A 70,420-nucleotide genomic window follows, 5' to 3' on the forward strand; every position below is an offset into this window, starting at 1 on the left:
ACACGTATAAAACGGTACTCTGGCGCATGACGGTTCCCATGAGGCATTGAGAGTGACGTTGGCTCCAAGAAGGACACCAGTCACTCTGGTTAGTTCCATTGGACCCTACCTGTCATACATGGCCACCATGAAGTTGAGCAGCAGCCCGATGGACTGCTCCACGTTGATCTGGTGGGTGGTGGGCAGCCTCTTGTTCAGCTGGTAGTAGATGGAAGACAGGATGGTCTCCAGCCGCGACACGTTGATCTCCGCGTTGTGGTCCAGCGTGTTGAGCCCGTTGTCACGGAAGGCTTCGATCATGTTCCACACGTCCACCAGATGCACTGTGGGGGAGGGGGGGGGGGGGGGGGACACACACATAAAGCACACAGAGGATTGTGTGGTGATCAATCACCCACAAATCTAGGTTCACTACACACACACACACACACACACACACACAATTGTCTAAGCGTCCTCCAGCAAAGTATGTTCTTCTTAAAAAGATAAGAAATATTCTTTATTATAGTTTGAGAAGCACAGGAAACACACGGTCACTTAAAAAGGTGAGGGTTGGGGTTAACCCTGACCCTAAACCGAGGTATAAAAAGAGACACAAATGTAAAATTGGGAACTATTGTGACGGAACTATGTGTCTCACTTTGGATCAAAGCTTTGACTTAATAGTAAACGCTAAACCACTCAAGTGCTAAGCAAAGAATGCGACTTTATCGGTTACCCTGACGACTGCTGGTTAGGAGGAGGTGTCAGGAGACGAGACACATAGCTGACCATACGCACTTACGGTTGCATCTCTTCTGCACGAAGCGGAGCTTGCAGGCAGTCCGGTACGTGGATAGTCTGATGACATCAAAGTTCTGAGCTCCTGACGGAACAACAAACCAACAGAATGGTGCGTTGAACAGGCAGCAACGTCACACTAATGAAACTAAACAACACATCTTTGATTTGATCATCCGCCAAAACAGGGTTTCATCTTCTCGATTTCACTTAAAGTGATTGAAGACAGAGTTATCGATACACAAAGGTGACATCCAACTCTCATGCCACAAATTAAAACTTAAAGAAGTGCAACAGTTACAGATGGTACTGGTATTGGATCTGAGAGGACCTTCAATGTGACGTACAGCCCATAGAAGCGTAGCTATGGGGGAACCGCTATAATGTTCTACACTAGGGACTTTGCATCTCCTCTGTGATGAAGAGCCAGCGAGAGAGTTGCGTAATCCATAGCCGGCGGTGAATAGACGCAAGGTCTCTCTTTCTCCGTCTCCCTCTCACTCTGTCTCTTTCTTTCAATTCAATTCAAAGGGCTCTATTGGCATGGCAAACGTACATTAACAGTGCCAACACACATACAAAGTTAAATGAGACATTCAAGAATATATGTGAAAGAATATCGTAGAATAACAATTTAGAAATGGCAAGTTTATTCTGCGAAACATATTTAACGAAGACGGAAATATCGGAAAATGTAAACTGTCATGAAATTGTGTTGGAATCTATTATCTATTCTCTCTCTCTCTCTCTCTCTCTCTCTCTCTCTCTCTCTCTCTCTCTCTCTCTCTCTCTCTCTCTCTCTCTCTCTCTCTCTCTCTCTCTCTCTCTCTCTCTCTCTCTCTCTCATTCTGTGCGTGTGTGGAGCTCACTCACTCATCTCCATGAAGAGCTGTCTCTTCTCCACCATGGCCTTGCTCCGTTTGCTGCCCTCCTCGATCATCCTGCCACACATCAAACATAAGTGACACTCAGTCTTACCTTACAGTTCAGCCCAGCGGGATTCAGCGGTAGGTTGTTGTGACCCCTAAGGCGCGCACAGCAGGAGACCTGGCAGCCTGAGGCAAGATGGCCACAATACTTTTTTTTAACCCTATATGTATATATATATGTATATATGTATATATATATGTTTATATGTAAATTATATGTTTATAATCGATGCAGAACATACATCGAGAAACGTTAGTAGGTTATCTCTGTGTTATTGTTCACCAATAAAGTACACGTAGATACATATTATTAATCACAAGACATGGAAATAAAGGCATATTGCTTATTTTGCGGTAAACATACGTTGTGGATCCAGCCTCAGATAACTAAAACATTAGGGAACCGCTGGTTTAGAGAAGGATTTGAGAGAGGCTGTATTACACATGAACATAAGTACATGTGCATGGTGAATGCATGTGCATAGAAAACAATTGCCCTGGTTTTCAATGTCAATGTTTGTTTTTGGGTTTATTTTGGAGAAATTGTTTCTATCATGATGTTGTCATTCTACATAATAGTACAGTAACCAGTATTTGTTAATTTAAGTTTATGCTCAATCATGTATCAAATTCTTCCAAAATACTAATCATTAATTTCCTTTGGAATGACAATGGGATTATCGTTGTGGGAGGCATTGGCTCAGGGGGTAGAGCAGGTTGTTGGGCAACCATAAGGTCACTAGATCATTCCCCAGCTCCTCCTAGCTCCTCCAAGTATTGAGGAGTCCCTGAGCGAGACACATAACCTGAACTGCTCCTGCAGGCTGGCTGTTGCCTTGCATCGTTGACTTTGCCGTCGCTGTGTAAGTGTTTATGAATGTTAGGCAATAATTGTAAAGAGCTTTGAGTGGCCACGGGGTAGAAAAGTGCTTTTGACATTTTTTTCTCCGACAGTACCGGTATTTACCTGCTGCTGAATTCAAACAATGTGAAACACCAAATTTCGACCCTAGAGAGATCAGAGAGAGAGAGAGAGAGAGAGAGAGAGAGAGAGAGAGAGAGAGAGAGAGAGAGAGAGAGAGAGGAGTAATTGTTGAATATAGAGATCATGTGAACAGAGTTAACATGCCATTTAATTTTCATCATTATAACAAGCTTCAAAGGTCACTGAAAACAAAATAAACCATTACCTTCAAGGCTTAGATTTACATTCTAACTCTAACCCTAAACCAACTTTATATACGCCACCAAATAATCAACACCCACTCACCCTTATCTGAAGTTCCGGTTCTGCTCTCTAATAACATGCAATTTAATTGTCCGTAGGTCACTTTGGATAAAAGCGCCTTTCCTGTGAAATTACAAAAATAGTCAATGGTGCTTTTAATGCTCCTTTCCCATCCTAGGGTGTGCTAGTTCGAGAACAGAATGCGAGGGTGAAACTTGGGACCCCAGGATGGCCACCAGATCCCCCTGGGTTCTGAATCACATGGCGTGTTTACAGCAGGACATCTTCGGGTTGGAAGGGGGAGAAATGCGGAGGATGCAAAAATGCGATGACCAGCTGAGCGTGAGCAACACAGAGCCAAGGTTGGACTGGCCCAAGGCTACCCCACCAACTCTGACCCCCTTGCCTATTAGTGGCTGCTGTAAAAGTGATGGTTTCTTCTACACTTTATAGCAAAGAGTGTGACCTGATCTTTTTATTTTGTTATCCGATTTAAAACTTTAAAATGGCCCTCAATGTGCAGGAGGGGCCTTTACAACCAGAGAGCCATTAAAGACACAGCAAGAGAGTTATGTCCCCATTGACCATCTGGAATAGGAGAGGAAATCTATGGAAAGTTGATTGCCCTTGTGTCATAAGGCCATATATAGATTCTTTCAAGCTGATGGTCTGCCAGAACAATAAGGACATACGTGCAGACTGTGCATGGTTCCCCAAAGAACAGAGTTCACATTATTTGTTTCTAACCACTTGAATTGGTGTGTGTAGTTATGCTAAATATGAATGTCAAATCTTGGTCTTAATCTTTTAAGGGCCACCAAGTAGTCTGGGGTCAATGGAGGCCCGCTCTAGTATTTGGGAAAATAGTCAAACGCATTGAAAGAACAGAAAAATTAGACGTCAATATAACACAATGGCTCGTTGTGAATACTCCGTTATGAACTACGAGCCAGCGGTTCACACGAAGGAAGCGCTGGATTCTGAATGAGTAGGAATTTCATTGAAAAGGGATGAATGCCGTGAAAGAAAAGTGCCAATGGCAGTTGGTGCATGACATATTATAACACTCTCCATTGCTCCTGACATGCTGCTGGGCACCATATTATGAGGTATGCGCTCTAAATGAAGGCCAGCAAACCAAGTGATCGAGCAGCAATACATGTCCAAATCATACACACACTATCGGGAAATCAAGAAACAAACCGTTCCTCTCTCATGACAGGCCAAGAGTATTTGCCCTGAACTATAACCGCACCTTTGGAAGTGATGACCACATCCTTCAGACGCGTGTCAACAGAGGGACTCTGCTGCAGCGGCTCCACACGACTCGTGTCCATAGGTGGACGCCGTATTACATTATGTCATGATGGAGCAGTGCAATATTGGATAAAAACCAACATAACGACCAACGCGGCCATGTTGTTGATTTGTCCGGCTATCCACATTATATCCGCAATGGGAAAAGTGTGTCGTGATGCTAAGAAACAGGGAGAGGAACTATATGGAGCGGACGTTAATTTCACGCCGTTCGTTTTCTAATTTCTCAAAGCTGACAGAGAGAGAAAACACAATGCATAGATGGCCTTACCGAAGAAAAGCACGCAGGCTGCGTTACAGCATCACACCGTCAGCAGCATCAGATGGAGAGGATCTGTGGTCCAGGGTGAATCAGGAGATATCCGCACTCTCTCACCTTTGGATATATTACACGTTCAACCGGCGACGTCACTGCTGTACAAACGGTAGGGAACGAGTACGATCCTCCGTCATGGCGTTTCAGCTCTCTGCCCCCCGTTTCATCAGAGTCAACCTGGACCACTGCTGCGGTTGTGGCAGCAGATAAAGACGTAGGAGCGCAGAGCGACGCTCCGCGCGCAGCATCACCACCGAGGACCCGACGGCAGAGGACGGCAGAGCGCGAGCACGCACCGAGACGCCAAGCGCGCGACACATCACTAGGGTGTGTAGTGCGAATGCAGTGCGCATGCACGACCGTTAAAGGCGTAGCTCACGCCACAGTGCCATAGAGAAAGCACTATAAATAGGGGTGATATATGCAAGTCCGAGCCAGGGGTGTATTCTCGCCCACCGAGAACGCACCTATTGAGTGAAACAGTTTGTTTGCCTCAAACTTTACATCAGTAATAGTGTGACGTCACACTTTGCAGTGGGCGGTGTCATGCCAAATTTGTACCGGCTGCCAAATTTGTACCGGGCGCGTCATCCATACGTAATCCATTCCAAACCTGCCTGGCAGCAGATGATCGCGTCGTCCGTTGCCGGGCAGGTTTCAAAAAACATTCGCGCTCATGTTGCCAAAGACAAAATAACATAATACAGTTAACGGATCGATAGATAACACTTGTTTTTACTTCATATTTGTATTGTATTCAATTGTTTAATCAAATTTAGCTAGTAAACTGAGTGTTTAAAGCGCGTTTCAAAAAACATTCGCGCTCATGTTGCCAAAGAGGAAATAACATAATACAGAAAACGGATCGCTAGATAACACTTGTTTTTACTTGATATTTGTATTGTATTTAATTGTTTAATCAAATTTAGCAAGTAAACTGAGTGTTTAAAGCAGGTCAAGGACGAAATAGCACAATACAGATAACGGATCGCTAGATAGAAGGTTCGCGAATATCCGTGAACCTTTCACGCCATTCGACGCGATCATCTGTTGCCAGGCAGGTTTGGAATGGATTACGTATGGATGACGCGCCCGGTACAAATTTGGCAGCCGGTACAAATTTGGCATGACAGCGGCTCTACAGTTCAGAAGTCTTGCCTCCCGGATACCTGCCTTTTGTCATTATATTGTTTATTGTTAATACAAGTTGTCATATATTCTGTGCGTGTGTGTAGTGTTTCATATACGGTATAGCGTTGTCATCGACATGGTACGTTCCTTTGTACCTGACTGCAGTCCCCGCATGATGTTACTCCATGGAGTCAGTTTCCTGCCATAATTCAAACCTGAAAAAATAAGTTTCAAAGGCTTGTAAGTCTGGGTTTGAAAACTCAACACCTTGTAAAAAAGGTTTTGCAACACTGAAAAAAGAGATTATAACCTGAAAAAAAATAAAACTAAAATTCAAACATCTGTAAACATGATTTTGTGTTCTATTTTATCTTCATCATTTTCACCAACACATTTTCAAAGTTCAAACAATTTCACCAGCACATTTGCAGAGTTTCAAATCTGGCACTGTTCTAACGGTGTATTTCATTATTGCCCGGTTTTGAAACCTTGTCAATGGGATTCTGCAAACAGGTGTTCATACATTGAGAAATACGTTTTGAAAGGTTGAATATTTAGTTTTAAAAACTTGTAAAGGTGTACGTTTACGACATTGCAACGTATTTTTTCAGAACTGACTTTTCTGCAATGACTTTTCAGAGATTTGAGCGCAAGCTTTGAGTAACGTGAATATTGGCAGTGTTCTGACGCCACTCGTTTTGAAACTCCTGACAGTCGAATCTGAAAACGTTCCTGGGGGCGGGACCATTTAGCTCTAAACCTATTGGTTGCTCTCGGCTGACGTACATTCCAATCACATGTGCCGTTCACCGGGCTGTTCGTGATTGATAGTGCTCTGCCGATGACACGAATAACAACGGGTTGATTTTGCGGTTGATTTTCATTTTCATTTTCTGGAACCAGAGTCTCATCTCCATAGGACACGACTAGCAAGGACGCGTCCTAGCAAGGCTGCAGCCTTCACTTTGGGAAACAGCCATGGTTCCAGAAAATGGAAATCAAAATCAACCGCGAAAGTCGCTTGTTATTTGTGTCATCGGCAGAGCACTGTCAATCACGCACAGCCCAGTGAACGGCACATGTGATTGGAATGTACGTCAGCCGAGAGCAACCAATAGGTTTAGAGCTAAATGGTCCCGCCCCCAGGAACGTTTTCAGATTAGACTGTCAGGAGTTTCAAAACGAGTGGCGTCAGAACACTGCCAATATTCACGTGACTCAAAGCTTGCGCCTGTGTGGTCAAATCTCTGAAAAGTCAGTGCTGAAAAGTCAGTTCTGAAAAAATACGTTGTAATGTCGTAAACGTACACCTTTACAACTTTTTAAAACTAAATATTCAACCTTTCAAAACGTATTTCTCAATGTATGAACACCTGTTTGCAGAATCTCATTTACAAGGTTTCAAAACCGGGCAACAATGAAATACACTGTTAGAACAGTGCCAGATTTGAAACTCTGCAAATGCGCTGGTGAAATTGTTTGAACTTTGAAAATGTGTTGGTGAAAATGATGAAGAAGATAAAATAGAACACAAAATCATGTTTACAGATGTTTCAATTTTAGTTTTAGTTTTTTTCAGGTTATAATCTATTTTTTCAGTGTTGCAAAACCTTTATTACAAGGTGTTGAGTTTTCAAGCCTTTGAAACTTTTTTTTTCAGGTTTGAATTATGTCAGGAAACTGACTCCATACGTCTGTGTGTGTTCCATTGCTATAATCTTACAGTGCAACGTAATATTGTGTTGCGCTATCTCTGCAGCACCTTGACAGGTTTGTCTGACACACATGCACACACACACACACACTGAGTGACACACATACACGGCCACTGACTCTAGCTCGCTTACAGTGACACACACACAAACACACACACACACACACACACACACACACACACACACACACACACACACACACACACACACACACACACACACACACACTATTAATTGCACTTAAGTATCAAAGGTAATTTTCTGATATTATATGATATTATATTATCTTCTCCAAAATGAAAATTCCACGATTTCCCAGTTGAAATAGGTTAAGCTTTAACGGTTTTGAAACTATATAAAAACAAATCAGCACTTATGGTATAGAACTCATATGCAATATAGTCAACAATAGATGGATTTTATCATATTATGTCAGATAACTATGGAGTCAGTTTCCTGCCATAATTCAAACCTGAAAAAAAAAGTTTCAAAGGCTTGTAAGTCTCTGGGTTTGAAAACTCAACACCTTGTAATAAAGGTTTTGCAACACTGAAAAAAGAGATTATAACCTGAAAAAAAATAAAACTAAAATTCAAACATCTGTAAACATGATTTTGTGTTCTATTTTATCTTCTTCATCATTTTCACCGACACATTTTCAAAGTTCAAACAATTTCACCAGCGCATTTGCAGAGTTTCAAATCTGGCACTGTTCTAACAGTGTATTTCATTGTTGCCCGGTTTTGAAACCTTGTAAATGAGATTCTGCAAACAGGTGTTCATACATTGAGAAATACGTTTTGAAAGGTTGAATATTTAGTTTTAAAAACTTGTAAAGGTGTACGTTTGCGACATTACTACGTATTTTTTCAGAACTGACTTTTCAGCACTGACTTTTCAGAGATTTGACCACACAGGCGCAAGCTTTGAGTCACGTGAATATTGGCAGTGTTCTGACGCCACTCGTTTTGAAACTCCTGACAGTCGAATCTGAAAACGTTCCTGGGGGCGGGACCATTTAGCTCTAAACCTATTGGTTGCTCTCGGCTGACGTACATTCCAATCACATGTGCCGTTCACTGGGCTGTGCGTGATTGACAGTGCTCTGCCGATGACACAAATAACAAGCGACTTTCGCGGTTGATTTTGATTTCCATTTTCTGGAACCATGGCTGTTTCCCAAAGTGAAGGCTGCAGCCTTGCTAGGACGCGTCCTTGCTAGTCGCGTCATATGGAGATGAGACTCTGGTTCCAGAAAATGGAAAGCAAAATCAACCCGTTTTTATTCGTGTCATCGGCAGAGCACTGTCAATCACGAACAGCCCGGTGAATGGCACATGTGATTGGAATGTACGTCAGCCGAGAGCAACCAATAGGTTTAGAGCTAAATGGTCCCGCCCCCAGGAACGTTTTCAGATTCGACTGTCAGGAGTTTCAAAACGAGTGGCGTCAGAACACTGCCAATATTCACGTGACTCAAAGCTTGCGCCTGTGTGGTCAAATCTCTGAAAAGTCAGTGCTGAAAAGTCAGTTCTGAAAAAATACGTTGTAATGTCGTAAACGTACACCTTTACAACTTTTTAAAACTAAATATTCAACCTTTCAAAACGTATTTCTCAATGTATGAACACCTGTTTGCAGAATCTCATTTACAAGGTTTCAAAACCGGGCAACAATGAAATACACTGTTGGAACAGTGCCAGATTTGAAACTCTGCAAATGCGCTGGTGAAATTGTTTGAACTTTGAAAATGTGTTGGTGAAAATGATGAAGAAGATAAAATAGAACACAAAATCATGTTTAGAGATGTTTCAATTTTAGTTTTAGTTTTTTTCAGGTTATAATCTATTTTTTCAGTGTTGCAAAACCTTTATTACAAGGTGTTGAGTTTTCAGACCCAGACTTACAAGCCTTTGAAACTTTTTTTTTCAGGTTTGAATTATGTCAGGAAACTGACTCCATAGAAGTGTAGTGGTTTCAAATACATCGAACAAAATGTGTTTTTGTTAAACCTTGACGTTTGTCTTTAACTTGTGGCTTCTGCAGAAGCATATACACCATTGCATGGTACGCAGACTATAAATGGAATTTTTACTTCCGGAACCACATTTGCGTTCTAAGGCCGTGTTGCAGGGTTTATTTTCCAATGAATTTGTGCAATTTGCTTGTTGGTATTTAAGATTTAAACTGTTATTTATTGTATTTGATGTTGTTAGGTATCACAAAACGGAATGTAATACGAAAAAGTAGGTATTATTTTAACGGTTTGCTATTGATTCTCATTTCCCCCAGAATGCATTGCATGACGTAACGTTCGGGAGACACGCTCCGTGTTCCAATACCCGTACTATCCGTACTTACTAGCCAAATTTTGAGTACGTAGTACCAGAGAATGTCTAATATGAGGAGAATGGGCACTCGCTGGTTAGTTCAGTTTTTCTGGACTGGTTGCAGCAATAATCTCTGTCCACGAGGGGCGCTCGCAGGCGAGTCCAGAATGAATGGGAGCCTATGGGGTTTTACCCTCAGAATCCACTTTTCTCGCGATGTAATTTTTTGTCAAGGAATTTGAAAGTTGCGTTCAAAAGGTGGGGCTAAGATAATAAACTCAGCTGAATATTGCATTTTTTAAGGTCATGTATCTGTTCTAAAAAGGCGTTAAAGAAATGCGATGACGTCACACATTGCCATACTGTCAGAGGTACTGCTTTACGGCAGTTTCTAAATCACTTCGGCGCTTCCGCATCATTCCCTTTTCTCATGGCATCCGCAACGATAACACCAGCTGTTGGAGGTAAGGCTTTTGCTTAATACACGAGTTACAGAGAGTTTTAGTGAGCTAATGTAAAAAAAAAGAAATGCGCGAATGTTTTACATATGTATGTTACTTACAGAGTGTTTTTTTTTTCAATCATCACTAGCAGGGCTGTAGTACGGAAGAGGATTAGGGCCACACATGTAAAAAAAAATTAAGTTCTGACTTTATTCTCAGAATTCTGACTTTAATCTCAGAATTCTGAGAATAAAGTCAGAATTCTGACATTAATCTCAGAATTCTGAGATAAAAAGTCAGAATTCTGACATTAATCTCAGAATTCTGAGATTAAAGTCAGAATTCTGACTTTAATCTCAGAATTCTGAGATAAAAAGTCAGAATTCTGACATTAATCTCAGAATTCTGAGATTAAAGTCAGAATTCTGACTTTAATCTCAGAATTCTGAGAAAAAAGTCAGAATTCTGACATTAATCTCAGAATTCTGAGAAAAAAGTCAGAATTCTGACTTTAAAGTCAGAACTACGGGTATCTGTAAGGACCAACCTCCGTGGGAGAGACACTTTGCTTTATGCAGTAGGAGGAAACCTATGGAAGTCCAAGAAAGCCACAATCCGGCCCTAAAATGGCGCGGTAAAAGTGCACGTCCCATAGCCAACTCACCAATCTCACCAAGTCCAGTATTCAGAATTCAAAGCATTTATTCACAAATACGTTCTATTTTTTTGACAAGCGGAGCCGACAGTCCTGTGCAAGTATGCACATTTGCCATGTGCGCCAAACAGAAGATAGACGCAATGTATAGAACTGATTGTTGTGCATTGTTGTGGATATGTAGGCTGGTTAGTTGTGGTTGTTTGTGGTCTTAGTGAAACAGCTTTGCCTTGGAGTTGGAGAAGTTGGAGTGATTGTGTGAATGTGCGAGAGAGAGCGCACCTGCCGTGGTGATGTTGGGCTTGTTGTTGGCTTATATGTGATCAATGATGTATCTGTCTGATCGTATTAGCTGTAGATGGATGGTTAAATAATGTCACAAGAACGGTCATACTGCAGGCTCTTATTTGCAAATGCACTGATTGTGTGCCTGTCTCCGATATGCTATATAACTGGCATTTATTCAGTTCATGTTCTTCTGAGTGCGCAAGAACTGTGCCAATTATTGTCGTGTTTGCATTGTAATGCACAACTTTGCCCCTCCCTGTTATAAAATAACGTGCATCCCAACAACTTTAGCCAATGCAGGCTCCTATTGCAATACCAGTGTGTTTAACGTGTGTGCGTGTGTGTGTCTGTGTGTGTGTGTGTGTGTGTGTGTGTGTGTGTGTGTGTGTGCGTGTGTGTGTGTGTTGTCATGTAGGCTATAGATATAGATTTATTGTCTTGGCTTGCTTGCATCCATGAAATATTGTAATGTTATGGCCTAGCTGGCTACTGCATATCGAGAACAATCTGGGGATGAGGGCATCCCCGAATATTGACGGGTATTTCGAACACTGCCATCTCAATATATAGCCTAACATATACAAATATATCAGTGTACTAGACACAAATGTATTTTCCACTAGCTAGTGGTGGTCATTACATTGTAGTGAAACTAGTAAAGACAACACAGCTTTATGTTACGGCGAAACATGGAGGCACTGCAGCTCTAGTCTCGACAATGCGTTACTTTAGTCTGGTATTTCTCTTCACTGATTGGTTAGACAGCCTTCAAACTTAGTGGTCAAGCAAAGAAGAGGGAGGGCTCGTTCTGCATACCTAATAGCCGGAGTGAATAACTAATAGCCGGAGTTAATAACTAATAGCCGGAGTGAATGACTAATAGCCGCGGCTATTAGTCATTCAAAACCGTACGGAATTCTTGCCAAACCGCACAGGTTTTGCACTTTTACCGCGCCATTCTAGGGCCGGATTGTGGCCTTCTTGTCTTTCCATAGGTTTCCTCCTACTGCATAAAGCAAAGTGTCTCTCCCACGGAGGTTGGTCCTTACAGATACCCGTAGTTCTGACTTTAAAGTCAGAATTCTGACTTTTTTCTCAGAATTCTGAGATTAATGTCAGAATTCTGACTTTTTTCTCAGAATTCTGAGAATAAAGTCAGAACTTAATTTTTTTTTACATGTGTGGCCCTAATCCTCTTCCGTACTGTAGTGGTCAAATTAGAGGTGGGTAAACTATGAATTTTTTGATCAGACCGACCTCGACACAACGCAACGCAACGCAAAGTGTTGCGACTCTGTAAGGCTAGCCTGGCTATATTCCATTATGTTATCAATTAAAGTCATATTAAATCAATCAATGACAGTCAATGAATGTGTTTGTAGTTTATTCAAGTTATTCAAATTTCAACAGTAAAGAAAAGTATGTGTAGATTAAGAACTATCTATCTATGGCATGTGTGTATGTGTGTGTATTAGTATGCATGCTTTCACAGTAGTACCCAGAGGGCCTCCTTGTCCTCCACGTCAGGTCCTGCCTTGCAGGGGCGTGTTCTGGGGTTCATGGCTCCCCTGTGCTTCACCAGCCAGGACTTCACATACGTGTTGGATTGAAGGTGGTGGATGTGGTGGCTGAGTGGTGGGCCATTCAGTTGAATAAACATCAAGGACGACACTGTGACCAAGTGCAAACTGCATCTCAGGGGGCACACTATGATGTTCATTAAGCTGAACCCCCTCTCACACTCAGCAGTGCTAACTGGAATGAGATGGTCGATATTCAGGAGTGGTGCAAGGTTTTCTGGAATGATGCTTGAGTTAAAATCCCTATAGCCTTCAAGAATTTTTCTGTCATCAAGTCTGAACCTTTGGGCAAGTTGTTTCAACTTGGATTCCCCATACTGCTCCTCTAGGGAACAGGCCAGTTTGCTGGGAAAATAACTTCAAAGAAAATAAATAATAAAATAAAAATATTTATAATATATAAAATACAAATATTTATAAATATTTATATTTTTATTGGTTTAACCGCCAACCGCCCGAATTTAATAAAAATATTTTTTTTTGTCGCGTCATCCGCCCGATCCACGGTTCAGCCGCGGAGTCCACGGCTGCAACCGCCAACCTCGCACCTCCAAATTGAGGCTTTAACATAGCGACCAAGCTATAGCGAAGTTGATACGCCGAAACCGGAGTTTAATATGGATAGTAAAACTCTGACTGACTTAGTGTAGTACACGGATAGCATGACTACGCATTGGCCAATCTGAATGCTCGTAGTCACTTAATAGTTCCTCAAGTAAAATTGATTTATAAATCACAAAAACAACTCATGTGAATTGATCATCTTCAGTCTTACTTTGTACTTCAGGCCTTTTTCGGGCATCTGTTGGAGTGGGAGCAATCGAAGGTCTCTTCAAAAATCGCCTGATTTCCATGGCTAATTAATGACAGGTAGGCAGGCATGATAATCCACAACGCGCAGCAGGGCCATGTGTTTACATACTTCCTGTTTACATATTTTCCTGGATCCTGATTGGTGTCGCTGCCGCAGCCGCAAGGCACTGATTGGAGGGTCACAGACCATAATATCATAGGCCTACAGCGCAGATGAAAATTATTCAGATTACAGCGTTTATTTGTTCAACAATATGAAACCTTGTCTTAGGTGTTTTAAAATGATGCTGAATTTATTTCCGATTATTCCAAAGGCAGAATACAAGGCACAGGGAACTTTGAGGCGCGTAAACGCTATTTAGAGGTGCGTAAACGCTATTTCCTAAATTCCAGAGGTGCGTAAACGGCGTTTACGTGCGTTTACCCTCCACTACAGCCCTGCTCACTAGTGCCGATGATAAAGCTTTTTTAGTAACGACATCGCTATTGATTTATATAGTGCTAGCTGCTATCAGCTGGCTGCTGGCTGTCGGCTGATTATCTATCTTTCTGCTGAAATAGAAACCTGGATTTGAAAGAATCATAATTGTAAGACTGCATAAACTTAGTTTACATCAGTCAACAATCTTCTAGAGAGCACAGTGTTCTGTTGTACTCCTCCTCATGCGTCTTCCTTTCTTGATCTCTACAGTTGGACCTTGATGCTGTGACAAGGGACAAGTCTTCTTCCTCTGTCCTTTTTCCCTGCCTCTGTTCAGTATGTTCAGTGTTGTTAAATCATTTCTAATTTTTTTGTTTATTTACTATTAGTTACTGTTCTTATTGTGTTCTTGTTAGTGTGATGTTTGAATAAACTTGCCTGTTGCAATGTTGGTGTAATGTTTGTATAATTACTGTTTCAATGTGACCTAGACCATATTTCTCATTTAACTAACATGTGTAGCATAATGTGTTGCAGGGCAGAGAATTTAAATTCAATGGCTTAAAGCAAACCCATCTGTAAAGATCAGTGAATGCATAGAAATGCTTTCACAGGACCATACAGGAGCAAGCAAGAACGTTTCTTTATTCAGAAAAAAAAAGAAAGGACAATCCGTTTCCACTGTTGGAGCAGTTTATCATTGCACATTTACAAGGCTTTTTTTTTTTTAAACTATCTTTATTTTCGAAAAACAGACAATGACCGATGAAATGATGTTGAGCGGGACATTGACTGTATTATTTAAGGTGGTCATACCGTACCATGTATATAACACATTGAACATTGAACACAAGAAATGGAAGAAATTCCATTTGTACCCATGTACTTTCACCATACATAACTATATAAAAAATAAAAGTGCCTGCAGGAAAATATAAATACAGTGTCAGTACGCAAAAATTAACTTTGACGGAAAGTCCTCAGATTGCGCTTCAGCTTCAGATGCCATCAAGAGGGGTCCCCGGTCGTAAACAGTCGCAAGTCCGTCCCTGACCAATCAGCATTCATTAGCAGAATGCTAGCGTGTACGGCCAACAACAGCCCAAACTGTAAGAAATCGAAAGGACATAAGTACTCATTGATTTGACTTTTGAACTATAATCTATATTGAACTTGCGGAATCTACAATAAAATTTGCTATATTTCAACGACAAGCAGGTGAAAGAGATATATTTAGCCGTCTAGCCCCATAGACTCCCATTCAATCTGGACTCGCCCGCGATCACCCCCAGTGGATGTCTGATGGAACTACAACCAAGATCGGTACAATGGGACGTATAGGTAGTGCCTGTATGAAGGTATTATTGTAGCAAAAGTCTTTAGCACCTAACTGCACGAATTTGAATGCGTACACTAAAGTCACAGTAAATTTGAAGTCGTATATATTTATTTTGCAAGTGTACTCTAAAGTCACAAATGTGTAACAGTACATTTGTAGTCGTAAATATTTTTTATACCATTGTAAACACAAAATAGGGTCTACGAGTATGCAAATCTGTGTTACAGGTGCATAAATCCTTTTGCTACAATTATTGCAGCGCAGTTGGTGCAAAACACATTCGCACACCCGTGTTTCATAATCGGAGAACATGCCCAAAAGGTGTGCATTCGTAAACCCAAATTTGAGCTAATGCATCAGAAGTTGCACATCTGTGAACGCTATGTTAATTCAGCATTTTAATGAGCGAGCACAAATACATTTTACAACTGCTCGAATCTGCTCCTGCAAGTCTCAGCTGTGGGTTTTTTTGCAGGTTGTTTTGCACCACGTCTAGGTGGTAAATGTGTAGCAAAAGTATTCGTATCCGTAGATGCCAGAGCGTCCGTGGGCGGGACAAAATAGTCCCGCCCATAATTTCCTTATCCAATGAAAATCGCCGGCAGGGATGCATTTCTCAAATTACACTGGGACCCACCGCGTGCCAGCCATGGAGCCAGTGGTGTAGTCTACGTGATACGCAGGTATGCCGTATACCCACTAGGAACGCACCAGGATTTGCGTATACCCACTTAAAAGTGTGTACGGATACGTATCAATCGTCTTGTGACAGATCTTTCACTTCTGTGTTTATTTTTCGCAAATACCGGTTGGGTATAACTGCAATAAAATACTTTAAGCAGGGGAAGTTATCTCCTACATTCACCATTCATAAAATTCCCCCTGCGCGCTCGGCTCGCGTTCTGCCCTGTCTCTGTTATTACGAAGCGCGAAGCGGCCCCTCCTTCTCGCGTGTGTGTGCATGTGTGTGTGTGTGCGTGTGTGTGTGTGTGTGTGTGTGCGTGCGTGCGCGCGTGCGTGCGAGTGTGTCCAGTACTCCCATATTAATGTGTAAACCACATAATAAGTAGTCAACAGAAGACAATGTTTTAATCCCACTTTATATCTCCTTGTTACTTTTAGATGAGAACCCCCTGGCCAGCCTTTCAGACTGGGTGTCAGGCTAGGGAATTTAAAAACAGGCATCCTTGGTTAGAGTGGAGGGAAAAAAAGTTACCTAAATGTCAGCCAACATACAGTTGGTATACACCAGGGCTATTCAACCTCCTTAACAAGTGGGCCGAAAAGGAAAACCACTGGGGGTTCATGGGCCACAGAGTAAAACTACGTGAATGAATCGCTACAAATAAATCGTACTTAAAGTAGTGTTAATTTAATATATATAGTACTACTACATAGAATAAACTTGTCAGACGCATTCCTTCCTTCTTCACTTTTAATCGTATTATTATAAAAGATTTTAGCTCCATGGCATGCCACTTGAAAAGTGAAGGTAGCCAAGGATGTGTTGCCATGGCGCACCGGAAAGCTGAGGGAGGCCACTAAGTCGATCTTAGAATTGCCATATCCATGGAGAACAGCCGAAGGCGTCTGCAGCGTGATGTGGGGCAGGAAGTGCTTGACTGTGGACCAGTTGAGGAGGGATAAAGCCGCTCCAGTATCCAGCAGTAAAGGAACACAGACCCCATCTAGTTCCACTGTGCACGTCTTGAAGGACGCACGTGCAGAGCTGACAGAGTGTATGGGTGTTGGGGCTGATGAGCTAGCCACAGCCTGTCGTGGGCCTGTCCGTGGGCCGAGCACGGACGGCGCAGAGCGACAGACTTTGGCGAAGTGGTTGTCTCTCCCGCAGGACTGGCAGACTTTTCCCCTGGCCGGGCATGTTGGGGCTCTGCTCATGTGGGAAGAGGATCCACAGTTGCCACAACCGTGGCTGGCTACGTGTGTGGGATGTGTAGTTAATCCCTGGGTCCGTGTCTGACGATGCAGGGCTAGGTGAGCGCTCAGAATCTTCGACATGTTGCGTCAATGCAGGCTGAGAGGAAGCGCGGGAAGCTAGTTGTGATGTCAGCTCTGTAGCTTTTTCTATTTGCAAGGCTATTTCCAGTGCTTTTTTAAGAGTCAAATCATCTGGTGACATAATCAACTTTTCCCGAATTTTGGGGTGGGCTGCGTGTTCTGCAAGCTGGTCCCTTATCATCTCCTGCTCCATTTCACCGAATTTACAGAAAACCGCTAAGCTGCGGAGGTCGGCTATATAATGCTGTACTGACTCACCCGCTTTTTGCCTGCGCTGCCGGAAGATTATTCGGCGGAGAATTACCATCTGTGGAACAGCAAAGTGTGCTTCAAGGATTTTTGTAGCTTCTCTGTACTTTTTTGCCTGTCCCAGGGTTCTGAAAATGCGCTGTCCCTCAGTACCGAGGCAATGAACAAGGAGTGCTCTTCGTCGCGGGTCGCTAGCATCCTCCAGTCCGAGAGCTGCGAGGTATGTTTCAAACGACTCCAGCCAACGAATCCACGGTACCGGAGGCTCGCCTGGTAGTGTCAGGAAAGGTGTAGGTGGTGGGAGTGAAAACTCCATCCTCGTCGCCAATGTTATGTTTGTAAAACACTACGCAAAACACGGGAGCCTCATGAGTTCAACTGTTTACTCCAACTTATCCCAACGGACACACGTCACCGGAAACACGTCATCCGTTACATTAAAATACAGGCATGCTATCAAAATACGGGCATGCCGTAAACACTGTCATGGATACATAACACTATCTTAGCTTTTAAAACTTCTCACATCAACACATACAGTTAATTATGTTCTCCATAGAAGATTACTCAGTGGCCTTCCTTCTAGACTTCAAATATGCAAACTGGTGCACAATATCTTCAAAATCAATTCCCTCAACAACTTCATTTTCTATGGACAGTAAAGAAAGGGCAGAAAGTCTTGCCTGTGTCATAGTGGTTCTTAATGCATTTTTAACTCGTTTTAAAACAGAAAACGACCTCTCACCCTCACAATTTGAGACGGGCAGAGTTAAAAACATTTTAAGTGCAACATATATATTTGGGAATGTTGTTTTAAGGCCATTTGTTTAAAGAATCTGCAATATTTCAACAGGGGAAGTCTCACTCGGCACAAAGTGTGTGAACTGCATGAGCTCGTCTGCTAAGGACGCATCTAGGTCTGTAGGATATGTGGATGTCAGCCTAGCAGCTCGGTCGCGCACATCACGCTCAACATAGTCCCTGTCAAATAAGACGCCAAAGAGCTCACACACATCTGTGTAGGCACCGATCCGTTTGGTTAGGCAAGCAGTGAGTTTGCAATTATCAGATAATATGCGTTCACTTTGAATTTTAGACTGCCATTACTAAAGACGACCTCCTCATCGTTGTCACTCTCGTCAGCAAATCTCTTCCTTTTTCGCCTACGTGAAATGTCATATTGATAATCCTGTGTAGCACTGACAGATCGTGCTGATTCTTCCAGCTCTGCAAACTGGTCTCGTAACTTGACAACATAGCAGAGCAGTGACCGTAAAAGCCGCACAGCAGTTGCTAAATCTAGGTCTCTCGTTTGGATTTTGTCACTGGTTGCTTTAAATCTGCCTAGTATTCTGTCCCACACCATGGTCATCAGAACACTTTCAAGTGTATCAAGCTTCGCAACCAGCGCAGAAGCTTCACGTTTGCATCGCTCTTTTTCGACACTGTCAGATGATATTTTGGCCAATGAATCTCGAATTGCCCTGTAATTTCGGCAAAGAGCTTTCGTAGAGTCTGCTCTACAGCTCCACCTCGTACCGCAGAGGGATTTTAAAGTATGGCTAATGCTAAAGTCGTTTTAAAAACTGTATTCCAGCGATGAGTTGAAGCACTGCAAAATGCATAAAGAGACTGTAGAAGGTCAAAAAAAGAGATGACATCTGCACTACAGTCTTCAATGGTATTAACACCAACAAGGTTTAATGAGTGGGCGGCACACGGTGTATAGTGGATTAGTGGGTCAACTTTTTTTAAGTGAGCTTGGAGTCCGTTATACTTGCCTGACATGTTGCTAGCATTATCATAACTTTGACCACGACAGTTCGCCATGTCCAGGCCAAGGTTTCGCACCATGCTAATTACAGTCTCCGCTAAACTAAGGCCTGTGTGGCTGTGGATGGGCTCAAATCCAATGAACCTTTCCACTACTTTCCCACTTGCGTTAAAAAAATGGGAAAACAAAGGTCAGCTGATCCACATGCGAAAGATCTGGGGTGGAATCGAAATATTTCGCCTGCTTTATTTCATCTGCAATGACTTGCTTTGCTTTGTCACCCATTAACGCAATAAATTCATCACACACAGTGGAAGAAATATATGATGGCTTACCTTTCCCCTTGTTGCCATGTTTTGCAAGGTGTTCTTTTAAAAATGGGTCGAAATGTGCAATGACTTCCAATGTCCCAAGATAATTCCCATTATGCACTGAGCCCAACAGTTTGTTGTCGCCTCTGAATGCTAACCCCCTAGCTGCCAAAAACTTGATGACAGTAACCACACGCCTGAGTACCTCGGTCCAGTACCGATATTCTGCCTCACATTGTCGGACAAGTGCAGCATCCACTCGGCAACCGACTTGGGATCTCTGTATTAGAGACAACATATTCCGTCTGTGTTCAAAACTTCTTTCATGGTCCCCGATCCTCTCAGAGTGTTTCCAATCGCTAAATCCACTGATGAAGGCGTGTTTTTGGGTTTGGGGTGACAGGAGTTTGCAGGCATGACATTAGACAGAGCCAGTAGATGGCGAATAAAGTAGCCATTCCCTCGGGACGTCTTCATTGTTCTGGAGACGGCAATTAACTAAGTCATTCGTGAGAGAGCGGGTTCGACACCCAAGCCAACTGCTTCAAGGCAAGAGACTGTAGGTGATATGCAGGTGCTGCGTCATTGGCTCCTTGTCCGTTGACATGGAAAGCGTTTGCTCCAGCTTCCCGTCTGGTTGGAGCTGGAACACTCTGGAAACCTGAGATAAAAATAAAAAAGATACACATTTAAAAAAATGTATGCCGACCAGCCCGTCACAAAATAACAACGTACAGTCCCATTAATCAAAGCATTTTCGCTATACCAAGGGAAAGGTGAGCAGCTAGATGGTTCAGCAATATAATATTAGGGTAGCAATATAATGCAACCCTAATGGCAAGATAAAAAAATCTAACTTTATGTACGGAATTTGTGAAAAATTGCAATAGAAGGTGCTTAATACATTGAACATGAAGAAAAATGAATATTAAAAAATAATGATGGCTCGTTAGAGATAGTCCACACTGCAGCCATACATCCTTGACGTGGCAAAAGATTGCCTGGCCAGAGCTTTGCTGTGTAGGCTCAGCTGCTTTCCCATCAGCTCGCCCTCCTCAACCTCCACCAGTCCTGCACACAGTCCAGAGTCTCAGCTGAATCATGTACAAAATAGATACAGGGATGAAAGAAGAAAATCCTGAGCCTGAACTTTTTTCCCTGGGAGGTTAGCGGGCCCCTATAGGCAGATATATGCCCTGATCAACATAATAGTCAAGCGGGATCCAGGGGTATGCTCCCCTGGGAGAACATTTGATAAATAGACCCTTAGGTGATAGATCATTTTGTGGAAATAAATGGACAACATTTAAGACATGAAATGAACAAACCCAAATAAGCCTATAATACAGTAGCATCTTTGTATAGGGCACCAGAGCTCTTAGGATCCTTGGCCTAGTAGGCCTGTTCAGTAAACAATCCCCGCTTTTAACTAATCGGATACTGGCGTACTTATTGTTTGTACTGTATACCGATACTAGAAAGTATCACGATACCCTCAAGCAAAAAAACGATTTGCAGATTTTTTAGTATCGATATTTATTAAAATAACGTCCCGTGTCTGTGCAGCGAGCCGCTCCAACTCTCAGCCATACTCCTTGCACGCAGCCAGTTCACTGAGCGAATGATAGTGAGGCAACGAGATCACGCCAGGTTCGGAAGCGCTTGCCGACAGTCCTCCGCGTTTACATGGACATTTCTGATCCGATTTCTAATCTGAATAGATCTATTCCTATCATGCAATCCGAGCATACTGTATATATGGCATTTACAAAAGTGGTAAGCGTACGTTCCTATGTCGCTCACGCACAACCGTTATGTTGGTCTGGACTTATATGATATATGTAATGGATAATGTTGTAGGCCTACAGAACGCCGGTCATTATCGGGAAAATAAGCACCCGGAAATATGTACACTTTATGTTGAAAGTATAGACCATCGCGAACCCCATTGAAACGAATGGCGTGGTGATTCGGTCTACAAAAGGAGAGCTGGTAAATTGTGAAAAATGAATTGAACTTCCTGCCCCTCAGGCGGTTCCAGGGAAACAAAGTTATGGCTTGTGAAAAACTTTATATTTGAAGGGATCTTGACCCTCGAAAAACGAATAATCGAATATTCTGACCCATCCCAAAACACAAATTCCCCCGTCGATTGAGTGCTAGAGTGAATGGGAGAGAGAGTATAGGGAAAGCGCCTCTCAAGCTGAGTTCACACCAAAAGCGACGGGGTGACTTCATACAAAGTCAACCAATAGATGCGTTCCAGACAACAGGCGCCTATACGTTGACTTTGTATGGAGTCGCGTCGTCCCGCGCTTTTTGTGTGAGCGCGCTTTCAAATCTAGGTTAGTGTCAGATCACGCGAACCTGATTTTTTTTCTTTGCAGACATGTCGTTACGGCGGGGCACTTGAAAGCTATCAGGCATGTGGATACAGTCACCAGCCACCAAGTGGGCCGTCACATCTTATATCAGAGACTTTTGATATTCTGCCACCTGGTTGTGAGTGTGAATGGCCCTTACGAGCTGCTTGAAAATCTGCCCTTTCCTGTGCTTTAGTGACATCCCGAGTGAGTGTCCACCAAGATTAGTGCTGGATAGATCAGTCCCGCCAGCCTACCATGTAGACTGTAGCAAATGTTGCCTAACCATCATACATCTAGGCAGACACGCCCACTTGTGATGCCACTAAAACCCAGGAAAAGGCAGATTTTCAAGCTGCTTTTAATGGCTAATCACCCTCACACCTTTAAGCCCAAACTACGGACAAAGGAAAGTCAGATGCATGCATCTTTTCAAAAGAGAGGCTACACATATTTGGGTTAAACTCAGAACCCGTTGTATGGGTGTCAAGCTCCCTCAATGTGATGTTGACGTGTTCTGCTCTATTGCATGTCATCCTATTCTGAATCAGGAACGTTGTGAAGTACCAGAGTTCTGTGCGATGATGAACGCCACTCGGTTGGTTCCCGTCTGCATTCGGATGAAGCCACACTCCCTGTGAAGTATCTTTTTCGTCTCCGCATCGGAGGCATTGAACCTGCGAAGCACAGGCGCCACAGAATCCTAGACCAACATCTATAGATACCCACCACTCCCCTGCCACAGGGTGACACTACAATGGAGTAATTTGTGCCTTCACAAGTCCAGAGATAGAACGAAGGATCATTTAATTGAAAAAGGGGCATCATAGGACAACAGCAGGTGTTTCTCATAGCATTAATTATCGGTCTGCCATTTTGATCTACCAGGGCCAATCATAGCTAGACCTTATGTGTGAAGAGATCAAACATTGACCACGTGACTTGGTACATAAAAGTTGCAGTGACATGTAGCCCTGTACAAAAACCACAAGTTACAGAGCATAAAAAATAATTAACAGTATAATAAAATGCTGTGTTTAATGTTCATAAATAAATAGAGTTCATAATAATAAAATGGGTTAAAATGTGTGCGGATTAAAAGCATAAATATAATACGTTTAATAAAACTATTTACAGTTAAAAGATAAATTAATATAAAGGTCTTTAAGTTTATCAAGGCTAAAATATTTGTGAATTCAGGATATAAAAGAGGAAGAAGCCGTGTTTATGTTTAACTTAACCATTGACCTGTCACACGTAAATCATTTAATTTGTTTTGTCTTTGGTTGTATTAAAACTTCACAAGCCAATCCGAATAAAGTCTCAACGTGTAAAGGGCGGGACTAGTGCAGCAGGTTAGCGTGGGGAGTAGTGAGCACATGTAGAGAAAGAAACCTGACCGGACTGAGAGCTAAGAGGAGGCATCGTAGTGTGGGAAGCAGTTAAGTTTTATCGTGAGGTCGACTACTCGTGGTCCTGATTTAAACTTCTTTGTGACCTGCAAAAAGGTGAATACGATGTGTATGCCTCCATTGTGCTATATCTAACTGTTATAGTAAGTAAGAGTACTGGATGTGTAACGCGGTTAGCGACGTGCTAGTTAGCGGTAGCATTCTGTGTTAATGTGCCCGCATATCGTAGTTTTGTATTGTGACTTAAGTTAACGCAAAGCTAATGCTAGTTCGATATGAAATAGTGTTTGATATTATGGCTCATTGGATAATATGCTTAAAGGAGCTGGACGTTGGAGAGAGGGGTTTCCAGCAGATGGCCCTGCTGTTTTCTGTGTTTTCTTCCTTGTGACTTCGCCACCGCCATTGCCCACGTGTGTGTTTGGATTGCCACCGCCATTGCCATTATCTTCGTGAGAATATCATCCCCCAATCCCTTTCTGCCCCTACTAATTACACCCTGGATTCGTGAGTACTGATTTACACATTGCACGTGCTTTTATTTTGAGCTCAAGCTGAGTGAAGCGGCCAGTACAGTTTTTAGGCCCCACCGCACACAAGCTTCAACTAACAGGCCTGCAACGGGTTAACCTAATTTAAAGTGTGTTGTTAATTTGATTGTGTGTGGTACATTGAGTTTGCATTGTTGTAAATTGGAGAATCCCGTGCATCTGATTTTATTTATTTTATTTGTTTATTTGTTTTCTTTTCCTAAAATACATTCGACTAGTATTTCATTTTGTGAATAAATATGTGATTGAATACTTTTACATTTAAAATACAGTTGTGGTGGTCATTTATTAAAATTATCCAACAGTAACATATGAATCAAAGTTGTAGTTTCCTACAACGAGCCCAGGCCCAGTCTTATTGTATTAACCACTCTAGATTTATTATTTAACTACATGGGACAAGGGTTACAGACATAATTCGTGTCATGTTGGACAGCTGTGCAGGTCCTAAATTGACACCTATGAAAAAGCAGTACTTCATTGTTTTTGATTGACCACAAAACGCACGCACATAAAGCTGATGATGGGCTCTCCCATTTGGGCAAAGTGAAGGTCCTCCGTGTAGCGGAATTCTTTCAGGCTAGGGAAGGACCCCTTTCCGGGCTCGACTGATTCCCAGTTACCCAGGAGCCAATCCAGAGGAGAGATGGCTTCGTTTAGTTTAGCTGATGTTGGAAAACACAAAACAGAATTATAACACGCACGCCGCGAGGTAAAGGTTGACCAAATGTAAGCTTGCTAAATGTCCACACACACACACACACACACACACACACACACACCCCCCCCCCCCCCCGGGTAAAGTTTTTACAGAATGGCCCCAGTAAAGACAAATGAATTGACTGTATAAGAAGGCAGCCAATAGCATTTTAGTCAGTATTTATCTCATACGACAACCCTTCAAATAATTCGGGTGTTGCAGGCAGCGCAAATAAAACGGTCCATGGTGTACGGCGTCCAACACCTACTTTCTGTGCATAAAGGACCTACTTTCTGCGCATAAGAAATTAAAGGTCTTGCTGGTGAATTGTAGCTTCTATCTGGGCTTCTTACCGGACTGGTAGAACGGGCACGCCAATGACGCCATCGATAAGGTGGACACACACACACACACACACACACACACACACACACACACACACACACACACACACGCGAGAAGGAGGGGCTCGGCCAGCCAACGTGCAGAGATGCAGGGGCAGCTTCGCGCTTCGTAACAGAGACAGGGCAGAGCGCGAGTGCGCAGGGGGAATTTAATGAATGTGTGAATGTAGGAGATAACTTCCCCTGCTTAAAGTATTTTATTGCAGTTATACCCAACCGATATTTGCGAAAAATAAACAGAAGTGAAAGATCTGTCACAAGACGATTGATACGTATCCGTGCATATTTTTAAGTGGGTATACGCAAATCCTGGTGCGTTCCTAGTGGGTATACGGCGTATACCTGCGTATCACGTAGACTACACCACTGGGTGGACCTGTCGGGAGCACTGATGCAGATTCAGAATATAAATGAAAATCTAATACTTCCGTGTTTGAGACTAGAGTATCAATCATCCTGTGCTTTATAGTGGCGAAGTCACGCCCTTTCCGGTAGAGCCCATGGGACCTATGAGATCGAAAAATATGAATGGGTTTCAATGGAGAGAAAGTAATTATCTTCTGGTCCCAATTTTTCTATTCCTTGGATAACACATATGTTGTTTGTGGATTTTAATGATAATTTTTCATGCAAAGAAAACTTAAAAAATGCGCAAAGAAGTTGGATGTTAGGTTTTTTTTTTAGGCCGCTTTGCCATGAATTCGCTGCTCTCGACGCGAATGATATACGTCATCGCCCGCACTTGGAACTCCGGTACAGACATGGCGATCTCTCTGCTCCACTTCACAAAGAGGTGAAAACCATTATAAATTGGGGCATGTGGAGAGTTTCAGTTATGCCGATGGGGAGATTGCATGGGGAGATTGTCGGTCTTGTCCACGCCAGTCGCAGGTTGCGTGACGTCAAATACGAGACGTGCAGTCTTTCTCGTTGTGTTTTCTCTACAGCCTTTAACTGAAAAATTGCACAAAAAACGGTCAAACTCTTGACATGAAAAAATATCGTTTAAATCCAAAAACAACATATGTGTAATCCGGGGCATATAAAGACTGGGACCAGAAGATATTTACTTTCTCTCCATTGAAACCCGTTCATATTTTTCGAAAAGGGTGTGACTTCGCATAACATCACGGGACTCTCTAAATCGACGCCACTTCGACCTGGGCGGGACTTACCGGGACTTTACGTCCTACGTCACTCGCTATGGGTGTGCATGTGTGCGCATAGCCGTCACTCGCGATGGGTGTGCATGTGAGAAAGGTTTTCGCTTTTAGCGTCTATAATAATAATAATACATTTAATTTAGAGGCGCCTTTCAAGACACCCAAGGTCACCTTACAGAGCATATAGTCATCATACATTTTTTTAAAAAGCAAGACATTGTGGAAAAAAATAAATAAATAAATAAACATAAGCAAAAAGAAATAAATAAAACAAAAACAATCAAAACATTGATCAGTTAGACGTTGTGTGCGAGTTTGAACAAGTGAGTTTTGAGTTGTGACTTGAAGGTTGAAATGGTGTCTGACTGTTTTATGTGTGGGGGGAGGGAGTTCCAGAGCCTGGGTGCTGAACAGCTGAATGACCGGGCACCCATTGAAGTGAGTCGTGATGTGGGGATACATAGTAGTCCAGCAGAGGTTGAGCGGAGGGAGCGGGAGGGAGTGTATTCTTGGAGGAGGTCGCAGAGATAACTGGGGGCTAGGTTGTGGAGAGCTTTGTAGGTGAGGAGTAGGGTTTTGTATTGGATGTGGTAGTGTACTGGGAGCCAGTGAAGTTGAATGAGGACAGGGGTGATGTGGTCAGATGATTTGGTGCGGGTGATGATCCGGGCGGCTGAGTTCTGAATGATCTGCAGTCTGTTGATAAGTTTGGTGGGGAGTCCGGTGAGGAGGGCGTTGCAGTAGTCTATGCGTGATGTGACATGAGTCAAATGAGTGAAATAGGATTTCAGCGCTGGATTGGGTCAGTGATGGGCGGAGTCTGGCGATGTTGCGGAGGTGGAAGAATGCAGTCCGGGTGATGTTGTGAATATGGGGTGCGAATGAGAGGGTGTTGTCCAGGATGACGCCGAGGCTCTTGACTTTGGAGGAGAAGGGTACTGGGAATCCATCGATAATTATTAGTGGAGCTGGGGTGTGTTGTGATTTAGTGAGGGTGGATTTGGATCCGATGAGCAGGGCCTCGGTCTTGTTTCCATTGAGTTTCAGGAAGTTCCTGCTCAACCAGCTCCGGATCTCTTCCAGGCACGTGATGAGGGAGGTGGGGGGGATGGCAGCGGTGGGTTTGGTGGAGATGTAGACCTGTGTGTCGTCAGCGTAGCAATGAAAATGGACCCCATGGTGACGGAGGAGTGTGCCCAGCGGGAGGAGCTAAGTGGTGAAGAGGAGTGGACCCAAGACTGACCCCTGGGGGACGCCCAGTGAGACACCTGAACACCCAGACTTGTGGTTGCTTAGTTGAACAAATTGTTGACGGCCGGTGAGGTAGGATGTAAACCAGGAGAGTGCAGCACCAGTGATCCCAATACCAGCTAGGCGGTCCAGGAGCAGATGGTGGGAGATGGTGTCGAATGCTGCGCTGAGATCGAGGAGGATGAGAATGGTGAGTAATCCAGAGTCGGCTGCAAGGAGGAGGTCGTTGGTGATTTTGACTAGGGCTGTTTCAGTGCTGTGTTTTGGACGGAAGCCAGATTGGAACGGTTCGTGGAGATTGTTAGTGTCGAGGTGGGACTGTAGTTGTGCGGCAACCACCCTTTCAAGTGTTTTGGAGATGAAAGGGAGATTGGAGATGGGCCGGTAATGGTTAAGGTCAGTTGGGTCAGCACCAGGTTTTTTTAGGATGGGAGTGATGGCAGCCAGCTTGAGTGTGGGGGGTAGAGTACCAGTAGTGAGGGAGGAGTTAATTATGTTGGTGATCATGGGGGAGATGGACGGAAGACATGCTTTGACAAGGGAGGTGGGAAGAGGATCGAGCTGACAGGTGGTGGTTTTGGCTTTGCGGATGAGTTCTGAAACGGTCTGTTCTGTTACTAGGGTGAAGTCATAGAGGGAGCTGATGAGAGGTTGGCCACAGGTGATCATCCAGGGTGGGTCATCAGAGGGGGTGCAAGATGAGGCCAGTTGTTGGTGAATGGTGTTGATTTTAGAGCTGAAGAAGTCAAGGAACGCAGTGCATTGGGTGGTGGAAATGTCTGGAGGGAGAGATTTAGGAGGCTGAAGTAAGTGGCTGACTGTTGAGAAGAGGACTCTGCTGTTGCCTGTACCAGTGTTGATGAGGTTGGAGTAGTATGAGGTTTTGGCAGTGGTGAGGGCATTCTTGTAGTGATGGAGGTGGTCCGAATACATTTGGCGGTGTACAGTTAGTTGAGTCTTATTGTAGAGTCGCTCCAGTCGACGACCAGTGGCTTTGAGCTGGCGCAGATGAGGAGTGAACCAGGGAGCAGTGTGGGTGAATGAGACTGAGCGGGTTTTCAGGGGGGGCAGGTTGGTGAGGGAGGAGGAGAGGCAGTTATTGTAGAGAGTCACCAGGTCAGTCAGGGAGGAAGCTGGGGGAGGGTTGGGGTAGGAGCTGATCATGGTGGAGAGGTCTGTGGTGTTGATAAGTTTGATGTTTCTGAAGAAGATGGTCCGTTGTTCCTTGGTTTTGTGTAGTTGGGTATGAATTTCAAAAAGTACAGCTTTGTGGTCAGAGATGGGGAAATCAATGACATCAAGGTTAGTGGGAGTGATGTCAGTGCAGCAGATGGGTTGGTAATAACGGTTCTGATGATAGCGTCTATGGGTTGATAATAACGGTTCTGTTGATTTTTCTGATGGAAAAGTGGTCTTTTATTTCCATAATTTTTGTTCAGTGAACGCATAAATCCGTTTGTTAGTTAGCAGTTAAAAAAAATGCGATCTCTTTGTTTACAGTTACCAACGACCAACGTTTAAAGACTGCTGATTGGGGGTTCGATTCCCAAGCTATGCAAGGTTTTTTTCTCTCATTTTGGACTGCACACACATCGCGAGTGACGGATACTCGCACAATGTACACACATCACTGTCTTTACAATTTCTAGTTTTTGCAACACAATATTTCTTACAATAACACAAAGTCCAAAGTTTGGATGACTCCAGTAGGAAACTTAAGATACCTAGAGAAATGCGTGAGTGCTCACAAATCATCAAGTCAGCAGTGTGGTACAGGGTGATCATTTCTGATATACAGTACAAAAGCTGAAACTATTAGCCAGGAGTGGGAAAGATGCAGACGCAGACGTGGGAAGCAATAAGACACACCAACACACAGTTGCCTGTTGCAAAATGGTTTAATATAAATATTTAGGGTTAGCTAGGGATTTTTTTGCCGAGCTCCATGGCATCCTCAGGATTTTGGGTGCAGGACAGCAGAAGAGCTGTGGCCCAGTGTCTCCTCCTCGCAATGTTCGATTAGGGGCGACAAGGGAGCTGTACAAATAAAACATGTAAAAGAGGACAGTAAATTATAATGAGCAGAAGGAACCCTGGAGTGGAAGGCAAGTATTAAGCATGCAGGGGGCAGGTATGGTGGAGAACAGAATCGTTGCCGTTTTGACATGTTTGCATTTTAACAAATATTATAAGCAATTATTATAAGCAAAAACATAACATACTGTACCTTGGGTCCATTTTCGTTTTCTGGACAGTTTTGATTTGTGCTTTCGAACTGGCAGTGCCCTAAGATCATGTTTTTTCAATATAACAATGTCATCCAGTTTATTAAGAATCAGTCCATTCTCTCTCTTGCACAGTTGTTCAATTGTTTGTGTCATATTGTCCAGAGCTACAGTCATTTTTTGTAAAGTCTCCAAATCATCACACAAATACGAGTCATCCGTTAACTTCTTCAGTTTTTCTCTCATTGCAACCTGTGCCGATTTGATCCTTAATCTGTCTACCATGATTTCTCCTCTGCATCCTCCATCCAGCATCCTCTCCCCTCCTCCATTCAGGATCCTCTCTCCTCATCCTCCATCCAGCATCCTCTCCCCTCCTCCATCTAGCATCATCTCTCCTCCACCTCCATCTAGCATCCTCTCCCCTCCTCCATCCAGGATCTCCTCTCCACACAAGTCATTTAGCACATACTGCTTCAAGGCTCTCTTCACGAAAGCTATATTAGTTATCCCTTGTCTGACCATCTCCTGACTTTGATTTTTTAGTTTTGGATGGATTGGTCTTGAAAAACAGGATCCTGCTCCAATTGTATGATTGTGAACTTCCAATAGAGGAATTTTTAGATGAATGAATGTAGAGGTTGGTGGGTTTTCTGAGTTTTGAAGTGCTATCTTAAGATTTCTCATAGCGTCTTCTTTATGGGATTTTGTGGCATCCCCTCTCACACTGAATGAGTCATATCTAAAAAGCAAAACAAACAAAATTAATCTACCCCATGGTCTGATTGACAATATTGATCAATCAGATCACTTTCACTATTGATCGATTCACACTGGATTTCTCCTGCAAAGGAGACAGAGCGGTTGAAAAAAGCTTACCTCAGCACATGCCGAATGAAAAGTTTAGCTGGGCAGTCCAACTTCTTCCCATTTTGGACATGAAAACGTTTTTTTGTGTATACATGCTCTGCTGAACGTTTCTCCTAGACAAGATAAATAATGAGATTTTCAATACAATGTCGGTTTTCAAGTTGTACAAGTGCAAGACAAGTCAGGTGTAGATTTTGCATAGTCCTGCACCTATTAGACATCCATTAAAACTGAAGACATTGCAGCAAAAAATTATTAAATCCACAAAATGTTATGTAATTCTGTTTTTCATGTAATTTGAACAGTTGACCTGTGCCTGTCTGGACCCTCGAATCAGAGAAACTTTGGTCGGTGGACCCTGTAGACTTATAATTGAACACCGCTGATCTAAAGTAACAGGGGTGTGTGAGTGTGTGTTACTTTAGATCAGGGGTGTTCAATTATAAGTCTACAGGACCCACAGACCAAAGTTTCTCTGATTTGAGGGTCCAGACAGGAGGGTTTGTTTACTATACTGTTTACCAATGTACCTTTTCTTTTTTCTGTCGAGCTTTGCCATGCTGACAAGCAAGGACCATTCTTTTCTATACACATAGAGGGGTGTCTTCATTGAAATCCTCCACCTGCCATAGATGCCTCTCTTTGGTGCCATCTTTTATGTGTTCAGACCTACAGTAGGATAATATGAAAGGGGCTTTTATAATTACCCAAACTTCGGCTACATTATTATTTATTAGAATGAATATTTGCTTATTTGTTCTTCTCAATGTTAATGGAATTAAAAAAAACATAAACACAACACAAACCATCCATCAAATGCCTTTTCCTTCATACATCACACTCTGGTCTTACACCTACCATTTGACAAACGATGTCAGTGTGGCCCTTGAGTGGACCTCCAGCAGACTCTCCAATTCTTTTTGAGTCTGGACAAATCCAGAAATGTATCCATTGCTTGTATTTATTATTTTAAAATACGACGGTACCCAGGGTGGATCTATAAGATGTTCGAGAAAAAGAGTAAAGATTAATGTTAATCTAATGATCTGGACAATTTCACCATTGACAGTGTTGACTTTTTGAAGTCAGTTTCCCCTTTACCCGCCAAAAGTGTTTGCTTTATAGTCTAATGTTAGCTTAGTTTGTGTTGTTTCGTCATGTTAATCGCTAGTAATAGTAAGTCATTTGTAGAAATATAATGTTAGCTTAGTTCGTGTTGTTTCGTCATGTTAATCGCTAGTAATAGTAAGTCATTTTTAGAAATATAGCCTATCATCACAGACTGTAGGAATGTCACACACCCCCCATCGCGTTCGACACAACCGTTCGTGCACAGATCCCTGAGACAAACGGCTACGCGCACACATGCACTCCCAGCGAGTGACCCATAGCGAGTGACGTAGGACGTAAAGTCCCGCCCAGGTCGAAGTGGCGTCGATTTAGAGTCCCATAACATCACGGCCAAAAGCTGTGTGCGCTTCCGGATGATATTATGAATCTTCATGCTGCAAAGAAAGAAACGTCTCTGGACCACTGCGTCACTTCCGCTTTTTAAAAATGGCGTACAAAAACACTCCGAGTAGGATGCTGCAGGTCTGCAGTTTCTGCAGGAATTACTGAATATTTGCTTATAAACGGACGGCTGATTCTTCCGAGAGTGTGTGGTTGAAGACGCACAGAGGTACGGAGCTTCGATTGTGTTTTTGTTCCAGCGATGGGTCGCTTTGAGCCCATACTGCTCTGCTCAAAGTACATAATACATTAGTATAATAGTTGCGTTATTTGTTACATGGCAGATCACTACAACTTTATCTTCTAGGATAACATGTGTTTTCACTTAACGAGTTATAGCCTAAGAGAATACCTTAACGTTGTTATTGCGCTTGCAATTGTTGAATGTAATATTAACTGTCATCCAGCACTGACCAAAGTGGACAACTAAAAAAGGCTGGGCGTCAGCACAGCATAGCCCCCATTCTGGACATTTATATTTTGCTCAATTGCTGTAACCCACATAAGACTGAAACCTTAAAAAACATCCATACACCATATTCACGAACTTTTTACAACCTGTACGATTTAACTGAATATACTAAATGTGTACTAGCTGACATTCATGTTCTCATTATTATCTTGTAGTATTTCAGAATGAGCAGCAGGAGAAAACGCGCTCCCCCGGTCAGGGTGGACGACGAGGCCAAGAAGAAGCTAAACTGGAACATGCTTGAGGATCGCCAGAGGGAAGGTGAAGTCCTCCAGACGGACGACCCGATGCCAAGCTGCTCAGCAACACCAGCACCCCCAGTGTGCGCTCTCCTTACCCCCGGCGGATCTGCCCCAGAACGAGGGGAGGGAGAGGAGGAGCTCCATGGGACGTCCTCGGATGCAACGGTCGCTTTATTGTCGGACTCTCTGTCGCTCTCGGTGCTTCCTACTTCGACGCTGGCTCCCGCCTGGAAGTCGCTGATAGGCGAGTTCAGCCTCAAACCTGCTAGGGTCCTTGATCCTGACCGGCAGCACGGAGCGTTTACCCTGCGCAGGACAGGACAGCGGGTGTTTCTCCGTTACTCGAGCCACGAGGAGAGCTCTGGGGAGCCGGGGAAAGCCCCAGAGGAGGAGGAGCAGGAGGGGGAGATTGTGTGTACCCAAGAGCACAGCCTTGGTAGTGTCCAGCTGGAGGACATCGAGTGGCTGCAGAAGAGAGGGGTGGTACAGCTCTGTCACCAAACCAAAGGAGAGGCCATCCAGGTACATTCACCTCAGAATACAAACCGCTACAATGGTTGTCAATGAGCAGGACTCTAGGTCACACACTGGATACATAAATATGTATTGATGATGTTAAAGAAAATAACGATATAATGTCATAAAATAATTAAACAATAGAATAAAATAAATAGAATAGAAGCATCATCTTCAATTTAACTGTTGTATGCTGATAATGACACGTCTGGCCAGAGAAGAATGTTTACACATCCCTTGGACACAGTCAGTAAAGTCTTTACAGGTGTCCAGAAGATGGTTGGGTGTCTACTATCAACCAAGTTGTCTGTTTATATTTTTGTTGTGTGTAAAGTATTTCTATCTTTGCCACTTGACCAACTGTTTGACACTGTAGGTGGGGATATACCTGCTGGAGGCGGGGATAAGCAAGCCAGAGTTCCTGGGCGAGGGGAATTCTAGGCTAAAGAAGGCTAACCAGCTAATGCAAAAGCTAATGGAGCATTTCTATGACTTCATTATACCAGGTAAGAAACCGCAAATACCCGACAAATTACTCCCCCATTTCCACCATTCCTGCACAATCGTTGCCAATAAGCAGGCCAGTGTTTGGCTTACACTCTTGAGGTCAACAACACCCCCACTCTTAACTCTCTCTCTTTCTCCCTTTTTCTCCTTTCTCTCTTTCCCCCTCCTTCTCCTTCTCTCTTTCTCTCCTTTCTCTCTTTCTTTAATTCTCTCTCTTTTGGTTTCTCTCTCTTTCTTCAGAGGTGGTGGAGACGGAGGAGGTGGACTGCGACACCGACCTGGAGCGTCAGAACGTGGAGGAGCTCTACGACTGCGTCAGGCACCTCCACCTGCGCCAGGAGCAGCAGCGGGGAGACCAGAAGCCCCTGTACGACGTCCAGCACACGGCCCTCATCCCCGTGCTGAGACCCTATCAGAGCCAGGCTGTCAACTGGATGCTGAGGAGGGAGCGATACAGGCTCAGCTCCCCCAAAGGTAGTGTCCTGCAGGCCGGGAGGTACGGAGCTACGGAGCCCCCTAGGCGCTAGCAGACACCGTAACCCGCGGCCATTCAACAGACCCATTTATACAAGGCCAACATCATATCCTCGAACTTCTGATTAAAAAGTGCTCATGGTTTTCATTATCTGGATTCATCTCACACTTTCTCCACAGAACCATCGCTACACTTTCTCTGGCGTGAGGTGGTCACTTTGTGCGGGAAGAAATTGTACTACAACCCCTTCACTGGCTGGTGAGTCCAACATCGTCTATTCAATGACATCATTTATGGAATAACTGGCTAGGTATTCCATATGTCAAACACACGATAGGCTTCAAAACTTGCTTTGAGCATTGTTATGTGTATCATGATTCATGATGTGTTCATTTCGATTAAAGCTAGCTATGATTAAATGGATTATCTGTTTATTTTTTGGAAAGTTTCAAGCAAAGTATGTTTTAGAAAGTCAAGACATTTTCATAAAAAGTACCAGTAAAAGAAAATCATGTTTCAAAAGTTATGTAATTGTCTTTTTTAATGCATCTATGAAATTTTGATAGAGGTGCCCAACTTATCCCCGGACCCAAATGGGGTCCTCCGTTACAGTCAACTTCATAATGACACTCTGAATGACCGTGCGTCTCTCTGTCCACAGTCTGATGCGGGAGTTCCCGCTGGCGGGGCCTCAGTGGCCGGGGGGGATCCTGGCAGACGAGATGGGCCTGGGGAAGACCGTGGAGGTCCTGGCCCTGATCCTGTCCCACAGCCGGCAGGGCCTGGAGCCCGACACCCTCACCCTACCCCTGGTGAGAGACCCTCCAGAACACACACTCACTCACCTCTCTCTGCTGCCCGAAAACCTCCTTTTGATGTCACAGTTAAAAAACAGTTTGGTTTGGGTCTCAAAAAATTCTTGTCCCAACTCCTCGAAAGGTAGAAGTTGTCCTGCCAAATCTGGGTTTACTTAGTCTTGAAATTATGTATATATATATATATATATATATATATATTTTGTCACTTTTTATTTTGAAGAAATAATGAATACTATTATTTTTTGTTCTTATTTTTAAATGCTTAATGAATTCATGTCATTTATGTATATTGATATGCAACTGTATATTGATTTCCCATCTATGTGTTTTATTAGGGGAAGTCTGTGAATTACTTCGTACCTCCACCACAGCTGGAGAAGGAGGAAGTCATCCACTGCAAATCAGAAGCTCTACCAAAAGTCAGGATCTCCTACCCCAGTAAGTAACTGGATCAATCCATCTTGATAACCATGGCTGTTCTTTATGTGTATCTCTTCCACTCTTCTATATAGTGGTATAAGCTAAGGCACCAGGCTAAAATCTGACAAAAACTAGACCTCAAATAGTTGGCAGGATAGTGTAGTAGACTCTGGGTGCTGGTTGATTTTAGCTGAAGGGTAAAAAAATATAAAATATCTAGAAACCTTGTATAAAGATGACAAACCTATGAATGCAGTGCTGCAGATGAAAACGACAATAACGATGATTTCTCATCACAGTATGTCACTGTAGGCATTTGACATGTACTCCAACTATAGTTTGGATACAGGCCATTAGTCACTTGATTTGACCTTTGACCTCGGCGTTCTATCCGTCAGCTGTGCGCGTTATGCTGCTCACCGCCATCAAGGAAATGCGCTCTGGCAAGGGGGCGTCGACCAACGGCATCTTCACCTACGTCCGCTCCACGTACGGCTACGACCTCCTGAAGAACCGCAACCACATACGGCGAGCGCTGGTCAAGCTGATCGACGAAGGCCTGGTGGACAGGGTCAAGGGTCGCGGCCTAGCCGGATCCTTCCGGCTGGGGAAGAAGTACAAGGAGAAGAAAACCACGGTTGCCACGCCGACTAAGTCTGTAAGTCTCAATTTCAGTCCAACTTTGCTGGTTTCCTAAAGTGGCTATTTATTCACTTTTTATTATTGAGTGGACACTTTTATCCTCCTACTTGAAGTGAATGCAGATGTATCATTAAGGAGCACTTATTGGATAGGGCGTCTTCTCGCTCCAGTATGCCTACAGGTTTGGTCTGTGTATGTTGGGACTTGAACACCCTAGCTACTACCCTACCCTGGCTCACCTGTGTCCTTCTGTCTCTTCTCTCATGGTATTTCTTTGGTCAGCCTTCCAAAAACAAAGATGCCCCGCCCAGGAGGACCTCCCAGCGGCGAGCGGAGGAGAAGGTGGACTACGTCTCGCCGGCGTCCCCGGGAGAAGACCCGGAACCCCAGTGGTCCGAGGACGCCACGCCGCGGCTGGAGCGCGCCGAACAGTCAGACGACGGCCCACTCGTGGACAGCTCCCAGGCATTGCTATCCTCTCAGATGGCGGTGGATGAAACACGGGTAACGTCGCCTCAGCGCGACGGACGCAAAGTGGCGACCCGGGGAGAAACCGGCTATCTGCAGGAGGAACGCACACGCCCCGTCCCACAGGTGGAGACGCCTGCGACCCGGGCTTCCCTCACGCCGTTCAACACGCCAGCATACCGCTTCGAGTGCATCTGCGGCGAGCTGGGGCTCGTGGACTACAAGGCCCGGGTGCAGTGTATGAACTGCCAGCTGTGGCAGCACGCCCAGTGCGTCAACTACAAGGAGGAGAGCCGGGAGACCACGCCCTTCTACTGCCCCCACTGCCTGGTCGCCATGACGCCCGTCCCCACCGGCGCAACCCTCATCATCTCCCCCAGCTCAATCTGCCACCAGTGGGTGGAGGAAATCAAGCGCCACATCAGCTCCTCCTCGCTGCGAGTGCTGGTGAGAGGAGCAGTTTGAGGAACAGTTGAGGCTTGTTATATAGATCTGTGTTTTGGTTTCTGATTTATTTTAAAATGTGCATGCACATGCCAGTGTTCTAATTTGAGTTGGCTGTCCTCTAGAGGTTAAAGCATGATCATGCTTTTTGAATATCCGGATCTCTGTTTTTTATTGGGTGCGTGCGGCTCTCAACTATTGTCCTTCTTAAAAAATTAGATTTTTTTAAGATGATCTACTTTTTAAATATTATTTTTTACAATGGAAGTCAATGGGGTGATTCTCTGACACATTCTCTGATATAAGGTTACTAGCCGGTACCCTTCGTTCAAACATTTAGCAAGTCCCCCACACCACACCACACACACACTGACTTGATTAAACAATTTCAAACTTTTTCAGCTTTAACAGCTCAGTAGTTTATCTCAAATGTATTAAAACTTTATCACTTTAGCTATTTGTTTAACTCTTCACTTTATTTGTTTCCAACCATTTTACATTATTTGAATGGTGTGCAATTTTACATTGTTGACTCAATTTAGAATCGGTTCATATCCCTTCACTAGATTTAAACCATTTAACATTTCTTTATGTAAACTATCTGGCTTTACTAAAACATATTTCCAACCTAATTTTGCACTTGCATACGCATTTACTTCAGGAGATGCAGTTTCTAGCTTTATATGTTGTCTTTATATCTTAAGAGCATTACAGGTCAGACAAACATAAGTGTATAAATAATACATTTATAATTATTGATCCTGTGTCCAAGTCTTTGCTTTTGTAGTATTTTTATTTCCATTGGTCAGCCAACTTTTTGAACCTTTGTTGTTATTTCTGACCTTCTTCTCAGGTGTATCATGGCGTGAAGCGGCACGGCTTCATCCAACCCCGCATGCTGGCGGAGCAGGACGTGGTCATCACCACCTACGACGTGCTGCGCTCGGAGCTCAACTACGTGGACATCCCACACAGCAACAGCAAGGACGGTCGGCGCTTCCGCAACCAGAAGCGCTACATGGCCGTGCCCAGCCCCCTGGTGGCCGTGGAGTGGTGGCGCATCTGCCTGGACGAGGCCCAGACAGTGGAATGTACCACCGCCAAAGTGAGGGGGGGTCGTGGGAGGAGTCATTTCACTGTTTCACTTTGTGTGTTTGTTTGAGTTGTATTGTCCTTCTGATGTTGAGAAATTAATATTATTACTATTTCACTATTAGGGAATATAACTACCAATGTTGTAAAAGTTTTCTTGTCTTTAATATTTCTTTAAGTGAGTCTTTTATATTTTTTAACTGCCATAAACTCTCCTTTTCTTTTTTTACTGGCATCAGATTCACAGCCGTTATGCTAATGCAAATTTAAAGCGGTTGCCGTGATTGTTTCTTCTCCGATTGTTCTTCCATTGCTTTGGCTACAGCCTTTACCTCATAGCCACCTTCCAATGCTAATGTGCTCACCGCCACGTCTTGTGATTCGCTAGGCAGCAGAAATGGCGTTGCGTCTTGCATCGGTCAACCGCTGGTGTGTCAGTGGAACTCCAGTCCAGAGAGGCTTAGAGGGTAAGTAACAGTTACCGCCATGAAAATATAACGTCTCTCATGTAACATAATTCACACATTCATACAAACAGGCCACATATGCCCTTGCCTATTAAAGAGGCTTCTTTCTCACGCTAAGGAGGGATCCTGAGCCTAGGGAGGTGTCCAGCTCATACAGGGGGCCATCATCATGTGTCAATTCTAGAGATACGAGCGGTCAAGATGTTCGAGAGACCCAGACGCTCAAGGCCATACGGGTATCCAGGGGGCGGGAGTTCAGCACCATGCTTAGCCAATCAGAGCACATAACTGAGTCCACGCCTGCCCAGTATTAAAGTCACAACACATAGCCCAGGCGGCAGAACGCTCCAGGTAATGCATCTATCTGATGCCCTACTAAGTGTATCTCCACGCAGCGTAATACAATTCCCCTCCTTTTGCTTCATAGAGACTAGTCCAAACCTTTACCAAATAAAGTGAGTTAAAGCGATCCTGACTCGGCAGACTTTTTCAAAAAAGAACACAGCACTCAATAGCTTTGAGGACTTGAATAATGGTCTAGTATTAGTCATCGGTGAGAATGTCACTCGTCAAACCAACAACCGCATTGGGGATGTTACTAATTGTGGACCTTATTTGCGCAGTTGCAATAACCCGTGTTCAACCATAGGTTTGGCTGTTGCTGTGGTTAGATATTTAAGTTTGGATACCCTTTAAACTTTTTGTTGTTGTTGTTGTTGTTTACATTTTTTGTTGTCTTAAAGATCTCTACGGTCTCGTGCTTTTCCTCGGCGTCGACCCCTACTGGGTGAAACACTGGTGGGACCATCTGTTGTACCGCCCCTATCTCCGCGGCAACACGGAGCCCCTGTACAGCGTGATCGCTCAACTGTTATGGCGATCGGCTAAAAAGGACGTTATTGACCAGGTATGTGAGTTGTCAACAAATTGTACTAGTTCTAGATACACAAGAGAGTGGTCTACATATATCATATTGGAACTAATCTACTAACTCTGCTACAAGGCAGATTGTTCTTTCTGTTATTTAAATGTATTATTAATTGTGAAGCTAAAGATTTACGAAGGGGCCAGTATCTGGTAAACGATGGTGGTCTTCAGCTCTGTTGACCATGTGACCCCCCCACCAGATCCAGATCCCCCCACAGACGGAGGAGGTGCACTGGCTGCGCTTCTCCCCCGTGGAGGGCCACTTCTACCACCGGCAGCACGAGGTCTGCTCCCAGGACGCCCTGGCGCAGCTCCGCAAGATCTCTGACTGGAGCCTGAAGCTGGGCAGCCTGGACCGCCGCACGGTCACCACCATCCTCTACCCGCTGCTGAGGCTCCGGCAGGCCTGCTGCCACCCGCAGGCCGTCCGTGGGGAGTTCCTTCCCCTGCAGAAGAGGTACTGTAGCAGCCATCTTTGCATCTTTGATCTTATGTGAAGGAAGAATGCTCCACTGCCGCCCTTTTGAAGACGCCACGGCATCGAACGCCCCCAAGCACTGTTCCAATGTTGAGAACACTCTGAAATTCGCGCCCTTTTCACGTCTTTGTGTTTGAGAATTCCGAGAAGTTTCAAGGATGCATCGCTGGACCCTTAACAAGCAAAAATACCCACAATCCTCTGTGTTCACTCACTGCACAGGGTATTTAAAAATTGCAGATGGAAAGCTATACACATTGCTTTACACAATTAAAGTTACTTAAGAAATATATAAATATATTTGTGCTGTATTGCATTTTATAGATTCATCCTGAAACAAGGTTTTCTGAAACAACAGTTTTATCTTTAAAATTAGAAAAAAAAAATAAAAAAAAATGATGAATGATGAGGATGTGAACACTGAAATTATTGATTTTTACTTCACATACTGGGTTTATTCCCAGATTTACTTGTATCAATAAGTACTTATCGATATAAGTGAATGTTTATTGGAAATATTAATAAATATTAAAAGCAGATTTATGAATAAATACATTGACCGTACCATACAGTTTAAAAGGATCCTTGAGGAGATAATTAAAATGCAGATGTAGGTGGATGTTGTTTATGAGGATAAACATTGATCGTACCAAAAGGACCATTCTATTTTATTGTCATGGTAATAAATGCTGACCGGGAAGCTTCTCGAAGAAAAGAGAACTGTTGTGTGGTTGTGCGGCAGCTGCGTTGGCTAATGTGCTGCCTCAGAGTATCAGGACGCTAGCTGGCTTTTCCTGGGTACTCAGCCAGGGGACATGGCGTTTATCTAATCATCTTGATTGCAATACAGTGTGTGTGTGCGTGTGTTTGTCCAGCACCATGACGATGGAGGAGCTCCTAAAGTCCCTGCAGAAGAAGTGTCGAGTGGAGTGTGAGGAGGCTCACCGACAGTTGGTGTGTGCTTTCAACGGGCTGGCGGGCATTCATATCATCCGAGGTACACACACACACACTCACACACATACATTAGAGGCACACACACTCACTAACTCACTCACTCACTCACTCACTCACTCACTCACTCACTCACTCACTCACTCACTCACTCACTCACTCACTCACTCACTCACTCACTCACTCACTCACTCACTCACTCACACATCATAAGAGGTACACACACATTATCAGAGGTATACACACACACACACACACACACATTATCAGAGGCGTACACACGCATTATCAGTGGTACACACCACCGACCCCAAAACCCGCTCAGGACAGTCCTCCTGAATCACACTTTCCCACGGAAACTCCCTTCTCACACAGACACAGGCACGCACACAGACGCACACAAAGCAGCCTCCATGATCTCATACCCTATCCCCAGCCCCTCTCACACACAAACACACACACTCTCCTTTCAGCTCCCCCACCACGCTTGAACTGGGGTGTTTCAAGTGGCCCCTATAGCCGTGTTCTTGAGGACCACGAGGTGTTTGGTCTTAAATCTTCTCCTCTTATATAAGTGTTGCGCATGGGGGACGAAGGCCCTAATGAGACTGTGTGTTATTGTGCAGATGAGTTTGCGGAGGCGGTGGAGATGTACAGAGAAGTGTTGCGTTCGTCAGAGGAACACAAAGATCGGCTGAAAACAGACTCCTTGCAGGTACCCTCTCCCGGCCGCCTGGTTTTACATATCAAAGGTTATGCCAATGAAGGACTAAGAGGCTTGGATTAGATGGAGGTTGTTTTGTTTTTTATCAAATTAAAGGATCTTTAAGTTAAGAAAAGAGAAAAAAAACTTTTTTTGCGTTCTGCTACCCTTCCGTTGTGAGTCACAAAAAGTATGTACCTTCTGTTTTTCCAATATCCTAGTCTTTCTCTGCGTTCGAATTAAACACCTATGACACTCCTCGACACAGCAAAAAGAGGATGAACACTGGACGATGTGATTGTAAGAAATAAATGACCTGTGTCTGCTCACTTCTCTCACCGCTCAGAGGCTCCACGCCACCCACAATCTGATGGAACTGCTGAGTGCAAAGCATGCTGGGATACCTCCTACTCTCAGAGACGACCGCCTGAGTGAAGAGGTCATTTTATTCATAGAACTCCCTTACTCATATCCCTATTCCTGACATCAATAACACACAGTAACATTGTAATTTATTATGGATTGTTGGAAATCTAAATGTGTACAGGCAGAGCATCTCCGGCAGCACTACATGACCAAATACAACGCTGAGGTTTCGGACGCGCAGCAGGCCCTCCGGCCTGTGCTGCACAAAGTCAGCGAGCTCAAACGCAAGGTGGGACGGCTTTACATTGCAACACGCCAAATTTGGGCTAAATTGGAGTGTTATTGATGTGAGATTTTGTGTGTATGAGTCTTTTTTTTTTTTTTACGCTGCATTTCAAAATGGTGGAGTCAAACGGCTGGCTTTTAGAGAAATATTATCTTCGTCTTTTTTAAAAGCTTGTTATTTTAATAACATTATGGAATGTGTGTGATTTTATGTTAATGATGTAAACCTTTACGAGAATCAATTAAGTATGTTTGGGTTAAAATGCTATCATCCATTAGGAAGAAAGAAAAAGTAGGTGCTTATTTTAGTTCATTTTGGTTGTTTGTTTCAATGTCGAAATGATGTCTTTTATTTTGAAGGTGAACCTGCGCTCCCCGTGGTGGATGGACGTCCTCCAGAATGCGATCCAGAACTCCATAGACGAGGACCTGGTGTCTCGGGTCCACAACGAGCTCTCCAGCAGCTACAAGCAGCAGCCCAACAAGTTCACCATGGCCGACAAGTGAGGGTGGACATTTTGTACCCTGTTGTTTTGGTATTTTTATACAGTTGGGATCATAGCAGATTTGAGGGAGAGAGAAAGAACAGAGAAAGACTGAGAACTGGGTGGAGAGATGTATATTTGGGTATATAGAGAGGGACGGGTTGAGAGAAATGGGTACAGAGAGAGACAGGTAGAGTAAGACAGACGGATATAGACAGAGGTATAGAAAAACAAAATAGAGACTGAGGGAGTGAGTGAGGGAGTGCGCATTTATCTCCACTTTACACACTGTATGTGTACATGCCTGAACTGCGGGTCATAAACCCTTTATCCTATGTGTTGAGGTTCCGGGATGGGCGTGGCCTGCAGCTGATTCTGTGCACGCAGACAGACGAGCTGATGAGGTCACAGAAGACGGTGCAGGAGGCTGTGAAGAAGCTGGAAGGTCCCGCCTCCAAGGACGTCATAGAAGAGGCCACCATTTGTCACCTGAGGCCCGTACGCCTGCCACTCAACAAGTACGAGCGTGGAGTGATACAGTAGCAAAGATTTAATTTGATGAGAGCAAATATCCAGGGTGTATGATTTTGTATTCATTCTATTCCTCTCTGCAGTTGTGTCTTCTGCAAAGCCGACGAGCTATTCACAAACTATGAATCCAAGCTGTTCTCTCACACGTAAGAAGATTAGTCTCCAAAATTCAAAATTCTGAATAAAAAAACACGGCTCCAATCCCAATCCGCTCACCGACCGACGCCGTCACCGCTCCCCTCCAACAGGGTCAAAGGTCAGAAGGCCTTCTTCGAGGAGATGATCGAGGATGAGGAGGGTTTGGTGGACGACCGGCTCCCCACCACCAGCCGGGGCCTGTGGGCCGCCAGCGAGACAGAGCGCACCCTGAAGGCGGTGCTCACCTTCGCCAAGGCCCGGCGCATGGACCCCCTGCTGGTGGAGGAGGGGAACGCCTTCATGGAGCTGTTTGAGAACTGGAAGAAGGAATACAAGGTGTGCATTCCTCCTTCTTGATGAAATTCAGAAGGTCTATTTTCGGCATTGGAAATAGGACTTCTTGCTTCTTAACGAGTATTTTGTCTAATCTATTTTTGATTCAGTTCTGGACTCTATTTCTGAATATATAGTGTAATCTTTCTGAATCTATACTACCGTAGATCCTTTTTCTGCATCTATAGTGACATTTTTCTGAATTGATAGTGGATCTCTTTTGAATCTATATTGGATCTATTTCTGAATCGATAGAGTATCCTTTTTTAATCGATAGTGGGTCTCTTCTGAATCTATTGGATCTATTTCTGAATCGATAGTGTCATCTTTTTGAATCGATAGTAGATTTATTTCTGAATCTATAGTGTAATCTTTCTGAATCTGTAGTGGATCTATTTCCGAATCTATAGTGGATCTATTTCTGATACCGTAGTGGATCTATTTCTGATACTGTAGTGTAATCCACGGTCCGTCTCCAGGTTCTGCATGAGTACTGGATGGTTCTGCGGAACAACGTGTCGGCCATCGACGAGCTGGGCATGGCCACGGAGCGGCTCCGCGTACGGCTCCCCGAAGAGCCCAAACCCAAGGTCCTCCACATCATAGAACCACACGAGGTGAGAGAGGCTGAGAGAGGGACACTGGGAACGAGAGGGGGAGAGAGAGAGGCTGAGAGAGAGACACTGTGAAAGAGAGGGGGGGAGAGAGAGGCTGAGAGAGACACTGTGAAAGAGAGGGGGGGAGAGAGAGAGAGAGGCTGGGAGAGAGACACTTGGAAAGAGGGGGGGAGAGAGAGGCTGAGAGAGACACTGTGAAAGAGGGGGGGAGAGAGAGAGAGAGACACTGCGAAAGAGAGGGGGGGAGAGAGAGAGAGAGAGGCTGGGAAAGAGACACTGCGAAAGAGAGGGGGGGAGAGAGAGGCTGGGAGAGAGACCCTGTGAAAGAGAGGGGGAGAAAGAGGCTGAGAGAGAGACACTGGGAAAGAGAGGGGGGGAGAGAGAGGCTGAGAGAAAGACACTGCGATAGAGAGGGGGGGAGAGAGAGGCTGAGAGAAAGACACTGCGAAAGAGGGGGGGGGGGGGGTGAGAGAGAGAGGCTGGGAGAGAGATACTGTGAAAGAGAGGCTGAGAGAGAGAGACACTGCGAAAGAGAGGGGGGGGAGAGAGAGAGGCTGGGAGAGAGACACTGCGAAAGAGAGGGGGAGAGAGAGAAAGAGACACTGAAAGAGGGAAGCAGAGACCGAGAGGCACTGAGAGAGAGACAGAGAGAGAGACTGAGAAAGAGACAGGGTGAGAGATGAATATGGAGAGAGAGAGAGAACAATACATTCTCAAATTTTTTTATGAATTTATGACTTTTGCCCCACCGACAGGCTTATGATTATGATTTATTACTCTTATAGAGAGCCCGTCCGGAACAGTGATCCAGTGTCTCAGGACCTTTAGGTCCTTTGAGTCTGACTCTCCAAACTGTCGTAGTCTTTAGGCATTCTAGAATAACACATACAACATGGTATACAACAGCATGCTTCTCCACCAATATGCACAAAAGGATTTGCCCAGTGCTTTATGTTGCTGAAGCTTTCACTCCATACAGCTGATGTCTGAGTCGTCACTTTACCCTTCCTTTGCAGGGAGGTTGTGAATTATTTATGCACAGTTTCATTCTCTCGGGTGTAATTTATGCATCCGCAGCACAGAGTGTGTTTTGCACGGCTAATGGAGGTTCTCTGTGTTGTGTGGATCAGGCAAAACCGAAAGCGTTCATTCGTTACGGTGTGGGGACGTTGAATATGTGGAGATTGTGAAATAACTATAAATAACTGGTGTCTGAGGGAATCAATCAATCATCAATGCCACATTTCCTGAGATTTGCTTTTTTTGTTTGGAGGCGATATAAGATTAAATGTATTTGGTGAATCCCGATGGTGTTAATACGAGGTTTCACCTTTGGTTTCAGGTGGAGACGAACCGAGCGAAGCTGGTGAACGACCGTGCACTGGCCCAGTCCCAGCTCCACAAGAAGCTGGGCCAGCTCCTCTACCTCAACAACCTGGAGAAGGTGTGCTCCGTCCCTCAATGAACACAGGTCCACACTTCGTCCATGCCTGGTGTCAGCGTCTTTGACTTCTGTCCCTTTTTATGCCATAATCCTAATATTGATAATCCCTCAGATTCATATCAAGCCTCTTAGAAGATGCCCAAGACTACCAACGTCAGTTTCATAGATTTTTAACAACATGCATCAAAAATTCAGTGGACTGCATGTGAGTGCAGAAACTGAATGTCCTGCACCAAATGCAGGACGTTCGGCTGTATGTCCCTCCCCGTATTTGGTGTCTTATAATTTGTAAAGATCCCTATTCACCCATTTTGCAGAGCAACAAAGAGACAATTAAAGCCCAATCAATGGAATACCATAATGCAGTACTGCTTGCGGCCACAGGGTCACTTTCTGGCACAGTTACTCCATAAACTTGACTTGGTTTCATTATGTCTCGTCTTCCAGTCCCAGGACAAGGAGACCGGGGGTCTCAACCCTGAACCATGTCCGATCTGCGCACGGCCCCTGGGACAAGAGGTGAGTAGGAGGTAATGCATCCATTCACTCCACATAACTCATAGAACAAACCCGTTTTCTTTTTTTTTTTAACAATTTAAGACTTGAATGTGCTGCAATTTGTCTGATGCCGATTCCACCTATTCTACAACAGATTTATCCAATATGGTTAGCTCACCTAATACCTCAATACAATACTCCTGGAGATAGAATGGACCAGCTTATATGGGGGTGTTCATTGTATGATAAATTGGACAAAATCAGAATCTCAGAATGGTGTGTTGTATCGCACTCAAGTGCCTATATTGCATATGCTTATTCTGTCCTAGAAATCTCAAACCTAACCTATCTTAAGAATAACCACTATTGGTAACTGGTTAACTTTTCTGTAAAGTTGTTTGTGTGTTTGTTTGTCCAACCTTTCTCTGTAACGGTGTGTTAGTTGTAAAAGCTAACTATTGTCTAACGGTGTGTTAGTTGTGTTTGGCTAACTATTCTCTGTAACGGTGTGTTAGTTGTGTTTGGCTAACTATTCTCTGTAACGGTGTGTTAGTTGTGTTTGGCTAACTATTCTCTGTAACGGTGTGTTAGTTGTGTTTGGCTAACTATTCTCTGTAACGGTGTGTTAGTTGTGTTTGGCTAACTATTCTCTGTAACGGTGTGTTAGTTGTGTTTGCCTGACTATTCTCTGTAATGGTGCCATGGTTGTGTTTGTCTAGCCTTTCTCTTTAGCGGCGTTGGTTAGTTGTGTATTGTCTGTAACAGTCTGTTGGTGTTGGTTAGCTAACTATTCCCTTAACGGTCCAGTTGTTGCATTTAGCCAACGTTTCTCTGTAACAGTGTGTTTGTTTTGCCTCCCCGCGCGGCCCCAGTGGGCGGTGCTGACGTGCGGCCACTGCTTCTGCAACGAGTGCATCTCCATCATCGTGGAGCAGTACAGCGTGGGCTCGCGGCGCCGCGCCATCAAGTGCGCCATCTGCCGGCAGACCACGGCGCACGCCGAGATCTCCTACGTGTTCACCTGCGAGGCCTCCAGCCGCAACCAGGACATCCCCGTCAAGGTCAGTCAAGGACAGATGTTCCCCAGCCCTGACCCTGGACTAACGAGGCCCCAGGAAGGGGCCCCTGGGCTCTGGGGAAGGAGTCCCCCGAGCTAGTTAACGGTTTTAAGGAGTGGCTCGGTTGAAAGACTTCCTTGAATTTGATGACATTCCTTTGGGGTTGTGTTGTGTTTTAGTCTTTCTTGCTGGTACGAGATTAATGTTTGAATCTTTTTTTTAACTGACCCGTGGGTTAATCATAAATGTGTCTATCTGTAGGATTTCAATAATGCAGGGCTTGTCATTCTTTTTTAATATATTTTAAAACCAAATTAATCTGTCTAGCTTCAAATCCCTTGTATTTCTAAATATTGTGAAAATTTGAATTGGAAGTTGTTAAATGTTAATAGTCTCTATGTCTTTGTCTCTGTCTCTTCTCGCTCTCGATATCGCTCTCATTCTCTCTTTCTCTGTCTTTCTCTTTCTTTCTCTCTACCTGTTTCTCTCTCTAGGGGAGCCATTCTACCAAAGTAGAAGCGGTTGTGAGGACCCTCAAGAAGATCCAACTGACCGACCCTGGGGCCAAATGCCTTGTTTTCTCCATGGTAACCATAGCCAAGTGTTTCCAATGACCTGATCTAATCCAGGTAGGACCCATCTGATGCTCTTCTTCTTGTTCTCCCAGTGGCAGTGTGTCCTGGACATCATCTCCAAGGCCCTGTTCGACAACACCATGGAGTTCTCCCAGATCAACGGCATCCACAAGTTCCAGGTGGGTAACGTGACACTGTGCACTCCTGACGGCTTATGGTTAACAGGGACGCTCACTTCCTACTGCAAATCTGGGTCCCACGATTTAAATGAACGCAATGTAACTTCAAATGATTTATTTATTATTTATTTCTAACAATATATAATTTAAATTAATTTAAAATGATACAAACTTTGAAACTTATTTTGAATAACAATAAAACATTTCTGCATTTAGAAAAATCGAACCAATACACCGCATTATATTTTCTCTTAAAATAAATTTGTTCTTTGGAGAACCAAGGGCAGAACTCTTTTGCCGATTGCAAAGATTTCGCCACTAACCGACAGCTGACTCTTAAACCTCCTGCCATGTGTGCCTGGTCTCCAGGAGAACCTGAGCTCCTTCAAGCACGAGGAGAAGATCAACATCCTGCTGCTCCCGCTGCACACGGGCTCCAATGGCCTCAACATCATCGAGGCCACGCACGTCCTATTGGTGGAGCCTATCCTAAACCCCGCCCACGAGCTGCAGGCGATCGGCCGCGTCCACCGCATCGGCCAGACCAAGTGGGTTCAACGACCTCCAGCCACCTTAACACCTCCATTAAACTGAACTTAAGGGATCCACACTGCCACTTTTTGAAATTCTTCATCAGGAACCCAAGGGAGGTCAACTGATATCTGGGGGACATCAAAGGGGCCTGGTGTTCACATATTTGATAAATTGACAAATAATGTTAAGGGGTAATACTGTTGGTCAGTCCTTGTTGACCATGTTGTGCGCTGGTTAGCAGTGTTTGTTAGTAACCAAGTCCCTTTGCTCTTTGCCGTGAGCTCTTATTGCACTGTACCCTCCTCTACGCGCCAGGCCCACGTTTGTTCACCGGTTCCTCATCAAGTCCACCATCGAAGAGAGAATGCAGGCCATGATGAAGATGGCCGACAAAAGGTGAGGATCTTCTAATCTACGATATATCTTTGAATACTCCCACAAGTTAGGCACTAATCATGTTGAAATCGTATCTATTCATATTGAATTTGGTGAATGATACTATATTACTATCTGTAATCAAATTTCCAAACCACTACATTGTTTAGAAAATATTTTGTAACCCAGGCAAATCCTTTGTAATCTTCCTTTCGATATGTTACTTTAACTTGTGAGAGTAGCCACAGAGGCTCCCCCTGTTGTATACCAGACGTATAAGGCTGCCAACGCCGTCCCCCTCTGGGTGTGTTCCTCCCGTCCAGCCACAGCGCCGCGGCGGCCATGAAGCACTCGGAGGCGTCCGTGCTGACCGTGGCCGACCTCGCCGACCTCTTCACAGAAGACGGGGCACCACTAGGCTAGACTGCTCCCCCCCCCCCCCCCCCCCCCCCCCCCCCCACACGGCCATACCCCCGCAACACGCAGTAAGACCGACGCTTTACACATTCCTTTCATATAGATGTACATACGTGTACGTGGACATGTGTGTGTGTTCCGGTGCTGGTCGAGTCCAGATCCTAATAAAATACATTCAAAGGATCTGGGGTCTCATTTATAACCGTTGCGTACGCACAAAACAGGGCTGAAATTGGCGTACGTGACTTTCCACGCCAAGGTTGTGATCTATAAAAAACTAACTTGACGGGAGAATGTGCGCAGCCCTAAGCAAACTCTGACCCATGCGTACGCATGGTTTGGAGGAAAAGGAGAATTGGCGACAGACGCTGTGGTGGTGAACTGAAGTCAGACAGAAGAATTGTAGAGTGAGAAGAACGATTATGTTTTATCATCGCCCTTCTTAAGTTTAATTTCAACCCGTATCATGCGTTAAATCTATGTAATCAGAATAATCTAAGTCAACTGCGTTATTTCTCAGTTATAACTCCAGAAACATCTCCATAGAAATGAAAAAAAATTCTCTATATTTAATCCCGTCACTCCATACTGTCCACTGACGGCGCGACTGCATGGAATAAAGCATCTGTCCAACATGTGTCAATAACATAATATTTTTATGTGACACTGTAAACACATAATCAAATGTTAATTAAATCCCAAGTTTGGAAAACCAAGCCACACTCCTCATCCCAATCGTTATATTATTGGGAAAAGGAAGAGTCTCCTCCAGATCCCGTTCAGACGTTCGTCCTAGGATAAGAAGCCGGAAAACTCCTCCAGACAGCTTGTCCTATTTGCAAAACAATACAGAAGATCCTGTCACTTTGAAAGAGAGTGCCATAAATCGATCCTCCTAAAAATAAATGAGAGTTCAAGTTCTTGTGGCGTGATTGCAGTAACTGTCTGTTGGGGTGTTGTGTTGTTTCCATGGGCGGAATGAGCACAGTTTGACCATAGTAATAAAGTCCCTCATTAAAAGGATCCCTTATTAAAACCTTCACTCATGGCCTGTAATACATTCAATCAACAGCGTTTTATAAATACAATAAAGTAATAATGGCTAATTGAATGAAAAATCGTTTGTGTCCTTTTTCTGAAGATGACATTTTCCTCTCCAAAAGGGAGGAAAATGTACTCTTTTTTTACACTCAAATTCGGTTCTTCTCCACTCCGTAGAGTCTCTGTCTATCACCCTCCCAAACGCATCCGTCAGTGAACTGCCCTTGACTCAACATTTTCCCTGTCCGTCTGTCTGTCTGACAGTCCTTCCTGCACCAGTAAACCGGACAAAAGAAATGACCCGAAATAAAACAACAAACACACGCACACAAGCGCCTCGCTGCTTGTTGTCCTGTCCCCTCCTCCTGTCTGTCACCAGACCTCCTCACCGAGGTACCAAACAAGCTGTATGTTGTTTACCAGGACGTCTCTGGCTGCAGGGTTACCTTGGACTCCCCTCTGGCGGCTCTATTCACGCCCGGAATCTCATTGTTGTACAAGGGGGTGGAGGGGACATCATTCAAGATGGTGTTTTAAGACTGGGAGGAGGCTCCCAGTTCATTACACCAGTGTCTTCGAGGGCTTGGGAGGGGAGGGGCGGGGAGGGAGGGAAGGGGGGGGGGGGGGACACTACGTCTTGTCTGTGACAGCGAGGTTGTTCCCAGATAGATTCACACGTTTGGAGCTAAAGAGAGCTGGGGCCACCGAAGCAGCGCAGACAGCCCAGGGTTTGAGTCTACAGAAGCCAACAGGTTGAGTTGTGAGAGAGGGAGATAGAATGAGAGCTGTGGGCTTAGTGTGGTGCGCCTGCTTGGGGCTGGGCCTGATGAAGGCCACCTGGGCCAACTCTCTATCGGAGCCTGAAGACCAAGGTAAGACCCCGGGGAGCAGACCAGGAGCTCCCTCCAGGGTTAGAGGGTGAATCATGGGGAATGTCGGGGGACACTGGACATTTTAGTGTCTGAAGGCATAAAGAGACAGACAATTTTTTTTTGTATTTTGTGATACAATTTGGATTTGCGAAATATAATATGGATGAGGAAGAATAACAATATTATTCTGCTTTTCATTAGAAAAAATTATGAGTTTGAGAATGCCTAGGCTTTGTTTAAATAATGCTGAACAACATCAGTAACATTTGATATGGAAAATACATTTTTAGGGGTTAAATTTGCTAAAGTCCAAAAATAAGTCAATTTCCTTATTCAAGTATGGGTATTATTATACAGTTTAATGATAGAGATAGCTTTAATATCCTGATATAGATCAATAATTAAATTGCACAATTATTGTTTTGGAGATTTCTAGATTACTATGGACCATGAATTACTGAAATAATACAATATCTTTTAGAATATTAACCCATCTGTTATCGGAATTATCAGTTGAATAATTACAATCAAAAATCAATTGTAATAATCACAGATAATGTAGGCATCATCAACATGATTAATCCATCCTCGTGACTATGAACCTCAATGTCCCTCTTCCTCTTCCTCGGTGTTACAGAACTCAACGAGACAGTGGTGTGCACCAACAACCGCATGGACGTTCTCATCCCAAAGGCCTTCTTCCTCAACAAGGTCCCCCCTGTTTACGTGAGTCCTCACACCACTGCAGTTTTAAATTCTAAATCCTGATTGGTCCATAACGTTCCAAGCGTGTGTATTCTTTCTCAATCACCTTTTCAGTAACAGTTCTGAATCAACGCTCCACATATCAAACGTTAAAAAGCAACAGCCAAATACAACTATTGATCTGAAGTTTTCTCCAACACGAAAAAAACAGATTCTAAATGCACCATGGAGAAATATAAACATTTCAGCTGATTAAATTTGAACAAAAAAATAACCATTACTGCGTAGATGATAGTTCTTATTATCTAATCATTGTTGGTAACTATTGTTTAAACGGTATAGATCAGGTGTGATGCACGACCCTGTCCTAACTTATTCTCCATTAACCAGTGACCTTCCCTGGTTTGATTCTCACTGATGCATTTCTGCAAATGTAAACCCTTCATACTCTCATATTCAGTGCGCTGGGTTGGTTTGTTTCCCGCTGAGGTTGAGTGTGGATGTGTTCTGTTGGGTGTAGGTCTGGGATTTACATCTGAACGAGCCGGCGTGTCGGGGCGTGGAGACGGGAGAGGACTATGTGTTCAGCATCAAAAACAACCTCTCGGACTGCGGGACGGTGATGGTAGGTTTTCTATGGAATACTTGTTTGTCTTAAATAAAACCCTGGAACATCTGAAATAAAACACGAGCAAGTCTCAAATAGTATACCGTTTGTTTTTAGAAAACACTGGTATTTTTTTGAAAACACTGGTAGGTTTTCGAAAACACTGGTATGGCTTAAAAAACCCTGCATCGAGTGGACAATTCTATCTAAAAGCACTTCTTGGCAATGTCGTTGAGTGTGTGTGTGTGTGTGTGTGTGTGTGTGTGTGTGTGTGTGTGTGTGTGTGTGTGTGTGTGTGTGTGTGTGTGTGTGTCAGAGAGAGAGTGGGCAAGAAAGAGAGAGTGTGTGTGTGTGTGTTTGTGTGTGTGTGGGGGGGGGGGGGGGGGGGTGATGAGGGGAGATGGATTTAATTTAGCAGTGCCGGTAAGTGTTTAGTTTGTGCGTGTGTGCTGTGTCATTTGGATGGAGGTGAAGAAAGGAGAGAGAGAAATGTCTGCGGCTGTATAAAGACTAACCTCCGCTTGGACACTCATCAATGACATTATAAAATCCCCATCGTAATAAATTATCTATTTTACGATGTCTGCGCGGTTGTCGTGGAGACGCAGAGCCAACCCCCAGTTAAATTATGTGTCCTTCCAAATGCCAATCAATTGCCGTTTGTCTAACTTAACAATAAACGTTAATTGAACGACTGAAGGATTAAAGACAAGAGGCAAACCTTTATTTCTCTTGAATGTTGTAACTGTGGATTTTCTTGGAGTCGGAGGAGTTGGACTTGACAGTAATAAGCCCATATATAGCCTGTATAGCACGCATAGTAAAGAGAGAAAGGCATATTTTAACTGACACAAGAGAAAGTAGAGAATAGAAAGTGAGTTGGGGAGGAGCAGGAAGGGGGCGCCGCGTATATGTAGGAGGAGAAAGGTATCGTTGTTTCTCCACCCCACCCATAACATCCCAGACCTTATTGAGAGTACGAAGGAGGGGTGAGGGGTGTGTGGGTGGTCCAAGACCTATTTATCGGCTCTTCATGGAAATGATATCACTTCAGTATTCATGACCCCGGTACACAAAAAAATCCCCACCCCTTTCTTCTCATACCCCTATGTCTTCTTCTTCTTTCTCATTGGCTGCTGCTTTGTATCCCCTCCTAACAATCACCGACATTGTGTCCAGGCAAACATGTTCCACTCTCTGTGGGCTTATCTCATTCTCAAGCCGTCGTTGAGCTGTCCTTCAGTGGTGCGTCGGCGTGTGTTTTTCTCGTAAAGCAAGGAGCAGGTGAATACAGCTTTGAAGAGGGGGGCAATCTAACCCCCCGCCGCCCTCAACAAGTTTATTAGGACTTTTGCATAACAGTTGAAATAAGTACACCCACCGTGGTTTAGGTGCTGCGTCTGAAAGGGGGAGATTCCAGGGCTGATACCTTTCAACCCCGTGACGTAGAAAATAAAAAACACAACCCATTTTGGACCCCAAACCTGGAAGATAAAGAAACGAGAGCAAACAATGAGAAGGGTTGGGTTTAAGACGAAGGCCATCTTCTTCCATTGAAACCAACATGTCCATGTTGGTTTTCAGCATTTATATTTCGTGTTAAGAGACGCTAGCCCTGGTCACTGTGTAGAAAGCGTCCCGCGGTGTTACCGACCGGTCGTTAGAGACGTCTGGACGCTTTGTCTCTTTCTCCCCCTGGCCGCCTTACCCACTTTTACAATGAGTCAGTGTAGGCCTACGAGAGGACTGTCATTACTGTTGAGGTGACGGTGCTTTGTAGGAGATGATTCTTTGTGTGTTGCTGTGTAGATGGATTGGTGTGTGTGTAGGTGGGTAGGTTTATTTGTAGGTTGGTAAGTGTGTGTCTCTGACTGTGTGTGAGCTTTTGATGGTTACCTAGATGGACAGCCCTTTCTCCCTTTACCACCACCGTCTGACTCCTATAGCTTTGAAGGTACTTAAGCGTGGACGTTGCCAGGTCAAAGTTGTGTAGTAACTTGTATCACGCACAACCATTTCGCTGGAGCTCATTTCTCTACATCATAGTATGACCTGTTCGCAGATGCGTAAATCATATGCTATATAGGCAAAATATTTGTGTGCGTGTGTGTTGTAACATAATTCACACATTCATACCAACAGGCCACATATGCCCTTGCCAATTAAAGAGGCTTCTTTCTCACGCTAAGGAGGGATCCTGAGCCTAGGGAGGCGTCCAGCTCATACAGGAGGCCATTCATCATGTGTCAATTCTAGAGACACGAGCGGTCAAGCTGTTTGAGAGACCCATGTGCTCAAGGCCACAAGAACAAGTGTAATTCCCGCACATAGCCACAAACCAAGTTGCCATGCCAACACATAGACGCAAGGGACAGCATAAAGACACATACGGGTATCCAGGGGGCGGGAGTTCAGCACCATGCTTAGCCAATCAGAGCACATAACTGAGGCCACGTCTGCCCAGTAGATAAGTCACAACACATAGCCCAGGGGGCAGAACGCTCCAGGTAATGCATCCATCTGATGCCCTACTAAGTGTATCTCCACACGTACGTAATACAATTCCCCTCCTTTTGCTTCATAGAGACTAGTCCAAACCTTTACCAAATAAAGTGAGGTAAAGCGATCCTGACTCGGCAGACTTTTTCCAAAAAGAACACAGCAGTGTGTAGCCTACTGTATGTCACAACAGAAAGTACAGGACAGTTATTACTATAAAGATACAAACTTAGAATTGCGATACAGATAGAAAATACCTAAAATATATGGTACTCATATCTATACACCTATGAGTTATAGAAATGGAAATGCAAAAAGTTATTTGTTAACGTTATAGACGGTTGAGCTAGACATTATTGACAGTATATGCTACATTATTGAAACTTATAAACACAGTATAAAGTAAAAAGTATATAGAAGTATATAAATATATGTGTGTGTTTGCGTGTATATCATACAGAATTCTTAAATTCTTGCCTGTTTTCTCTGTCATTCAGGCATACGATGACACACACATCATGTTTAGCAACACAATCCGCAACAACGATTCGGACATCGTCACCAGGAACTACATCAACATCACCTTTGTGTGCCGCTATCCCAAAAACTACATGGTGCAGCAGCCCGACGGAGAGAACCTGGTCCGGGTGGACGTCAGGTAGAAGGCTGCACTCTGTAGGTCGCCTCCAGATGGATCCCCCAAGCTCCTCATGCGGATTGGCTTAGCTCAGGAGGTAGAGCAGGTTTACTTGTAACCAGAAGGTTGCTGGTTCAATCCCCTGCTCCTCCTAGCTGAGTGTCGATGGGTTCCTGATGATGACACTTAACCCTGACTGCTCCTGGCGAGCTGGCAGTCGCCTTGCATGGTTGACTTCGCTGTCGCTGTGTGAATGTGTGTATTTACCATTGTGAGTCGCTTTGATAAAAGCATCCGCAAAATGCCCAAAAAATAAATCATTAAGAGTATCGTAGAACCGCTATTGTACCACTAGATGGCATGTTGCTAGCCAAAATCTACCCTTGAGTTATTCCACACATGGGGGATGTCCTCCCAGGTGTATGAGGGAGAGTTGCCCCCCCCCCCCCCAGCGCGTCCAGTCCACTGGGTATGCTAGTAGCTTGATCTATCTATCATACATCTGGGTTCAGAGTGAGTTATTAAATGCAGCCATTACTTTTGTTGAATCATTTTTGCATCTAAAGACTAATACCCATCTACCCGGATTTCAATCAACCAAGTATACGTTTCCGTTTTGGTTTAAAATGAGAGTTTGTTGAATCAGTGGTGAGAATAGAAGAGATCAGTATACATCTAATGAGTTGCTTTCCGAAACCCCCTGCAGAACGATCACCCTGACCACGGAGGACGGGAACTTCTCTGTGTCCATGCTACTGTACAAGGACCGGGCCTTTGAGGACCGGTGGACCACGGTGCCCTCCCTGACCTTGGAGGACGACATCTTTGTCAAGATATTCATGGTAACTTAACTTGCAAATACACTGTAGTGCACCCGCCCCATTACTCCATGACCATCAGAGGGACAGAAGTGGCACAGAATATTCACTGCATTCGCCTTTATATATTTCATATACCTTTACATACATTATACGACTCACGATAGTCGTATAATGTAAATTATGGATAATATTGTGACCTCAGTGACCTTCACTGTGGGAAGAGAGAGGAACAAAAGCCCAAACAAGCCATCTTAAATATCTTCATAGAGAGAGGTACCAAAGCCCAAACAAGCCATCTTAAATATCTTCATAGAGAGAGGTACCAAAGCCCAAACAAGCCGTCTTAAATATCCTTGCTATTGACAGCTATTCTTGGACACCGTGAGGCTCTGGCTCCACATTAAGCAATATGTTGTGTTGCTGTGGCCGACCCTAGTAGGAACGTTCCCGGAAACTTAACCCTATACCCGTGACCAGACGGTAATTCGACCCGCAGTCCCGCTGCCGGCCGCGGTAATCAAAGTTTTAGATCACAGCTCCGCTTTACAACAGCCCCCCTCGATCCCTACTCCCCCCACACATCGTCGACCCCTTCCCCAAGTCGTTCCTGAGAGTCTTTCTTCTTTGTACTAGCCTGTGACGGCGACTTACCCCAGCTGTTGTTGACCTGCAATACATTTGTTTCTTACGTTCCCTGTGACGCAGAATAGCAAAACAACGTTGGCCAGGAATGGCAGAGCATTTACATTGACATTTTTGGACATTTAGCAGACACTTTAACCCAAAGCGACTTACATCGGTTAATGCACACGTTCAGACCCCGACGGCGGAGTCAACCATGCAAGGTGAAAGCCAGCTCGTCAGGAGCAACTAGGGTTGGGTGTCTTGCTCAGGGACACCTCGACACTCAGCTGGGGAGCGAACTAGCAACCTTCCGGTCACCAGCCAAGCCTGAGCTAAGCCGACCCCTATCATTTAGCATTCCAATCCATTCAAACCTTTAGGTTTTGCGTTTTGGTTTTACTGGCCTCTCATTTGGTTTGCTCGTTTTGTGTGTGTTTGTCTTTGTCCGGGCTCATAGATCCCAGCTCACTTGACGCTGCGTGCGGAGAGATGCTGGGCCACCCCCACCAGTGACCCTTACAGCAACATCCAGTACACCTTCATCAAGGACAGGTCGGTCAGCCCCGTCCGGGGCCCTGGCGGTGGACTGGACTGCGTTGATTATAAAGATACCTTGTTGTTGACATTCTGCTGCTCTCCAAGCATGTAGAGGCATCTTGAACAAATGACAAAAGTATAAAATGGATATCAATACTAATAGTAAATACAGTGATAGGGCTGAGGAATTATATCCCTACCGGGAAAAGCCTTTTAACGTGATCTTCTAGTAGTAAAACATAAGATATGCAAAAAGTTAATGTTAACCTTATAGACTGTTGAGGTAGACATTATTGACAGTATATGCTACATTATTGCAACTTATAAACATAGTATGAAGCAAAAAGTATATAAAAGTATACAGCGTCCAACAGCGTCTGTTGAAACCATGCTCAAAACAACCCCACCAGCAAATGAATGCATGTGCACACACACTGTTGTCCCCTCGGCCTGTTTGTTTTCTCCCTCGCCCACAGCACTCCCTCGTTGTGATGAAATGTGAAATGAGAGTTTATGATAGAATTAAGTGTCCCCAGAGGCTTGGACAGAAAGCCGGGTCACGTGACCCCCCCGCTGTCTGTCCGAGGCCGGTCGACTCGCAGCCCAGCAGCTGTGCATTCCCTTAGCAACCGGGCAGTATTTGGTATCGTTAGCAACAGCATGGCAATGAAACACACCAGGATTTCACAATGCAGAAGGGGGAAAAACTCTTAGCTAATCTGTCTCATGCTGCCGGGGATTGTTTGAACAAACACTGACATTATACTTTTCTCCTAATCCGACCAGTTTAATTGTTATTGAAGGCTGGCTGTGTTTTCCTTCCTATTCTTTGCCCTCTATAACAGATGTTTTTAATGTGTTTGCATTGGAAATGTAAATGTCAAACTCAGCTGGCCCCCTTGACACCTTTTTTGTGTGTCTGTCTCTGTCTCTACCAAGTTCTATAAAAAAAGTAAAATATATATTTATAAAGTACCAAGGTTGTATGGACAATATAACAGACGACTGTCTCCTCTCTCTCTCTCTCTCTCTCTCTCTCTCTCTCTCTCTCTCTCTCTCTCTCTCTCTCTCTCTCTCTCTCTCTCTCTCTCTCTCTCTCTCTCTCTCTCTCTCTCTCTCTCTCTCTCTCTCTCTCTCTCTCTCTCTCTCTCTGTCTCTCTCTATGTCTCTCTCACTCTCTCTATGTCTCTCTCTCTCTCTCTATGTCTCTCTCTCTATGTCTCTCTCACTCTCTCTCTCTCTATGTCTCTCTCTCTCTCTCTCTCTCTCTATGTCTCTCTCTCTCTCTCTCTCTCTCTCTCTCTCTCTCTCTCTCTCTCTCTCTCTCTCTCTCTCTCTCTCTCTCTCTCTCTCTCTATGTGTCTCTCTCTATGTCTCTCTCTCTCTCTATGTCTCTCTCTCTCTATGTCTCTCTCTCTCTCTCTCTCTCTCTCTCTCTCTCTCTCTATGTCTCTCTCTCTCTATGTCTCTCTCTCTATGTCTCTCTGTGTCCTCCACCCAGCTGCCCGTTGCTGTCCAACCAGCAGACCCTCTCGGTGCTGAGGAACGGCCAGGGTCCGGAGGCCAAGTTCCGGATACAGATGTTCAAGTTTGTGGGCCGCTCATACACGGACATCTTCCTCCACTGCAACGTCCAGATCTGCCACAGCACGCCGAGGCTCTGCCAGCCGGTGAGAGAGAGAGAGAGAGAGAGAGAGAGAGAGAGAGAGAGAGAGAGAGAGAGAGAGAGAGAGAGAGAGAGAGAGAGAGAGAGAGAGAGAGAGAGAGAGAGAGAGAGAGAGAGAGAGAGAGAGAGAGAGAGAGAGAGAGAGAGAGAGAGAGAGAGAGAGAGAGAGAGAGAGAGAGAGAGAGAGCGCTTATGTCAGTAATTCGCTGTACGGTATTCACAGACCAGTTCAGACAAGTGACAGCTTTCGTCCCTAGAATAGACTCCCAGAGCTTAGTATGGTTTGCATTTGTCATCAATCAATTAGATATCAGGATACACAGATTGCCAATGGAAACACACCTAGTTCACAAACACTGAATTCATTCAAGGACATCGTATTATACAACCAATGTCCTACGTCTACCAGTAGGCCCCCTTGGGCAAGATTGCTAATGCTTGTCAATGCATGTGAAGTTGCTTCGGATGAAAGTAATCGTAATGTTCAATATGAATTCCATATGAAGATTTTCATTTTAACATGAAGCTGAGTAACTTTCCCATTCGGTAAAGCAACCTTCCCTCAGTCTCCAGTGACCCCCTATCATTATCCCTGATGAACCCCTATCATTATCCCTGATGAACCCCTATCGTTGTCCCTGATGAACCCCTATCATTATCCCTGATGAACCCCTATCATTATCCCTGATGAACCCCTATCGTTACCCCTGATGAACCCCTATCGTTATCCCTGATGAACCCCTATCGTTACCCCTGATGAACCCCTATCGTTGTCCCTGATGAACCACTATCGTTGTCCCTGATGAACCCCTATCGTTATCCCTGATGTACCCCTATCGTTATCCCTGATGAACCCCTATCGTTACCCCTGATGAACCCCTATCGTTACCCCTGATGAACCCCTATCGTTACCCCTGATGAACCCCTATCGTTACCCCTGATGAACCCCTATCGTTACCCCTGATGAACCCCTATCGTTACCCCTGATGAACCCCTATCGTTACCCCTGATGAACCCCTATCGTTACCCCTGATGAACCCATATCGTTATCCCTGATGAACCCCTATCATTATCCCTGATGTACTTCCAGAACTGCTCTACTACGGAGGATGGCTTAGAGAGGTCGCGGAGAGACATCTCCCTGTCCCATACGGTATCCTATGGACCTATCAGACGACTGCTGGGAGAGAGCGACCAACCAAACATCAGTATGGCTTCATGCTTCTGACTCTTCTTTATTTCACCGGGCATTGTTCCCTGGGAAAACACAACAGTGTAAAAAATGTCAGATTCACTATGGTGAATGAAGACAGAAATTCTACAACTACCGTTCACACGTAAATGCATCCATTAAGATGTATTATAAAATTACAGTAAGATACCAAGGACTCCTCAGAGCTAAGCACTAACCACACTAAGATTTGGGAGTTATTTTCATTTATTTGCTTTTGCTAATAGAGACTGATAGCATTTGCGTCAGCAGGTGTGAGACAGGAAGTCATGCAGCGATTGACATGTTAACGAGCAGTGGGGTTGTGTTAGACTTACAGAACACATCAAATCTATGCTCGGTAAAGTTTATTTATTACATTTTACATACACCCGGTGGAAGATGATCATATTACCGTTCTAAAAGTATTTCCGTTGTGCTCCTCAACGTTCAATTAAACAGCAGCAATTAATCCATCAGTCACACACTGTAGAGTGATGCACATTACGACGGATGAAACACAGAGGAGGTGATAAACATGTGTGAAACATCACAGAGCGGAGGAGTCCGCCGCAGACCCTAACCTTGTGCTAATGTCCAACAGACGCTGGAGCCCTGCCCTCTGTAGGAACCTTGGTCCTGGGGGGCCTCTTGGTGGCGGTGCTGCTGGTCACCGGGTTGTTGGGCCGGCTGTGGCTCCGGTCCAGGCGGTCCTACCCGGCCCGGGAGGCCCAGCTCACACTGTCCAACATCCACCACATCTCAGAGGTGGCCTCCTGAGTGGGGCTATGCATGCTGGGAGCTCATGCAATCATGCACGCACGCAAACACACACGCACGCACACACGCACGCACGCACACACAAACTGAGACACATGAACAATATGTGTAATTATACACACATTCACACAAACCATACTTATATATACACACACACAGCCACCTATACACATACACAGTTACTCAATACCATTTTGTATGTAAATAGTGTGTGGAATGCAAAAAAAAATGTAACAGAAATATGTCTCTCTGTGTGCCCAAAGCAAATTTCTCTTGTGAGTGAGACAATAAAATATTTATGTACTTAATTACTTTGCATTCAAATAAACAATGAAAACATTGCCTATACGCAAGAACTTATTGTTTTTTGTCACAAAACATGGGCTAATAAAGATGTCGTTTCTGACTTTATCAGTGTCATGCGTCGTTATTTCTTGGTGAAACAAGGTAATAATAAAAAATGAAATAGTATTTTTAGCAATAAAGAGGAATAGCCTTCTGATATAATTGCAATATCATCCTGGGGGTATTTCCATGCCCTGTCTATTTACAGCTCACAGCTTTATCCTATTGGTCCTCTCCGTGGTGACGTTCTACTAGAGCGCCCTGCAATTATGAATCCAAGGTTCTGAACGTACAGTGGGCGGTTACCCTCTCTGGTACCAACCAAACAAGATCAGAGGGAGGTACCAACCATTGCATTTTCGGGAACATTGATTGGGCGGTTACGGCGAGGGTTCCCGCCCACCGAACCTCCGGACACTGGGTCGCAACCTCTACCGACCATAAACGCCGACTATGTGAACGGCGAGCAGAGGTCTGCTCGGCTCAAGATAAAATCCAGTCGCAGCCTGTTTGAGAGAAGACTTGAGTATTTGAACAGAGTCACTGAGCTGTTTTTAGTTCAGTTTAACATGTTTGCGGTTTGAAACATCGACACATGAGCAGTAGGGACTCCTTCAAAAAAGACAGCCAACCAAACGTCTGGACCGGCAGCTTAACTCGGGTAAGCACTTTTTTAGAGGCTACCGGCTAGGCTAGCCGCTGCGAGTTAGCTGCTATGTGATGCTAACCTGCTGGCCGTGTTGTTGATGTTGTTTTGGCTCCTCATTGGCACCCAAGTTTGGTCATAGGGTAAAAGGCATCAGCAAGTGACCATACCACGTATAACATGAATGGGGACGATGAGCTGCTTAGTGTAGTTCCTGTCTTTTCCTTTAATACCTGTGTGGTGAAGAGGACCAGCTGCGCATGTGCTGTCGAGTTACAGGACAATAGCAATGTGGTTTCTCTATTGACAACTTGACATGTTGTTTTTTAAATGACCATTTATACCACTGCGCAGCCCATGTAGAACTCCCTCCCCCAAATCCCTTAACCCTGATTTTCACACATCGCCAAACCCACTAATTCCTAATGACCCCATTATTTGTGGTGGAGGTGTTGTCAAAGGGCCAAACAGTGGGTTTAAATGGTGGGGATCATGAGGTTTTACTGCTCGAGTTGTCTTTGTCATCGAGTTTCGTTGCAGCGTCTCGTGGCTTTTGTTATGGGGTCAAGTAGCCCTGAGCAATCGCTGTCACCCAAGACGGGTGTTGTGAAATGTCATTGAACAGCTTGTTGGCTTTGTAAACATACCCCCAGACGCTGCATCTTTAGTGAGCGGGTTACTGTATGCTGCGACGTGTGTGTCACGTGTGGAGGGACGGCTGTCCGAGTGTCGCTAGGAGTAGCAGTAGGCTGCTGTGCCAGACTGCAGCTACATGGCATGGCTGCGTTCTAGAACTCACTGCTCGGTTGGCCTAGCCACTAATACTTAGTGTTTGTGCCTCACATCTTTATTGTGTAGGATTGAGAGAAAGAGTTTTTTTCCTTTTGGTTCCAGGGTTTTGAGGACTTCACCCATCGCTGCTGCCTTGCTTCAGCGCCCAGCCGACGTGTCGACCATGGAGCTCCAGCACGCGCACTGCCTGAAGTGTGTCCACAGACGGTGCATGACCAGACCGGAGGCGGGCGTCTCGTGCGACCTCATTGGCTGCCCTCTGGTGTGCGGAGCGGTGTTCCACGGATGCAAGCTGGAGGAGCACCGCGTGCTGTGTCCGTACGAGCGGGTCCCGTGCCTCAACACGGGCTTCGGCTGCCCCTTCACCATGGCCCGCTTCAAGATGGCGGAGCACCTGGCCACGTGCCCCGCCAGCGTGGTGTGCTGCACAATGGAGTGGAACCGCTGGCCCGTCAGCTACGCCGACCGCAAGTCGTACGAGAACCTCAGCAAAGACTTTGACGAGGTGGAGCAGCTGGACATGGCCCTGGCCCTGCAGGACCAGAGGATGCTGCTGGAGTCGCTGCGGGTGACCACCACCATCTCCCAGCCCGGGGACAAGCCCCCGGACCGCGGGGCCGGGCAGACCGCAGCGGAGGAGGCGGGGGCCGGGGCGGGGCTGGCCAACGGGGCCGTGGACATGGAGGACGAGCCGTACAGCGGCCTCTACAAGGCCTCGGTGGAGACCACCAGGACGCTAGCGGCCGCGCTGGAGATCCTCACCAGCTCCAAGAGCATGGAGGGGATCGCGGCCCACCTCCACGGGGAGAACGGGGAGAAGAACGGAGCGGTGTGCCGCGGAACCAACGGGGACAGCCACGGCCGGCACGACAACGCCGAGGACTCTGAGAGCGTGGACATGAGGGAGAGCGACTCCGACTCGGAGTGTGAGCTGGGGGCGGTGGGCGGCCTGGACTGCGCTCTCGCGGCGGGCACCAACGGGGACGCACCCCCCTGGGCGGGGCACGGCGGTTCTGTTGAGTTGTTTGCGGAAGACGAGCAGGACGAGTGTCTGGACGTTGTGTTGGACGAAGCGCCCTATGTCAGGCCCACAGGGCGCTATCGCCCTGCGCCTGTTGTCCCCGCGGAGCCCGACGGGGCTCTACCGGCGCCGTTCCCCCCGGCCGCGTCCGCGGTCATGCCCTACCTGCTGCCGGATCACCTCCGCAACAACCTGCTGCAGCACCTCCCCGTGGAGCTGGGCTATCGGTGTCTGGAGCGCAAGCTGCAGAACGTGGGCATGAGCCTGTTCCCCTTCAACGGGCATCGCAGCCTGCTGTCGGACCCCCACCTGTACCGCGCCAAGAAGGCGGACAAGGCGGTGGACACGTCGGACCTGGAAGTGGCTGACGACCCCATGGGACTCCATGGCATCGACCTGATCACCGCCGCCCTGCTCTTCTGTCTGGGCGACTCCCCCGGAGGCCGGGGCATCTCCGACAGCCGCTTTGTGGACGGATACCACATCGACTTCGGCACGCAGACCTTCTCCTTCCCCTCGGCCATCCTGGCCACCAACACCATGGTGGGGGACATCGGCTCGGCCTCGGCCTGCGACCACGCCAGCCCGCAGCTGTCCAACCCCAGCCCCTTCCACACGCTGCGGCTGGACCTGGTGCTGGAGTGCGTGGCCCGCTACCAGACCAAGCAGCGCTCCATGTTCACCTTCGTGTGCGGCCAGCTGTTCCGGCGCAGCGAGTTCTCCTCCCACTTCAAGAACGTCCACGGGGACATCCACGCCGGGCTGAACGGCTGGATGGAGCACCGCTGTCCCCTTGCCTACTACGGCTGCACCTACTCCCAGAGACGCTTCTGCCCCTCGGTGCAGGGCTCCCGGGTCATCCACGACCGGCACCTGGGCTCCTTCGGCGTGCAGCTGTCGCTGCCCCTGAAGCCGGGGGAGAAGCCCCTCCGGAGTACCTGCAGCTTCGGCGCCCAGTGCGACCACTTCAGCAGCCTCCCCTTCGAGATCCTCCAGCACATCGCCAGCTTCCTGGACGGCTTCAGCCTGTGCCAGCTGTCCCGGGCGTCCGGCGGGATGCGGGAGGTGTGTGCCAGTCTGCTGCTGATGCGAGGCATGGTGGTGATGCTCTGGGGGAAGAAGCAGCGGGCGGATGGCTCTTCTACGTGGCAGATCACCGATAAGGTCAGTTCAGTTCTTGTACTTGGTTGTTTATGTCAAAGGTGCCATAGGTAAGGTTGTACAGTGTGACATTGTTAAAATGCCACAGCCGCTCGGTTATCGCTCGGTGGGTGAGATGCTCTGAGGTTGTTTGTTCCGATTTGATTGGGCGCCTGCCTCTCGATGAGGCCATTTTAGATCAGAGAGACCGCTCCCAGAAAACTTCTGACGAATCAGGGTATCTCTTCCCTGATTGGTTCAGAGGAATCCATCCTACCTGTTCATCACAGGTTCTTGAACGCAAAACTTCTCAATGGTGGAGAAATGTGGGCAGAGGGAGTGGCCGTTTTATTTGGGCTGTATATTATTTAAATTCCGCTCTCTTCTGTGTTTTGCTCTGCAACCCTTGAGTCATACCGACAGCACCTTGTTATGTAGCATAATGACAGGGGCCCTCCAGGCTTAACCCCATTCCTGTCCCCATGCCTTAAGAGCGCTTAAACCCCCAACCCCAAAGGCTGCAGTCATCTGGCTCAGCTTAAAGCGATCGCCCTCCACCTCACATCTACACACAGCCAACGCACTCGGGCCCCTATGTGCCCCAATCACCGACCTCTCTCTCTCTGTTGCTCTTAGGTGTGGCGCTTCAGCACGGCCTTCGGCACGGTGACGGAGTGGAAGTTTGCCAACATCGCCAGCATGGCAGACCACCTGAAGAAGTGCAAGTTCAACACGGTGACGCGCCGCGAGGACGCCGTCCCCCTGCCCTGCATGTGCTTTACCCGGGAGCTGACCAAGGAGGGCCGCTGTTTGCGCTCCGTCCTCAAGCCCGTGGCCTGAGCACCACCACTACCTGATCTGTTTGGGTCTGCTCCCCCAGAGCCCAGCGAAGTGGTCCACACCACAAAAGCATCATTACTTTTTTTATCTGCAGTTTTTACAAATCGCACAAACAAAGGCATGTTCTTTTCCAGTCTACACAACATAGAAGGCTGGTTAATAAAACAGAAACATGCAGTCATGTCTTGGTTTGTGCGTGGAAACCAAACTAATGTTATTGAGTTATAGTGTTCACTAAGCCAGCGTGTGTTTTTTAAACCACATAACAGGGAACGGACAACCACCCAAATGCCAGCCTTGTTTCTTCCACCTTGATAGAGCCGCAGCACTACAGAACCTATAAAATAATATCTGATCAATGCGTTAATAATCAAAGGTTTGATTATTGAGGTTTTATTTTTCTACGAAGGAGCCAGTATTGGGCAGTTCAGCAGAGAGCCTTGACTTCTGCAACACTTGATTTTCTATCCAAAGCTTGAGGCGTGTCTTCTCCCTGCCAGTTTTATAACTTGCTACCTGAAACGGTTTGTTAAGCACCTTTCTCACGGTTTTGCATTTGGTTCTGAAGCTCGTTTATTAAGGACGCCGCAGTCCAAACATCAGGCATGTGATGTGCATGATGTCCGGACAAAGGCTCCAACACAAGTGCATTCGTTAGCGTTACTGTAAGCCAGCCATCCTCCACCTACAAAGGATAACCCAAGTACCCCTTCATCACGGAGATCAATCCACAAACTAAAAACAATGCGTGTCAACACACTACTGTTTCTGTTACAAAGATTATCAAGGTAATCCGCTACACCATCGCTCTGGTCTCCTGGCATGATGAACGTGGTCGACAACCAACCGATAGCGAGAATCAAGGGAGGCCAGCGAGGGCTCGTCTCTCCGCTCTCAGTCGTGACGGTGTTGTGGATGGATCTCTTGTCTACACCTCAAATTCATGTGTGGGGGCGACGCCATGGCAACGGTGAGCGGTGGGGTTCCGAGACGCGCCTCTTAGTCAGCGGAGCCGCCCCGTGCATGCCGACGTCACGTGTATTGCAAAGACCTGCCGGCCAGGTCGAAGAGCTGAACCTAAATGGGCATACCGACCTTGTGGTGGTAAACCCCTCTACTAGGTTGTATTTTGGGTTTGTGTTGGTTTTTGTTTTCAGGTGTCGCTAAGGCATCCCGAGTTTGTTGTTGTCCTCGTGTCTCAGGGTCGTATCATGAAACTACAATAACTGCTGGTCATTGTTGTGGTGTATTGTAGCTTGATCGAAGAAATCACTGAAAACCAGCTACTTGACTTTTATGGTGGTATAAGGATGGGCTGATTTTACCGTTCAGTGTTAGAGCCGAAGTGAGCGTTGCAGTGAGTTTACCGCAGTGCTATGCTGGTTATTTTCCGTGTCTTTTAATAGTGCAAGTTATACACAAATAGTTTTTTATTTCAGATTGTTGAGGGGAAGTTCTCTATTGAAGGGCGAGTTAGGCCGCCAGCTGAAGTCTAACATGAATGTAATGTACGAACATGAAGTAATAAGATGGGGCTCTGTTTGAAAACAGACAGTAAATGGTCAAATACAAGTGCAGACGTTTTTTTCTCTTCAAGGTGGTACTTTATATAAACGTATGGGTTCCATTTTATAGGGTATGCAGCAGAAGACATTTGGCCGCATTGTGAGAACGGACAGATTGTCCGAAGAAGTCCATGGTGGATGATGCTAGACTGGGAAATATTGTTCTGAAAAGTGCTGGAAGTTCGTTATGAAGGCCTGGCGAAATGGTTCAAGATGTATTATTTTGAAAACAACACTTTTGTAATAATTCACTTTTATTTTTGTTATTTTTATATAGGTACGAGAATGAAAATCCCTCAATATTATAGCTGTTTTTTGTATGAATTTAGCCCTATGAAGCTGTGTCCACGGTGACAATATCCATGGCGAGATATCACGGTTTCACTCTCACGTGCGTGAGACGTTTTTCTGAAAAAACCTGTCTGACTAATGGCGTTCATTTTTATACGGGTTTTTTTGCAACCTGAATCGTGTTTTTCTGTAATAACTGTCCCCAGGCCTCTTAGGGATGTTTTTGTTCTCAATACAAACCAGTTTACTCAAGTATTGGCATAATATGCTAACACTAGACATATAGATATATCTTATCTATATATAATAACTGTAAAGCACAGAAGCGCACACATTTAAGCCAACAAGTCTGTTGACTTTTTGGTTACACAAATAAGACATGGCACGATTTTATTTATACAATTATTTTAATTAAGTGGCAACTGTCTTGATGCTGCATTGTTTTCATCATTAAAACCTTTTTGTTTTTACTTCAGCCTGGTGTTTTATTGTAATGTATCCCATCCAATGAAATAAAATGGTCATATCCATTGTTGTGTTTATTGTGTTAAAGTATGGTAGCATCAATTATACCTATACAACTAACCACCTGTGTTCATATTCTACAAACCTCTATGCGAGACAATAGTCTAGGGGACCCAATAAAATGAAATGATTGAAAAGCCTATAAATATCCAATATTGACGCTCACTTCCCTAGGGGGGCACCAGAGACTAATTGCATAGCTGTCTAAATGTACAGCTAATTAAGTCCATTGGGAGTCGAATATATATATTTTTTAAAAGTTGCCTACAACATTAATTATCTCGGATTACAATAGGTGCGTTTCCATCCCCCTAATTTAATGCGAACTTTGAAGTATCGAATCAGTAAACGGTGATGGAAACACCAAAATTAGCATCAAAATCCTCTAATTCGCAAAAAGGTTTATCCGCTCGCTTGAGGTGGTTCTTGAGAAATGCGAAACAGAGTAAATTCGCAAAATGGGAGATGGAAACACATTTTGCGAATCAGCTGTGACATAGCGAACTTTGAACACACGGGATTGACAGTCTTTTCCCGGTCAGCATAACGACCGGCCATAGCAACCCTGCCGACATCAACGTGTAACGTCATCACCCAATTCCGCTCCAACCACTTGATGGAAACGCACCTAATTCGAATAACTTTTTTGCGAACTTTCTAAAGATTCGCATCACCTTTTAGATGGAAACGCAGCTAATGATGTCTCTGTGTTTCACTGCCCAAGGATCTCTCATTTCAATATCCGTGATTCCTACTGCCTAGGTTTTATAAACAAGAGATGGAGATTGAGAACAATATTTCTTTCATTGCCATACATTTCCCAGAGTAAAGTCTGCCTGAACATAACATCTGGCAGGGGACGCTGTTCTGCGTGAAACGGCGTTTATAATTAGTGAGGGTTCGGTTTCTTTGCTCTACTCTACATGTTTACGGTGATAAGCAGTGCGCGATCCTGTTAACCCGAAAGCCGGCAATCAACAGTTTCACGATTAAAAATGACGCATTTATACCAGGAGTGGGGTTCGAACCCACGAGGACATATGTCCATTGGATCTTAAGTCCAACGCCTTAACCACTCGGCCATCCTGGTCTGCCTCAGTAGTTAAACTCTAAAACAATAAAAAAAAAAACAGCAATTAATAAAGGTAAACGTGTGCATCAATGTATATTAAGTAAAACCTTGGCATTTTCAAAAAAACTTGAAACTAAACTCCTCAACTCAAAGAATATTGTGTCCTTATGAACACAATGTTAATATTTTTTATCTTTTCATTGTCTATCCAAATATTTCATTGCCTTTGGGGCCTACTATACTAAGGTTAATCCTGAGAGCGACCAAACAGTTTCCAAACAAGTCTATGCTGAAAGCAAACCTTGTGAAATAGAACAATATTTCACAAGGTCAGCCCTAATACTACGGCTTCTGTAACATTTAATTTTCACAATGCACCAAGCCTGTGTTTCACTAAGTGTGTATGTATGTGTGTATGTATGTGTGTGTGTATGTATGTATGTATGTATGTATGTATGTATGTATGTATGTATGTATGTATGTATGTATGTATGTATGTATGTATGTATGTATACGTATGTATGTATGTATTTGTGTGTGAAACAAACATTAATAAGCTACCAGCTTGGCATGCAATTATGGCATGCTGAAATGGTAGAGTGAAGCATAATTCTTAAATAAACAAAAAACCCACG

General features: G+C 44.9%; 5 protein-coding genes, 2 long non-coding RNA genes, 1 other non-coding gene and 1 pseudogene across 12 annotated transcripts in view; 4 read left to right on the forward strand and 5 right to left on the reverse strand.

Annotated features, from left to right (window-relative positions):
- The window catches only part of dtnbb (dystrobrevin, beta b), a 35,904-nt gene extending 31,064 nt beyond the window's left edge, over positions 1-4,840 (reverse strand). For 3 of the 4 annotated variants that reach the window (XM_030355909.1, XM_030355910.1, XM_030355907.1), the window contains exons 1-5: positions 4,526-4,840; positions 2,677-2,718; positions 1,654-1,721; positions 785-865; positions 110-323 (exon numbers count right to left, since the gene is read on the reverse strand). In XM_030355909.1, coding sequence (XP_030211769.1) covers positions 110-323; positions 785-865; positions 1,654-1,720 — 362 coding nt within the window. In that variant the 5' untranslated portion in view covers position 1,721; positions 2,677-2,718; positions 4,526-4,840. Of the gene's footprint in view, positions 1-109; positions 324-784; positions 866-1,653; positions 1,722-2,676; positions 2,719-2,979; positions 3,061-4,525 lie in introns of all 4 variants that reach the window. The other variant, XM_030355908.1, reaches the window with a different exon arrangement.
- Positions 4,841-17,917: 13,077 nt separating this feature from the next.
- On the reverse strand, positions 17,918-20,059 carry LOC115543535 (zinc finger MYM-type protein 1-like; annotated as a pseudogene).
- A 2,912-nt stretch (positions 20,060-22,971) lies between these two features.
- Positions 22,972-24,272, forward strand: LOC115543539 (uncharacterized). Its single transcript, XR_003976710.1, has 2 exons — positions 22,972-23,509; positions 23,736-24,272. It is a non-coding gene; the product is annotated as an uncharacterized LOC115543539 (long non-coding RNA).
- Positions 24,273-29,364: 5,092 nt separating this feature from the next.
- On the reverse strand, positions 29,365-32,063 carry LOC115543540 (uncharacterized). Its single transcript, XR_003976711.1, has 6 exons — positions 31,879-32,063; positions 31,436-31,574; positions 31,108-31,246; positions 30,587-30,690; positions 29,710-30,449; positions 29,365-29,519 (listed from the first exon to the last, which is right to left on the reverse strand). It is a non-coding gene; the product is annotated as an uncharacterized LOC115543540 (long non-coding RNA).
- shprh (SNF2 histone linker PHD RING helicase) lies at positions 32,044-49,577 on the forward strand. Of its 2 annotated transcripts, XM_030355891.1 has the most exons (30): positions 32,044-32,258; positions 32,717-33,325; positions 33,696-33,825; positions 34,067-34,300; positions 34,481-34,559; positions 34,963-35,113; positions 35,455-35,557; positions 35,938-36,197; positions 36,464-37,096; positions 37,947-38,198; positions 38,574-38,652; positions 39,396-39,559; positions 39,780-40,036; positions 40,933-41,054; positions 41,638-41,726; positions 42,061-42,153; positions 42,262-42,369; positions 42,726-42,868; positions 43,195-43,368; positions 43,465-43,527; positions 43,630-43,855; positions 44,332-44,469; positions 45,812-45,913; positions 46,361-46,432; positions 47,284-47,472; positions 47,964-48,056; positions 48,137-48,223; positions 48,593-48,771; positions 49,073-49,153; positions 49,456-49,577. In XM_030355891.1, exons 2-30 carry the CDS (start codon positions 32,726-32,728, stop codon positions 49,553-49,555), a joined length of 5,001 nt encoding a protein of 1,666 aa, XP_030211751.1. In that variant the 5' UTR covers positions 32,044-32,258; positions 32,717-32,725; the 3' UTR covers positions 49,556-49,577. The 2 variants fall into 2 exon arrangements, with proteins under 2 accessions (XP_030211751.1, XP_030211753.1); XM_030355893.1 differs by lacking the exons at positions 47,964-48,056; positions 48,137-48,223; positions 48,593-48,771; positions 49,073-49,153; positions 49,456-49,577 and having other exon boundaries at positions 46,361-46,443.
- A 1,631-nt stretch (positions 49,578-51,208) lies between these two features.
- On the forward strand, positions 51,209-61,959 carry si:dkeyp-110a12.4 (pancreatic secretory granule membrane major glycoprotein GP2). Its single transcript, XM_030355917.1, has 9 exons — positions 51,209-51,462; positions 52,100-52,188; positions 52,688-52,792; positions 55,771-55,931; positions 56,617-56,752; positions 57,813-57,907; positions 59,394-59,562; positions 60,649-60,766; positions 61,373-61,959. Exons 1-9 carry the CDS (start codon positions 51,369-51,371, stop codon positions 61,546-61,548), a joined length of 1,143 nt encoding a protein of 380 aa, XP_030211777.1. The 5' UTR covers positions 51,209-51,368; the 3' UTR covers positions 61,549-61,959.
- Positions 61,960-62,198: 239 nt separating this feature from the next.
- fbxo30a (F-box protein 30a) lies at positions 62,199-68,718 on the forward strand. Its single transcript, XM_030355905.1, has 3 exons — positions 62,199-62,554; positions 63,434-65,516; positions 66,129-68,718. The coding sequence occupies exons 2-3, from the start codon at positions 63,495-63,497 to the stop codon at positions 66,330-66,332; spliced, it is 2,226 nt and encodes a 741-aa protein (XP_030211765.1). The 5' UTR covers positions 62,199-62,554; positions 63,434-63,494; the 3' UTR covers positions 66,333-68,718.
- A 677-nt stretch (positions 68,719-69,395) lies between these two features.
- stx11a (syntaxin 11a) overlaps positions 69,396-70,420 on the reverse strand; it is a 2,806-nt gene continuing 1,781 nt past the window's right edge. The window contains exon 2 of the mRNA XM_030355919.1: positions 69,396-70,420. This exon is cut by the window's right edge and continues 1,203 nt beyond it. The gene's annotated coding sequence lies outside the window, so the exon portion shown is untranslated.
- On the reverse strand, positions 69,721-69,803 carry trnal-uaa (transfer RNA leucine (anticodon UAA)). Its single transcript has one exon. It is a non-coding gene; the product is annotated as a tRNA-Leu (tRNA).

The sequence above is a fragment of the Gadus morhua genome, chromosome 5 (genome assembly GCF_902167405.1).
Source record: "Gadus morhua chromosome 5, gadMor3.0, whole genome shotgun sequence".
NCBI lineage: Eukaryota > Metazoa > Chordata > Actinopteri > Gadiformes > Gadidae > Gadus > Gadus morhua.

Coding starts and splice junctions, on each gene's coding strand:
- shprh (XM_030355891.1), top strand. CDS start 32,726: ATGAGCAGCAGGAGAAAACGCGCTCCCCCGGTCAGGGTGGACGACGAG. Junction 39,560..39,779: donor AAAAGGACGTTATTGACCAG/GTATGTGAGTTG, acceptor CCCCCCCACCAG/ATCCAGATCCCCCCACAGAC. Junction 48,772..49,072: donor CACCGCATCGGCCAGACCAA/GTGGGTTCAACG, acceptor TCTACGCGCCAG/GCCCACGTTTGTTCACCGGT.
- si:dkeyp-110a12.4 (XM_030355917.1), top strand. CDS start 51,369: ATGAGAGCTGTGGGCTTAGTGTGGTGCGCCTGCTTGGGGCTGGGCCTG. Junction 55,932..56,616: donor CTGGTCCGGGTGGACGTCAG/GTAGAAGGCTGC, acceptor AACCCCCTGCAG/AACGATCACCCTGACCACGG. Junction 60,767..61,372: donor GAGCGACCAACCAAACATCA/GTATGGCTTCAT, acceptor AATGTCCAACAG/ACGCTGGAGCCCTGCCCTCT.
- fbxo30a (XM_030355905.1), top strand. CDS start 63,495: ATGGAGCTCCAGCACGCGCACTGCCTGAAGTGTGTCCACAGACGGTGC. Junction 65,517..66,128: donor CGTGGCAGATCACCGATAAG/GTCAGTTCAGTT, acceptor TGTTGCTCTTAG/GTGTGGCGCTTCAGCACGGC.